Consider the following 72,089-nt stretch of genomic DNA (forward strand, 5'->3'; position numbering starts at 1 on the left):
GATACGATGCTCAAGTAGGACTATCAACCAATACTTACAAAGTACAAAGGACTAACATGACACAATTCTGATGCCAACGGTACAAAGTCCCAAGTACAAACAAGATGACGATGATGCAAGTAAACCCGATCATAGATCCATTTCGAAGAACAAAGTGATACGGATGATGCAGTGTCTATGATGAAGGAGCATGGCCAACGATGATGCAAAACCTCGTGATAAATATGCAAAGCCTAGTTACGAAGGTGTAAAGCCGACGACGGTGCTAATCCCTGCGACGGAGGCTAAGCCAGTCCTTTATTTTTCCACTTTTATACAGGTTCCACGGGACATGAGAATTACATAAAGACTGCAATTCAAGTAATGACGATAACAGTTCAAGTGAATGCTGCACATGTGTGCGTGCAGGGGAGCAAAGCTACAAAGAAGACATAGGCAGTGAAGTTGGGGCAGCAACGAACCACTTGCGGATCATAAAACAAGGCTGAAATGTAGCGGAAAAGCTCATGGTGAGGATGCTACCTACCTAAAGCTATATACAAGTTGATGTCACGCTATATACAAGTTGATGTCACGAAGATGGTCCAAAGCACGAAGATGACGCTTGTTGCTGTTACGCACATTGCTGACGATGAACGTTGCTGCTACCCAATGAATACTATAGAGTTCTTTCGACCCGGAGTAGAGCATGGGGAAAGCTTGAACCAAGACGAAAGGGTAAAATGTATTTGACAACTGCATTTCGAAGCTCACAGTGATAACATACCCACCAACGCTGATGACGATGGAATCTATACGGCCATAAAGTCTCGAACATATTCTCAATCCCTTTTTCTATGCAGGTTTACAACTGAACAATTCATATACCAAAGACGAAACCACGCAAATCGACAGATTCTATCAGAATGGATGTGATATATGGGAAGGTTGCTGCTGACATGTTTTTGCTTTGGCGCGTATGTCACTGATGTGGCCATGTAGAAGAGATGATGCTGCCATCCTGATGTTGGAATACACTCGACAATCATAACGAGGGCAGGCAGATCGATGGACCATGAAATAACGATCATTTTCGGGAAGTCTCAAATGCCGATGACGCCACCGTTAAAACCCAAATGTTGTACCTTGCTGCTGCTCAAGTGGCGCTATGAAGTACCTTCGACTTGGGTGATGAAGATCACTCAAGTCGGTGAAGAATAGGGTGAAGAACCTTCGCCTACTTTGATACCGATGAAGATCAAACCAAGGTACATGTTCTGTTATTTCGGGATGTTCCAGAACTTCGGTGAAGAATAAGGGCAAGTATTAATACTTTATCGTGTTATATTCTTCGCTTAAGTTCCTCCACGGAGAGCGTAAAAGATTCTCGACAAGGGGCATTTGAAGGAAACAACAACCGATGCAATGACAAACAAGGTGGAAGTGATTTTTCTCAAGGATCGTTCACCAACGACCCTCAAGAAAAGGGGCAAATTGTATACACCATAAATTATCGACATGTGGAGGGTGATTAGAAGCTGAAGGAAGATAATAATAATAAAGCAACACAACACACTACATCAACTCTACGAATCCTTCAAAGCTAAGATATGTCAGAAGATATTTTCCCTATAAAGAAAAGGGATAAGGTGGAGAGAAGGGGACAGACTTTTTGGGCAACAAAAAGAGGAGTAAGAGTTTGAAGGTTGAAGAGCCTTCTTTCCCAATCTTCTCTCCGACAATACCTTCGTTAACTCATTTCCTTTACCGATTTTCTTTCTTTCTCATCAATGAAGCTCATAAACCTTGTATAGCCAATGATTAATAAGACTCATCTTTCATTTACCCGTGGATGTAGACACACCGTTGTCGAACCACGTTAATTATTTGTGTGAATCTCTTGTTTAATTGTTTACATTTCATCTTATTTACTTATTGTTTTATGGATTAAATCTAGATCCAATGATCTTGTTCATTTGATTATGCTACTAGAAAAATGGTAGTAACATTGCACGTCACTGATGTAATTGTATACGAAAATAGGATTATTCACTAACTCGATAAATTTATTACTATATAATAACAATTATAATTGCGGAAATAGAAAAGTAAAAGACACGGCAAGATTTTGTTAACGAGAAAATCACAAATGTAAAAAAATCCCGGATCACAATCATTACCAGTACCACCACTTAATCAAGTTTTTTTTTTGTATTTAATTTCTTTCATTTCTTTATATTCCCAAGTTTCTTTCGTAATTTTTCTTGTCATATAGCATGGTAAAATGTAGCTATCAGTTCATTATTGTATTTCCATGATACTAGATCCCTGGCTTTAAACCTAAAAGAGAGATACACAATTGGATTATAATTATCCCAATTTAAAGTTTTATGAGAATGAGAATCATATGTATTTGATACCCAAATACCCATTGGAAGATAATATGTTATTATTTTGTTTTTACTTCTGATTCGTCATCATCTTTACTTTCTTTTGTAAATTATACCTTAATTGTTGATAATGGATAGATAGATGTAGATCTTATAGGTAGAAAAATCGATCAAAATTCCCCAAAGTTAATTATGGATCTGGGTTTTATTTCTTCTGTTTTATGTTGTTAATGCTAATATGGGAGATAATTGTGTCTTGTTGAGAAGTTTCATATTCTGCATCTTACAGTTTCGTCTCTTCTCAATTATCTTAGTGAAACAAAGAAGAAGAAATGAGACCAACAAAGAAAGAAAATTACAGAGCTTTAAAAGACAACGGTCATAGTTGGGTACCAGTATAATTTGACAGTAGAATCCAAAAGTGCTTTAGTGTTGGAAACTTTAATTTCTTTATTTTAAATGTGATTTTAAAAAATATAAAAAAATATGTAAAAGAAAGACCGAAAACCATAAAACCAATTTTAACTAATAAGAAGGGTCGTAATGTTCACATTGATTTTAGAAATGTGCACAAAGTTGGACGGTATGATTAGTCTTCTAATGCCAATGGCTAAAAACTAATAAAAAATATATATCTTTTATTAGTCTTCCAATGTCATTAACATAACCTGGCGAGATTGGGGTATACCCAATTTCAAAGGGACTCATTTGAAAGGCTAGGGGATGTTAAAACGAGCAAAGTTACAAAAATACCTTTATGCATTATAATTAAAACTAAACCTAATTCATTTCATTTCATTTCTCCTCTTCTTCTCCTCCATCATACCGGCTGAAATTGGTCCCCCTTCATCAAAACCGATTGAAAACTCGTCAAGTCGAAAATTCCATCATCGATTAGTCTTTAAACATGGAGCGGACAAAGGCTACTCGTTTGAAATAAACACATAGAAAACCTAATCGAGATAACCCTGGAATTGCAAATTTAATTCAACATAAACGGAGTAAAAAAACCGTTGAAGAAGAAGAAATCAATGCCGCTGAAACCAAAGAAATGGCGTGATTGAGAAAGTATGGGCCTACTTAAACTCACTCAAGTACTTAAATTTTATGTTTGCATGTCAAATTAGGTCAGAAAAATCAAATTTGTGAATCTGCAGTTACTTAGCCGGCAGGGTCTCCGATTCACGACCCTGCCGACTTTTCATATCTAGGGTTAGTCGGCAAGCTCTTAGGTTGAAGATCTTGCCAACTGTTATTATCTGTAACGATAATTACAGGGTCAGCACGGTATTCAACCTTAATACTATGCCGGCTAAATGTGTTTCTTATAGTATCGATTTTAGTTTTTTAACCTGCCGACGGTATGCTTTGAAAAATGTTGGTGTTTCCTGATGCCATAAGTTATAAGATCGGCATTGTATTTGAATACCACCCTGCCGACTGCATTTTACCCGGTATTGTATGTATTATAGACCATGCCGACTAATTATGTGGGAAATTGCATGTATTTCCTGTGTTCAGACTTGTTATAATCCGACATGGTAGTTGAATAAGACCTTGCCGACTGTGCATTAGTCGGCGTAGCTTGTTGTAATCGACCCTGCCAACTATTGTTTAGTCTGCATTGGTTATTGTTGTCGAACCTGACGACTATTCGATTTTTTTTTCATTGTTCTTGTTTAGGTTGCAAAATCTTAAGCAAGGAAAGAATAAATTTGTTCCTCCTCCTTCAAGACCTCCTCGTGCTGGTGACAAACTCTTGATTGCTGCACATATATGGGCATTCGTTGAGCCGGGAACACGCAAGATCTGTGAACGGAATGATTCTCAATCACCAACGGAATCAAGTGATTCGGATGAAACTCCAGATGAAGACCAATAAATTTAATCTGGTAGAAGAGGTAATGATCATGATGGTGTTGAAAGAACTCCGGCTGCTGGAGGAGATGATGAGAATGATGATGATGATGATCAAGACATGCCACTTATTGGAGGAGGTAACGGTGATCGTGATAACAATGACGGAGATAAATATAATGATAAACAAGATGAAATTGTTGAAGAGAAAGAGGATAAAGAAGAGGAAGAAGAAGCAGAAGGTAGAGAAAAAACAGGTAGTGATCAACAAACTCAAGATGCAACTGGAACTGGAACTGCAACCGGAAGACCGAAGAGGGTTATCACTAAACCAGTTGATTCCCACATGTTTCCCAGTCACTTGAAGGTCACATTGAAACCAGGTCAACCTCCACTAGGGACCCCAGAAAACGGTGGACATATTCTTTTTGGATACAAAGACTCATGGGCATGTGAAATCCATGGTGCTATCGTAATTAATCTCAATAAAACTTTGTTTTTATTTAAGTGTATCTATCTATCTTAAATTTGCTTCAAGTGTTTGTATTTGTTTTAATTTTGTGTTTTTGGTACTTAGGATCACAAGCATGCCATCTGTCTTTTGAGGCACCAAGCTTCAAGCACTATGATGACGTTATGTCCACTTGACAAGGAATGTGACGAGGTGAAAGGGATTGTCAAGAACTCTGGGTTGTGGCCTGCGGTGGAGAGTTCGATTGTTGAATATGACAAATTTACCGAATCTGCATCCTACGAGAGGTTCTACGGAGATACTGGCACAATGTTATTCCCACTCGGTGAGATGGAGTTAACTCCTGATGATGCTCATCAAATTCTAGGCGGTGAGGTTGAAGGAAAAGAAATCAGTGATGGCTACGATGATGGCATTTCTTGGGAGAATATATTCAATTTGACCAAAATCTTATTCGGTTTGGATGAGATGCATTCAGAGTCTTTGTTTGTGAGGAAGGATGGTTATATAAGCAGGAAATTAAGTCTGAAGATGTTGAGGGACACATACTCTGGGACCCAGAAAATCTCTGATGAAGAAGGAAGTGCGTCGATGCTGCAAATCAATGATATTGCGTCAGCTTATTTGCTATACATCTTGGGCAATTGTATCTTCCCTGACAGTTCTGAAAGCTTGGTCGACGCCAAGTATCTTCAACTATTGCATCCCTTTCATGAGATGCATAAGTATTCTTGGGGTACCGCGGTGGTTGCCTTCTTGAATGCAGAGTTGACAAAGGCTTCAAGGTATCTAGTGAAGCAAGTCAACGGAAATCTATGTCTCTTCCAGGTAATTCAATTATCTAAATCATTTATACTTGCAAAATTCTTATAAGATAAGATTCTTATTAAACTTTGTGTTTGCATAGGTTTGGATATATGAGCACTTCCCTTCTTTGGTGAAAGGCAACCCCCACATCAAAGTGAACACTAAGCTTGCGAGTTACAAGCCAAGAGGACAACGATACAGTTTTTTACTGGTGCTCAGGAGAAGGATATGCGACAGCAGCTTATCAACATGTGAGTCGCCTTGGACAAAATGATTGCGGGTGAGGTAATATTTGATCTGTATCGAGATGATAGAAATGAAGGTATAATCGTAAGGAGAGATGATGTTGCATTCTACTACGGTCCCTTGTTTTACCCCCAAGGATTTTCAATGTACGATATACATCGGGTAATGCAACAAGTGGGTTACGTCCAAGAAGAACCCCATCCCAGTCATAGGGGCAAGGTGCAGCACATCCCAAAAAAAAGTATTAACGTCTGTTACGCTCCACCACTAGAGATTTATCATTGGGACGGAAGATGTGACCGTAAAATCGACACGAGTCTTTTGGATGATGTGACCGAAGGTCATGAAGATCATGACAATTACATGTCGTGGTACTTGAGTTTTGCTCGTCCTACTGTGATTAGGGAATATATTGTTGAACAACCGACTCGTAAGAGGAAGATTCCATCGAAAGACTCAACAACAAGTCTTAAGAACTTTGTAAGTATTTTAGAGTTGCTCTTATTGTTTTAATATTACATTATCGAATCAGTCTATTAATTGTTTGTTGTTTAATTGAAAATACAAGGAGCATTTGAAGACCTTTGTGAAGATGATGTGTTGCGCGAGAGAAAAAAGAGAGCCTTTGTCGATTTAAGAGCAAACTAAGCACATTGACTATGCTAGCAATGTTGACAATGAAGATGCCACCGAAATGTTCCAGCAAGCTAATGCTGAACTAAAGAGGGAAGCACAAGCCAAGAGAGAAGCACAAGCCAAGAGTAATGATGAAGAAAAGAAGGCTCATAAACGTGTCAGTGGTAGTGGTCGTCGTGAAAATGCTAAACGGGGTCGTGGTGGTGGTAGTGGTAGTGGTCGTGGTCATGAATGAATGCATTTATAATTTATTTCTTTATGTGTTAGAAAAATGTTAAGGTAAATGGTTGGATAAAAAAAAATTAAGGTTTATGGGACATATGTTTTCTTATTTCGGACAAATGATGGATTTCTAGTTGTTGAATGAATGGTTTGTTTAGCTATGTTAAGTTTCATTAATTCATCCGACATGGTCTTGAGTGAATGTTTTGTTAAGTTATAGTGCTGACTAAACCAGAACCGGCAAGGTTGTGAACTGGCAGACCGTCGTCCATGACAGCAGAAATGGTGCAGTTACCGGGGTCGGCAAGGTAAGAAAATTAAGACCTTGCCAATTATATGTTAGTCGGGAATCTAATAAACAAATACCTTGCCGACTATATGCAGCATAATATGACCTCCTCCTGTATTACAAAAATCATAAAGTCGGCAGGGTAAGAAAATTAGGACCCTACCAACTATGCGTTAGTCGGCGTTGTATTAAACAAATACATTGTCGACCATATGCAGCAGAATATGACCTTTCCGACCCTGCCTACGATTTTAGTCGGCATATTGGAGAAACAAAAACCAAGCTGGCGAGTTCAAAATTCAAATTTTTGCAAGTACAACCGCATGATTGACTACCCTAACGGCCAAATTTGGGCACCATCTTATAAATTCACTAGTTCTCTCTAAAAAACAAAACATACCTATTTGCATATACTATCCAAAGCTCATATCATAATACAATCTTTCTGACTCTCCCAGTACCTCTACATACAACGATGGCATCATTTGATTCAAATGAAAATCTATCCATCACTCAAGCATGGTACGGGGAAACTCGAGTTAGAAATTAGTCCTCCGTGAGGGTACCGAAACCTTTTGGGCAAATGTATACAACAAATATATCCAAGAGTTTGGGAATCTAAATGGAAGAAGTGTTCAACAAATCCATGATGGGGACCTAGTCATCGAAAATGCGAATACTTGCTTATTTAGCTATCCAATATCGGATTTTAAACGCTACCCGCTTTAACTTGTCCATCGAAAAATTTGTAAGTATTTTTGTAGTTTATTTTACGTAATCCATGTTGTTGGATCCTCCTATTAAACACCACTAACAAAGTAAGTTTGTGTGTTGTTTTTGTAGTATGAAGTCGTCAAAGCGCGCTACTTGGAGCAAAAGGGGAAAGCATTCGCATTTGATGCAAGCTATCAATTCATGGTGTCCAAAATTCCGGAGTATGCCCCGGAGATGATGGTGGGTGAATCAGACTCAGATTCCTCCGCCGAATATTGATGGTTTTAGAAGTTTTTGTGTAGATTTTATGGGTAGATCTCTATGTAAACCCTCACGAGACTATAACTCGTCCACTAGGGTCGCCTAGGGGTTCAAAGGCTTGATACACATGCTAAGTGCATCCGTTATTCCGACGACAAGGAGTTAGATTTTATGTTTCAATCAGTATAGTAACAAAAATTGCATGAATAAAGTGAATTACAGCTTTCAAGATTCTTTTTTCTTTTGGGGAAAACCAAAGTCGGCAAGGTTGTATGATTACTACAATGCCGACTATAGTTAGCCGGCAAGGTGAGAAATTAATTAGATGCCAACTATAAGCTAGACGGCAAGGTAAAAAATCAATAAGATACAGACTAGTCAAGCATTTACAACAGTCTCCTGTGTGTCAAAAATAATATAGTCGCCATTGTTATTTAGAGTGAACCATATCGGCCAATGTTTAGTCGGCATCTTCTTCATTCGTCGACCTTGCCGACTTTTCATACTTTCAGGACTGAAAGTGTCGATTTCTTCTTTAATTTTGAGTATGGTTTCATATAACAGCTTTGTAATCCCCTTTGTAAAAGTGTTGCTTTCATTTCCGTTGTAAAAAATATTCTCAAAACAAAAAAATTTCATCAAAAACAAACTTTTAATAACTTAAATTTATAATTTGAGAAGTTTTAATCTACTCAATTAATCAATCTAAACTCAATTAATTAACATAATCAGATTTTTAGTGTTAATTAAACAAGGGTATATTAGCCATTCAAAAAATACATGGTTAAGGAGTGTCCTGTTTTACTTCAAAATGATCCAAGTTTTGTCTCATTAGGTATACCCCAATTCATTTGGATATACCCGAATCTCTCCAGGTATGACAGGGATGCAAGTGGCACACAATATTGCGTGTTACAGAGTTGCAGGCCAAGTCAGTGTCCGACAATGATTGTGCGATACTGCATAGATTGTCAAGTGCTAAGAATGGCATAACCCTGCAGGTCCAAGGAAGTGCAAGAGTAGCACTACATTGTAAATACATTTGGATAAATAATTAATCTTATTGGCCGACACAGTGAAGCTTCATTGAGGAAAGGCAAGACAAAACCAAAGTTGCAAGGTGCAACATGCAACATGTGATGTTGGCATGTTGGCATGTCCGTGGAATTGAGTTGGCCCAAACTCAAGGATGATGCAAGAAGGTAGAATAGGCCAGGAGTTGGTCTATGCATTAGTTCAAGGTTGTCCAAAGCTTGAATAATGCAAACAAGCTAGTAATGTGAGAGTGTGCATTACTATTGTCAAGCAAATTGGCTAAGTGAAGTAAGAATAACGCATATGAGCATATGGCACGTATTGGCATCAATTGGAAATCATGTTGGCATGAATTTGTATTAACTAAGGCATCTTAGCAGGTTCAGATCAAGGCCATATGCAGAGGCGCACAAAACTAGCGTAAGTGGCGTATTGTGGCTCAAGTGTTGGTTACTGGCTTTGCAAGCATGCCAAAGGTGCGAGACAAGTTGGAAGGGTTATGAAATGATTTCATAACCTTATTAGAGTGTCCCTAACCGTTCAAGACATGTGTGGCTTCAATCTGCAAGACAGCACAAAAGGTGGCAGTTGAAAAGCAGATTGGCGGTTAGGATAACTACCTTTGGACATGTGGCTGTCTATAGGATGTGCAAGCGGTTTCACACAGTTTTGGCCTGATATTTAGCATGTATAAATAGCTCAGAGATCAATAAGTTTAGTGTTGTTCAATTGGAGAATAACCACTAATTTTGTAGAGAGAGTTGGGCATTCACCAAGAGGGTGAATGGCCTGTTTTGGTCCATGTGATGGACGAGTTTTGTAATCTTCCTTCGATGCAATAAAATGGGTTAATTGTGTCATGTCTTTGTGTTTATTATGCTGTTGATTTTGTGAGTTGATCAATTGGTTTGATGCATGGCAAACCTCTTATGCTTATGGGGGCATGAAGAGTTAGAGAGAAAGAAGATGAAGACTTAAGAGTGAAGGAAGATGTGTACTTTGATTCAAGTATGCAAGGCTGAGTGATTTTAGGTGAAGTTGATTCACTGAACCACAATTATTTTCGGTTATGTCCCATGAAAATTTTAGGTGATTATATGGGCATGTGACAGCCGGTATCAGAACTGTGTTTGGAGACACAGTTGCTGATTTTTCTCTCTTTTTACTCAAGTTGGTGTCATTTGTTTGTCAAATTCAATGAAGAATTGTTTGGGTTTTTTTAGTATGGAGACTAGAATAAATTGGTCTTGTATGGAAAGATCAATTGGAATGAACTTTGAAGGTTGAATTAGCAACAGGATATGAAAGTTTATGACAAAGGTGTCAAAATTCCTACCCAAAGTGTTAGACGATCGTGCAAGAGTCATTGAAAACCGGGTTTTCAAGTGATGACATGACAAAACTATGGAGTATGCTGACTTCTATGGTGCAAGTCAGGTGTTTAAAGTCCATGTTTCTCACAAGTATGCGAAGATTATGCATTTGGAATGCATTTTTTCGTAGTGTTATCAGTAGCGAGTATGTTACGTATTATAATGGGAATTTTGTGAAAATTCCTGAACTCAAAGAAGTTGATGGCCTTTGCAGGGGAAAAGAACATGAAGAACATGTCTATGCGATAGATTGAAGGTGTTTTCATCGTAGCCAGTTGATGGAAGATTATAGTTATCTCTATCGAATGCATGTACCTTGGTGGTAATGCAAAGTCTGGTTGCAAACCAGCATTTTTGTGGCAATGTGATGCCATGAAGGAAGAATTGGATGGACAATTCCTATCTAGCATAAAGCTTATGGAAAGGCTGAAGACAGAAGCGTAAGTTAGGGGAAACCCGATACACCACGTTCTTGCGTTTGCAAAAAATTCTTCGTTGATGCTAGATGCGCACAAGGAGTGCGCTTGCACCTGGTTTATGAGTGGGATAAATATGCTTGGACAAGGGTGTCCAAAGACCAGCATTTGATCATAATCACGAGCGGATGTTCTTGTCAACTACAAATCAGTGTTGCTACAAAGCTGATTTTGGAGAGGGAGAAAGACAAGAGTTACCAGTTGTGCATGGGCAGTAAAAATGAGTTCTAAGTTTGAAGATGAATGTGGCATTCTTGCTTTATGGAACGCAGGAAGTGATGCCTCATTTGCAAGGATTATGTCCTTGTTTGAAACTGTCCAAAGTGTTATCCGCGGAAGTCATTGAGTGATACGACTTAGATGAGCTCTATGGTGATGCTCAGAATCACCAAGTTAAGTCTGTTCCATTTGTGCAAAGGTGCACAAGTTTGCATTAAAATTTGGGTATTGCCTGGCATAGCAAATATGTAACAAAAGCATGCGCCAAATAGGATTTGGTCATGGTCGAGATGCATAATGCGGTTGGAGATGCAAGTTGGGCGAATTGTAGATGCATGGAGAAAGAAGGATAAAGTAGTGCTGATGCATAAAGATGGCATGTGGCCACTATTGAAGAAATCTTCCTGAAAGCTAAAGCAACATGATGGCATCAGTTTGAAGGAGTATTCAACTAATTGTCAACTATATTGTGCTTCGTTATGGGAGTTGCATAAGAACGTTGATAGTTGGAAGAGTGCATGTGGCAAAGTGAATTGCTACATTGGGGAAAGTAGGTGATGTCTCGCTTCCTTTGTTGCTTATAAGCGAAGATGAAGTCAGTATTGCAAGGCTTATTAGGTCTTACAAGTTGCAATCAGTTGGCGCGAGTATTTTCTCAAGTTTGAGTATACTTTCAGTTTGGGTCGAGTGGACCTTGGTGTTGGAATGAAGTCTCTCTATGTAAGGTAGTAGTGAATGAGGGTATTTGAAGGAAAAGATCTTGCCTCTTTTGTTCAAAGTGAAGCTAGTTCGCGTGAAAGATGCTACATAGCATATTAAGCCAAAATATGCAATAGAAGACGCTGAAAGTAAAAAGAAGCAAATAGAGGAGTTGGTGGCATAGTCGAGTTTGCTGTTGAGAGTTATGTGGAAGTGCGGAGGCATTTGGAAGCAATAGCACGGAGTAACGCAGCAAGAATGAAGATGTAAGTCCATCAAGTATATGAGCTAAGAGTAACTCATAGTTTGGAAGAACATGATGTTGTTTTTCCGCTACATTAAAGCGTAGAAGTTTGAAAGAACAAGTGATGCCTTGTTAATTTCAAAGGCGCGTGAAGAGGAGCCCTGTCCAGTGAAGTGGTGAGAAGCCCCGGGTATCCTACCAAAGTCATGCATCTAAATCAAGGTGTAGCAACAATGCAAGCAAAGAACAGCGAGGTCCGGGTTCTTTGGCATACAAATGGTGCAAAGCTAGGAGGCGCAATTTACAATATGATTTGGAGGCAAAATCTAGTATAAGTTTTGTTGCATTGCTGAAGACAGCAAAGGCTATGGGTTGTGGCGCATACCAGAGTGGTATGGAATCATAGCATGCATACCTTAAGGCATGGCATGATTTGGTGTAGGAGCATATGATTGAATAAAACTTAGTCTACAGTAAGGCCTGTTGAATTGTAAGAGTGCAATGTCAGTCGGAATTGAAGGTAGTAACCTAAGTTATGCATATCAGGGTGATATGTTGCCTGTTTGGTGTGTACACTTAGGCACGGAATGGCTTGAGAAAATATTTGTGATGCTGATGCAATCAGAGGTGGTTTAGCTAAAGGAGAGTACTTCCGAATTTCAGAAAAGGTTCTGAAAGTGCGTAGCAACAGATCGCAAGTGCATTTGGGTATTGATATGCGATTGCAGTGGGAGTTGAAGCGTAGGCCAACGTAACAACAACAGTGCAAGTCAGTAGGATCAATAACAAAGCAGTAAGCTAAGTGATGGCATATGGTACTAGGCATAAAGAGTTGGCAATAATGAGGGCCAAACAAGTTTGCTGAATTCTGAGAGTGGCTCAGAAGCGTACAAAGCCGGAGAACAAGTATACTGAGTATACTTGGTTGCGTTCAACGAGGACGTTAAACAGATTGGGTGGGGGAGGTATATGACAGGGATGTAAGTGGCACACAATAATTGCGCGTTACAGAGTTGCAGGCCAAGTCAGTATCCAACAATGATTGCGCGATACTGCATAGATTGTCAAGTGCTAAGAATGGCATAACCCCGCAGGGCCAATGAAGTGCAAGAGTAGCACTACATTGTAAATACATTTGGCTAAATAATGAAGCTTATTGGCCGACACAATGAAGCTTCATTGGGGAAAGGCAAGACAAAGCCAAAGTTGCAAGGTGCAACATGCAACATGTGATGTTGGCATGTCTGTAATTGAGTTGGCCCAAACTCAAGGATGATGCAAGAAGGTATAATAGGCCAAGAGTTGGTCTATGCATTAGTTCAAGGCTGGCCAAAGCTTGAATAATGCAAACAAGCTAGTAATGCGAGAGCGCACATTACTGTTGTCAAGCAAATTGGCTAAGTGAAGTAAGAATAACGCATATGAGCATATGGCACGTATTGGCATCAATTGGAAATCATGTTGGCATGAATTTGGATTAACTAAGGCATCTTAGCAGGTTCAGATCAAGGCCATATGCAGAGGCGCACAAAACTAGCGTAAGTGGCGTATTGTGGCTCAAGTGTTGGTTACTGGCTTTGCAAGCATGCCAAAGGTGCGAGACAAGTTGGAAGGGTTATGAAATGATTTCATTACCTTATTAGAGTGTCCCTAACTGTTCAAGACATGTGTGGCTTCAATCTGCAAGACAGCACAAAAGGTGGCAGTTGAAAAGCAGATTGGCGGTTAGGATAACTACCTGTGGACATGTGGCTGTCTGTAGGATGTGCAAGCGGTTGCACACAGTTTTGGCCTGATCTGTAGCATGTATAAATAGCTTAGAGTTCAATAAGTTTAGTGTTGTTCAATTGGAGAAGAACCACTGACTTTGTAGAGAGAGTTAGGCATTCACCAAGAGGGTGAATGGCCTGTTTTGGTCCATTGATAGACGAGTTTTGTAATCTTCCTTTGATGCAATAAAATTGGTTAATTGTGTCATGTCTTTGTGTTTATGATGTTGGTGATTTTGTGAGTTGATCAATTGGTTTGATGCATGGCAAACCTCATATGCTTATGGGGGCATGAAGAGTTAAAGAGAAAGAAGACGAAGACTTCCGTTGTATATTGCCTTAAGAGTGAAGGCAGATGCGTACTTTGATGCAAGTATGCAAGGCTGAAGAAGGGTGAAGTTGATTCACTGAACCACAATCATTATCGGTCTTGTCCCGTGAAAATTTTAGGCGATTATATGGACATGTGACACCAGATAACATAAATATGTTGATAAGGGATTTCTTTATTTAACCTTATCCAAAAATATGGAATGGTCCCAAAAAAAAAAAAAAAAACTTATTCCATCAAGGATCTAGGACCTTTATACTACTTTCTTGGTCTTGGTGTTAAAAGGACTTTTTGTCCCCGATCAAGTAGGCCTTGGACTTGTCAAAGAAGAAGACGATCTACCTATATTCATGCTAGCATTAAGTTGAGCAAGTCTGACGGACTGATATTATCCAACAGAGAGTAGGACTGATATTGCTTATGTTTTTGGTGGGTTTATCGACATATGCAGCATCCAAGGACAGCTCGCTTTGCTGCAGCCAAGAGGATTCTCAGCTACATTAAAGTTAGATTACATACAGGACTGTCCTTGATGTTTATGTCCAAATATAATTTCCTCCATAACTACATGTGAACACTCTCGGCAGATAATCAAGTGCAATTGTAATATACACATGAATAACATCCTCGTTCTCTTGACCTGAAAAAAAAAACATCCACGTTCTCTTAACCTAAAAATATTGCATTTGCCTCCATTCTGATTAAACTACCAAAATTCATTTTCAGCTTAAATAAAGCAAGGACTGAGAAAAAGAACCACTATGTACAAATAAAGCCAAAAAGAGGTGAACATGTTTTGCTTTACTTAGTATACATTTAGATATAGATGAAAGCCATATTGTTCGACATGATTGTGGATATAATTTCAGTCAAAAAATCAGCCAGCCAAAGCCGGCTACTGAGCTATCTTTTGTATCCCCTATATGATTCGAGGAATTTCAGCATTCTGCTCCTTTAAATAAGCTCTTTCCATCCGCAGCTTCTTTGAGTTTTCTACCCAAAGCAAACGCTAATGGAGGTGGCACTGCATTTCCAATTTGCCTATGCTTACTAATCGTGTTTCCAGCAAACTTGAAACTGTCCCGAAAACCCTGCATAAGAAAAAAGATAATCAAGCCCTTGGTATTTTTCATCTTATTTGTTAATTATTGTACTTCACAATTTAATGAGCAAAGATGTTACAAGGCTTAAGATGGCTATGATAATAATAATGTAAAGAAAGTTGGGAAAATCATGACTTACTTGGGATCTAGCACATTCCCGAACCGTAACAATCCTGTCCTGATCAGGGTGGAAGCACATTCCACCTTTACCCATAGGTTGAGGGTCAGTGACAGAGGTTGGGAAATTACCTCTCCAATCCAATCTTCCAAACAACCCCTTCCATTGATTGTGCCTTTTCGCTGTGTTCGGAAGGCACCATGGTATCAGGTCTACCAATTAACAACACAGCCATTTAAACAATCATCCATAAGGTTTCAATTTCGTTGACCTTATGTTAACCGTAAGTAGAAAAGATCCAACATATGCTTGGTGGCAGTGGCGGAGCCATCACACATCAAGGGACTGCCTACTCTTCTGAGCTGGTTCCTAAGCCTTTTTTCTTTTGTATTATGGGTTCCAAGCCTATTTTTCCACTTTTGCCTACCCTAAAAACTAGGAGATTTTTTTTTTTGCTACCCTTGGCTAGTTTCCTAGCTTCATCCCTGCTTGGTGGGCACTGAAACAGTCAATTTAGTCAACTTCATAACTATTTTAGAGTGGATAACCACATGCTGAGGCCTAGGTTTGAAGTGGGATTTGTTAGATGCAAATGTTGTAGTGACCAGTTAAAAGCAGATACGTTTTCATTAAGAAGACATGGCCAATCAGCACCTGGGCGCTTAGGAATTCTCTGACACCGGATAAGATTCAGCTCATTCATTTCCTTTGATATATGATCAGACAAGACCACCATGTCTGCTCGAATTTGTTTTTGGAACCAGGACACAGGTTCATTTTCATACTGTGAAAAACAGAGACAAAGATTAAGAGAACAGGGAAGAAAACAAACTGCTAATCAATAAACAGATTCTAAGAACTTGATTTATAAGAAAAGCCAAAAGATACCTCCATCTCAATCTTAGATGCCCTGTTTGAAACAGGTGGGAGATCTCCAATTGTATCTCTTACAGTTATTGCACGGAAAGTGGCTGTACTCCGTGCAGCTGCATACTGCACACCTCCCGGCAGTGCAATTTTCAATGCTGGGCTATTGAAAACATGCATTGGCTCAGGCCATTCAGGTAGATTCTCTTCTGGAGAAGCTGCCCATATAAACGCTCGCTTTCTAGACTGAGAAATACCAAACGCGACAGCTTCTAGAACACCAAATCTCACCTATAACACAGGATTTTAGTTTTGATTCTAGCATTTCAACCGTTTAAAATACAAACAAATTAGGTGAAAATACTCAGGGTATAAGCGATAAAAAACAGGTACCTGATAACCCATTTCAAGGAGTGAAGCTAAAGTTAAGCGGAATGTCTGTCCTTTGTTGAACGGCAAAGGATAGAAATGCTAAGATCATCTCACATTGGACCTTACTCCATGTACTTTGATTAAATCTATTCATTCCAGAAAAACCCAACACGAGAACTATATTCAGTAAAAGTGTAAAGAGTAATATATTACAAATTAGGCTAAACAAGTAGGGTATTAACGCCGAATCGCCTTGTTGGCATGTAAGAGTTTTCACAGACCTGGCACGGAAGACCACCATTGATAAAATCCACCTGACCAGGTAATGGTAAATTGTTGATTTTCTCCTCAGTGAGTTTTGCAGCTAACCCAGCAGCCTCGGGAGTGGAGATACAATCATCTAGGTCCCCACATTTTTCCATTATAGCCCTGCAGCAAGAATCCGTTAGCAAGTGAAAAGGATGCAAACTAGATATGTCAAATGGAAAGTAGATGAAAATAAAATAAAGAAGGCAAGCAATTACCTCAGGATCACATTACAATTATCAACGAACATCAAAGCATCTGGATGATTAAGTTTAAATGCTTTCCAGCAGGTTGTTCGTATTCAATGGCCCACTTAGTACATGCAACCCCTGTGAATCTGAAAGCAAATGATAGTATATCTAAGTATCTACAAATAAATTGAATAGGAAATTAATAATAGTGAACTTACCAGCTTGTTGTAATCCTTCTGACAACCCACCACAACCAGCAAAAATATCTAAAGTAGCTAAGCGATTTTCCTGAGACATATCTTGTTTGTCAGTAACATCTAATTCATCTTCAATGGCTTTAGCTTTTCCCTTTTTCTTACGGACTGCAGCATCATTAACTACCTTGCCCGGAGAAAACCTAATCTTGATGTTTGGTGTCAACTGTCCATAAAGTGTAAACAGTGAGAGAGAGAGAGAGAGAGAGAGAGAGAGAGAGAGATGTAAACATAGTTAGCTTAATGGTCACTTACCTGCTTTTTAGTTCTTTTAGTGGGGTCGTACTGGTGTTCACAAAAGAAGACATGCTCAAACATTCCAGGACCACCAAAAGATGGAAGATCACACTTCTTTCTGATTTCACACTTCCCTTCTAAGGTTGATACAGGCACATGAAGTGTCTCTTCACTGTAGTACACCTACATTTCCAGATGACAAACTATTAGACGGACAAAGAATAATCTGGCAGGTGTAATGCATATATGCATGAGAGAGGGAGCAAGTGAGAAAGAGGGAGGCTTTTAACTTACTTCTCTAACATCTGATGCATAAGCCTTCTCGAAAGAGGCATCTTCCGGTCTGAAAAATCTCCGGACCTCAACCTCAAAAGACTGAGGGGTAATTTTCTTGGAGTTCTTAGGGAAGTCAACATCGACCAACTGACACGCAACGAAAGCTTTCAGACCAACATTTTGGCCCGATTTAAAAGTACCAAGCTCTTCTTCATCTGCTGCGAAGTGTTCAGGGCTGACATAGACAAAGTCGTTAACCATATACTCAACTCCCTTGTACATGAAGCCAGTATTTGATGAAGCTGCTTTGAGAATATCTTTCTCCTTCTGAGTTTCCATTAATTTGCAGGAATTACAAACCCCGTTTCCAAGACCCAAGCTTTTCAAAGGCAAACTAGCGAAAGCACCTTTTTCAGGCCAATACAAACTCTTGCAGTAATACTCCATTGGTAATCCTTTTTTCTTCATCTCCTCTGCTCGTGCCGTGTCAGATTTGTCAGCACTAGCATTATCCTTTCTATACTGATGTCCCCAGGAAATTTTTCTTATGTCCACAACAAACATTTGTTTAATATCACCCAATTCAAATTCGTGACAATTATTTGTCGTAAAAACCTCCCTCTCATTAGCAGTGTTACCAAGAACAGTCTCAGATCCTCTCTTCATAACCCTACCATGCACCATTTTTCTTCCATTTGATCTTTCATACATGTATTCCACAAAGCAAATAACCAGCATTTCATCTGAATCATCAAGTTCGAGTCCTACAGTACCTCCAACAACAACCACATCACCACGCACGATAGCCTGTTTGTAAAGAGACTCGCCAGAACAAGTTTTGCCTATAGAATCCCCATCCCATCTGATTTCTTTGTTACTTGACTTAGCTTTGACTGGTTTTGGTGAATGAGACTTCGGAACCTTTTCATCAAGCAATACCACCTTCTCTTCGGCGTCCTCCTCTTCAATATCTTCTTCAGCCTCTTCCTCTACCTCTGCATCTTATTTAACTTCACACATATCTCCTTCAACTGGAACTTCAGGTGAGTAATTTAAATAGTACTCCCCCCAAATTTTACTGATCAACCTTGTTGCAGTCGCCTGCATTGCTTGCTTTTTAGATATAATAGGTGCCATTGTTGCCCGAGGGTTCAAGAGTCGCTCATCTTTCCTATGCCGCCCCTTTATTTTCAACTTTGTGTGGCATCTTTGCACCATTTTGACAGAAAGGCCGGTAACAAAAGCACACTTGTTGATGGATGTATGAGGGTATATAGCAAATAGTTGCAGTATGATCTGTCCATGGACAACCACGAACCTCTCAACTACTGCCAAATTAGATGATACATAAGACGGATTGTCCTTCCCAAACTCAGAAACTCTCTTGATCACATCTGCAAAAGAAAGCCGAGCTACCCGGCTTTGCTCCAATAAAAAATTGATGATGCTTATCGCAAGCGTTGCCACTTTAGTAACAGTTTCATACCATGGAGTGTACTGTTTTGATGGTTTCCCAAGTCTATACCTGAAGAAATGAGAACCCAATACATAAATAACTAGAAATTCGTAGGATAATAATTAACAGGAGGTAGTAAATTCCATATGTAAAAAGCTCCAACTCGAGTATTAGAGGTATATTACTATTTTTACTTAACAGATAAATATAAGCTGACTTACCAAGACAGATCAGTACGTATCATTATTGACATCAGTCCACATCCAAATTCAATACACCATTCCTTTACTGCACTGAGATAAATTGGAACCCCGTCTCCGGCTTGTGCTCCAGAAACACCAGTATCATCACTAAAGAATCCGCCCCCCTAATCAGCAGCCATGGCCCCAGAGCCAAACATTGTAACATCAGCTTCAGTGAACTTCATCGGAAGAAGCTCCAAAGAAATAAGTCTGAGATCTGCATTGTAGAGCGACCAGTCATGAAGCATGTTTGTTGGGAGTTCAACATTGGCATCCATGTCATGGACTAGATACTCATCAATCTCATCAGGAGATGGTTTGTAGTATGCTGGTAGAGGATAATCATTTGCAATTTCATCTTCACTGATCTTGATGTAATCATTTGCTGATGCAGTGCGCTGATTTTTCCTTGAGTTTTTCATTGTCTTCCAGTCCTCTTCTTCCTGCAGCAACCGTGCATACTTATCATCATCGACTTCCATAGACATGCTATCCAATTTCTCTCCTACATCTCCAATCTTCAAACTTCCACCTGACAATAGTTTGGCAGGTAATCTAACATTGCCCATCTTTGACTCATCTCGAAGAGCAACAAGTACAGGTAACTCGTTAAAGATTTGATCATTTTTGGTGGAAGTTTCATCCAACCCAATCAGTTGTTTATAGATAAAGTCACCTTGTGAGATAACAAATTCCTTAGCAGACACTCCACCAGGAAAGCCCTTGATTCTACTCATGGAACGAGTTACTCCAGCAAGCAGTTCATCAAGACTCAAGTAACGGTTCCCTCCATAAGACTTGGTTAACTTTTTGTAAACCTCGATACAAGCCTGAGCCTTGCAGAAGAAAAGGTCATATATAAGTTCTTGTAGTTGCTCGCAGGTTTCACACAAATATAGTCTGCTAGCTCAGTTGAGACCCAAACAACAGGAGACCAATCTTCATAACCCGAGATTGCCCAGGACTCTATCCGACCAAAATCTTCACATCGCACTCCTTTTACTTTTTCTTTGTCGTTCTCTGAATTGTCGTCCAACGTTAAGATCAGACCAGAAATGAACAAATCATCCACTTCTGACATCTCGAGATGCTGTGGTTTCCCATCCCCCTTATGTAATGTGAAATCTGTGAGTCTTCTGTTCGGTCGAGGATTATCTAGGCCAGAAGTAAGACGTATTGCGCTGATTTCATCATTAACAATATGTTCTTCTTTCGCTTCCACGACAGAAGATTTATCAGAGAGGCGAAATGACTTCTCTTGAAAGTTTGAAGGAGCAGCTGCACGTTTTGGCCTTTTCTGAGTAGGCAAAGGATCTTCAACCTTCTTGGAAGCATTTCGCTTCTTCACTTTGGGTACCTCTGCAGCTACAACCTCATCAGCAACTATTTTCTCAAAGTCAGAACTTGTAGATTTCCGGCTGCCACTTCTAGTCTTTCTCCTCATTTCTTCTATTAATACATAATTAAAAAGAAAGAAAACAATTAGAATCACAGCATTCATCCATAATTGCTAAGCAACTTAGAAAAGCCAATTAATAATCTAGTTAAAAGGTTAAAAATAGGGAAGAAGAGAGATATCTGACGAATATAAGTGGTGATACGTCATCGACAAAATCTAGAAAGGCACGAATCAGAAGAATATTCCACACATATACTCCCTCCGTCCCACCATTAGATGCCCTAGTTGTTTTTTAATTTTGTCCAATTAATATTTGATTTCATATAATTTAATACTCATGTTTATATTCGTTACGTAGGTGTTTTCAAATGCTTTTCAACAACATAAAATTTATGAATATCCGTGGTATAATTTGAGAGAGAAATCATTTCTAAATTGTACTACTATGTCAACTAATAGTGGGACGGAGGTAGTATATAACAAAGGTAATATTATGAGATTAAATAACAAGAATGTAAGCCTTTTGGAAACCTATCTGGGTACTTTTAAGATCCCCTAAAAGAATAAAGGGAAAAAAAGGAATGACTGATGTTTATAGAGGAAGTGCCGAACCACGTATTTTTTCTAATCACAGAAAAAACTTATATAAAAAGAAGTGACGGGTAGTTTAAGGGCCTTAGAAATATACCCCTATAAGATGCAGATATGCAGCCCATTTGAGCATGCAGTCAACATAAAGTGCAGGGTAAGATTTTGATTCAATAACTCAACCAAGAGTATATACTTAAACCACGTTTGAGAGTGCTCAAAACAATATGATAATTAGTTACTTAATCAAGATTGACAGGATGAGAAACTCTAATGAAAAATTAATAAATACAGTAAGATGACAAAAGAAGGAACACTATGATGCACCGTAAATATGCTTGTTAGACAACATCTGGAAAAATGTGTGCTAAATCTAACCTAAAAACTACAGAAACAAATGGAAAATGCAACAGGGAAAAAAGGAGTAGGAATCATTAAGACAAAAAGTAAGAATGAGCTATGTAACACCGAAACTCAAAACCAAACTGTGTAGTACTGAATAAATGCCATAAAATGCAATAGCAAACTACTAATAACTAAACAGGCATTAACATAAATATATCGGAATTAAGCAAATGTATCAACCAACTGTGTATTAAAACTGACAGAAAATGGTCAATTGATATATGAAGTGGTTGATATTCCCGCAAATCAGTTATACCACATCAGCTGCTAAAAACCCTACATGAGTTCTACTACTCAGCATCTTGATATACGCAAAGTTTCAACAACCTAAACTGTGTCTAAAAGAAACCTATTGAAATGAAGTGTGGCGAACACCCACATGCGAACAAACAAATAAGTGTCAGGTCTTTTTGGTATATAGACATTCGAACACCCACGTGCTTTAACTTTAAGAAAGTTGTTTGATTACAGACATTTCATAATAGAACCAACGATAAGTTTAAGAGAGGTAATTATATGCTATCTCCAATTCAAGCTTCTCAAGGATAAAGATCTCTTCAAAGAACAGGTAAGGTTCAAAAACTCAAATCTGGAATTAATTCATGTACAGAGAACCGGGGATAACTTATCAGACAGTTTTACTCTTTTACAGATATCAACACTACATTGTGCAGAATCAAGAATGGCATCAAACAAATATTACTCAAGAAATCTGCTAAGAAAAATTAGCAAGTGCAAAGCAAAGCTGCAGGATAAACCTCATAACATGCTGTCAAGTTACACAAAAAAAAAAATTTGTGAACAGATTATACCAAAGATAACGTTGAAAAACACATAACTCAACGAGTGAACAGTATCAGGAAAAGCAAATTGACCTTTCTTTTGATAACTCAAAAAGAAAATAGATCATAAGCAATAAAAACAGAAAAGAGAATAAAAAAACAGAAAAGAGGATTGAATAAGTGTCAGGTATTGCCATAGTACCGTATATCCTGCTAAAACTCTTAACCTTGCGAGGAGGGAACGTTACAACAGTTAAACGTCTGCAATCTGATATAACTGAACGAGAAAAACTATCCAAAGATGAATTTGACAAACAAAAGAGATGCCAGATATCTTTAGTTTACCCACGTATGGCAGTATAATAACAAGTAACAAAGCATCCCTCCCTATTTATATGCAACGAGCATGATGTTTGTAAGTTAGATTTGGGACAAATACAATTCACCTTAGGGATATCAATTTCCAGGTCATAATATCTATAAAAGACAATGTCATAATTGCAGGATTCAAAATTCAAATGTGAACAATGCACAATTAAAGCTAAAAATCCACCAACAATATACCTACTTTACATATAAAGCTGTTAGATACTTCTAGCAAAACCAAAAAAGGAACCCCAAGATAGAACTAGTAACATAGAAGACAATATTCCAAGGAATTAAGGTTTTTGATTGTAATAAAACCAGAATTAATATCTTTCCAAAAAGATCACTCCCCGACATGGAACAATAACTAGAGGCGTGCATCGGACGCGACGATTGGTCTGGGATGCAATAGAGCTGCAGATCCCATTTTGATAAATGAAAAGAAACCCTATAAAATCAAAATGAGAGACCAAATTGAAATATGACCTCAGAATGTTCGATCTGGGGAGACCGAGAGGGGGAATGGAATTTTGGAACCCTTGTTCTAAGATATTTAGTAGATTTGGACCGCACTTTACATTATATACTGGAAGAGCAAAGAGGGTGATGGCGGGAAAGAGTTCAGTATTCGCGCCAAGTTGTGAAAAGGAAAAATAAATAAAACCCTGAAAACATTTGAATTTTCAATGAGTTTCTGGTTTCAGGGTAAAATAGATAGATATTGACACTGGGACTGAAATACTCGTGTGACGTGTCCGATAAATGCAGTATGGTAACGCACGATATTCATGGTTAGGATGGAATTAGGCTGAACTTTTGTGAATGGCAATATAATTTCAGGTTCTTCACGGTTCATAGACTTTTTTTCGGATGGAATGAGGGGCATAAAAAAAATCCAGAGATTTAAATCGAGGTCTAGGTCTGGATTGCTACGTAAAGGTGGTAAAAAAACATACCCATCTGTTACATGCTTATATATTGCACATTAATTTATAATGTGAATTCTTTGATCGAAAAACATGGAAGAATCTAACTGAATCCTTTAACCTCCTTAAATTATTGTTTGCTCAAAATGGTTTGCTCAATATTATCTACATCTCCTTAAATTATTAAATCAATAAGATTTAGATCATTAATTAATTGGGTTTTCCATTTTGCCTTAACCATCAAAGAAGTTGTATCAAAATTAATATTCTCGTATCCCGATATTCTTCCGGTATTAACCTGAATAACCTTCCACGTAAAAATTGAATTTTTGTAAGAAGTTTGAAATTCTCCGAAATTTCTTCCCAAAAAAAATCACTGATATCTGAAGTTGCCAAAGGTTATTGACCGAGAGATTACCGGAATATAGTTTCGCCCAACACGAGATTGTTAAAACATTATTTGGTAAAACAATCTGATTCAACAAATCCATATCTTTGATTCTATCATCATATTACATCAGAACTGCCGTAAGGATATGATAAATTGCTATAACATAGTATAAAACACTAAAGGGCTTGAAGTAGCCATGGACAATATTTATTCAAAGCAAATAAAAAACCAGAAATCTAAAACCTATTATGACAATAATTTGTCTTATTGAAATTCAAATTTACTAATTACACAAATCCTAATCTATTTGGCAAATATGAAATCTCAGATAAATCTGAGTAAATCTAGATTTGAAAATGCAATAATTTAGAAGAGAAGTTTTAGATAATTGAAAAGAAAAAACGGTTTTGCAGAGGGATAGAGAAAAAAAGGGATCAAGAAAACGTATTTCGGTAGACTTTTTGTAGATACTTGTAACACTAAGTGTTACTGTTTAAGTTTCAAATATATAGGTTTGTGTCATGTTTAGTTATTTAAGTTTTATGGTTTAATTTTTATTAGCATATTGTATTAATTTAGGTCAGTTCAACTTAGAAATAGGCTTTAGTTGATATTTTACATGTCAAGAACGTACTAATCTAGTCTCGTGCTTCAAAATAGTACTTGTGAAGGTTCGTTGAAAGTTAAAATATACACCTTCGTAATACTTTTACGAAGAATAACTAATGAAGGGCATTCTAAAATAATTCTCTTTGTATATAAAATTTGTGTTTTATTGTAGTGAAAACATGGAGAAAATAAAGAGGCAGGGAGAAGTTTTTATTGATCAGGATAAATTGTGTTACATAAATATTTTCCTTTATATACAAGTAGGAAGAAGACCCTAGACACTATATTGGGCCGCACATCAACGGGCTATAAGCCCTATAACACTCCCCCTTGTGCGGGTTATGTACCTAGATGTACAATAACATGATTTGGATCATAAACGCTGATAATATCTCAATTCTCACGAATCAAGCCTATTGGTTCCGAAGAACACAACCTAAATCGATAATTGATTATGAATTTGGATAAGTTCACAGACACAGATTTCACTAGCTTAAATAGCTAGGTTTATCTCTCATCATGGGACGTTCACTACTCTCCCAGATGGTTACATCTAAACCATCTATACACCAATCATTAACTATTAAACTATTAATTAACAATTAATATTAAATAAACTACCACTCTGATTATGATATGGTCCACCCTCTTCTCTTATGCAGGTACATGACATTTCCTTCCCCTTGAAAACATCCTTGTCTTCAAGGATGTGAACTGAGTTGCCAGGATACCCTCCTCTCTTATGGAACTCCTCTTATGCAGGTACATGACATTTCTTATACCAAGCCCACCTCTTAGTCGCACACTTCAATACACATGAGAACCCCAACACCCTTAGCGTCATTACAAAAGAAACCATGTGAGGCCCATAAAGTTCTTATACCAAGCCCATCTGTCGATTGCCCGTCATTTCCCTTTGTCTGAACTCTTCCAGGTTCCTCAAACAACCTCTATTCTCCTTCGTATGTATACTGACAATCTTGGGCACCATGAGCTGAATGGTAATGATCAACAGGTAGATCCAGGTTTGTAAATCCCTTACCAATAATTTTCATCACTTCAACTGTAACTGAGATTTTCACGAGCACAAGCAAAACATCTACTTTCCTTGCAATAGTTACAGATGCTTCCTTGGTACAATTTATAATAAGAGATGCAGCTTCCGTATCTATGCCTCGTAGCACTAGCTTCTCATGTTCTACAACCCACAAACCCGTAGAAAACCACTGGAATTTCAACTTCAGAAAGACTACCAACAACAATGTATCTGGATGTTGAATCAGAGTGAGCACCAGCTTTATTTCTGTAGGGATAGGATGTAGCTTCTCCACTACTTGTCTAGCTTCGAGAAAGTAACTAGGAGTAACACACTTGAGTGCAAGTTTACGGTTCTTCATCAGCTCAAAGGGACTCGGCATATAGATTTGTAATTGCTGTCATACTCCCTCTTCCACTTCAGCCATTCCATCACTTTTGAGAGGGATAAAAATTTCAGTGATGACCTGGGGTTCAAGCTTTGTATCTCTTGTCTTGTAACGCCATTTGTGCCGAACTAAGAAACCCAACAGCTGACTGCAACCACAAAGGCATGTGAGCTGCTCAAAAATGCCAGTCTGGATCCTGATCACACCAACTGATGTCAAGGCACCTGACATTTCGACATGTCCTCGACTGTCCTTCAAATTTTCAGCGAGCTCAACGACCAGTTTATAGATGAGTGATACAAGTATGACATTTATAACTACTTCAGTTAAGGCCTGAACATTTCCTTTTGCAAGTGCTGGTTTACAATGTTGAGCTGGTACAACATGTAACTTCAACCTGAAATATTGCTAGAGCTTGGTTGTCCTCCACTCATGTTCCACTAGTTTCTCGACAACCTGAATGTCATAAATCCAGTCGACACTTTCTACGTTCCGTAAAACAGTTGGAAACAATTTGAATTTCCACCTCAAATAATCAAGCCACGCAAACACATGAAGAATTTGAATCACCTTGAGTAAATATTTATCCTCAAATCTAAACTCCTCTTTTAAGCCTTTAAATACCTCAACTCCTAGTCCAAAAATCAGCTGACTATTGTCCTGCGTAATATTATGCTCATACATACCATAATCCATAAGTAATTGTCCCATCTGAGCTTTAGCCAGAACAATGAGTGGAGGAATCATGTGTACACCTAAAAGTTGCTTCATGAGAAGCTGTGATGCAACATTACATAAATCACATATTCTTTTCAAGATGAGAGAACCATCGAAACTCCAGTTATTACTATAATGCATATGATAATACAATTCTTGTGTAGCACCAGATTCAGGCTTCCCCGACACTTGAAGCAATTTAGAGAACATGACCTTCACTTGTCTAACATGTGCAGTACTTTCGAATTATTCTGCCCACTACGAGTCCCCAACAATCGTCGATAACATTCTATGAAATATATAAAAGATGGAAAAGCAATACAGAGAGGATACTGAACGGCCTTAGTACCTTTTTGTCCAACCTGAACTTGAAAAACTTTATAGGACTCTTGTGTAGTACTTGAACAGTCACGGCTCAAAAGATAAACAAACATTTTCACAAGTGTGGGAATCAGCAAAAGAAGCTTGAATAGATCTTGAAGTTTCAGTAAAACAATTGCTATTGCATCTCCAGATTCACGTGAATCAAAACTACCCTTCAACGGTGCATCATGAAGGAACTTTGTAGCATTATGTAAACAGAGTTGGAGCCAAAAGAGAATATCATTTTTACCACTGCTCAAATTCAACACTAAGTTTAGTTTACCAAACAGTTCTTTTGCCAACTCAGTGCTTCCCTTCCAATGTTTAAAAACTAGCTCTTGAATAAATTCTCTATTGTATGCACCCCACCATTTCAAACAACCATACAAAACATTCCTAAATTCAGAATCATATTCAGTAAAATAAGAATATCAACTAATAAGATCAATCTCTTTACCACGATCGAATACTCTACGAGCAGCTAGTAGTACCTCCAAGCTTACAAGTTTCTGATAACTCGCCACAGGCATTTTAAACATCTTCCAAGAAGTAAGAGAAATACCACTAGACCATGAATGTGAATCTAACCAGTACCCATGTTTGTAAATGAATTCGCGAAGAAATTCTCTATAGTCTTCATCCAACAATTTCAAGCATACATCAAATTTATAATACCCATGCAGAAGTTTGATTCATTTCCCATGATAAAAAAAACTCTACCCATTTTGATATGCAAAAGGAAATCGACTCCAACACTACTCAAATTCACAGATTGACTCTCAGACATCTTATCAAACACCTTCTCTGCAATACTAGTAACACCACCTTTATACAACATACCCATAATTGATTCGCTGAACGGCCAAGCTGATTGGTACCCAGTTTCTTAACCAGCTCGTGAACACAATTTTCCTTATCATTGGACATTAAAATTGAACAAACATATAGTGCAAAGGAACATGAAGTAGTTGTATTGAAACCAAATTCATAAATACCAACCAAATAAAAATACCTTTTGATGAATTTGAAATCTTTCCGATCAAATTGAATTCGAGAATAATAAGAAGGAAGAGATAAACATTGCTTACATACCAGTTTGGTATGGTTTAGGTGCTCGCCGTACTCCACCATTTTACCAGTAGTAGTTTCGATCTGATAAACTCTAATATCACTCGAATTACCCAAATTAGATAAGGGTTTTTCTGCTAGTGGGTCTATAATTATTGAATCCTCATTTTCTTCGAAGAAAAACGATAGAATTAATTTGCAGTCGAGAGAATCATTCTCTTCTTCTGATGATGGAATTGAAGAGACTTGGCTGAATGAATCAATTTCTACTTCTTCAATCAGAATTTCTTCCTCAATCTCCTTAGATTTTATAACACCAAGGATTGACTCCAACTTCGTCTCTGAGCTGCTGATAAGCTTCAACGTCTGCAGAAGATTATACTCCCGGGTCGGTGAATTATCTTCTCGAGAATGAACTTCATACAGACACCTGAGATTGTTTAACTCGTCCCTGATTTTCTTCTCCATCTTCACCGCATCTTTAAGCTCCGCCATGGATCAAACGAATCTGATACCAATTGTTACGTACCTAGATGTACAATAACATGATTTGCATCATAAACGCTGATAATATCTCAATTCTCATGAATCAAGCCTATTGGTTCCGAAAAACACAACCTAAATCGATAAATCGATAATTGATTATAATTTTTGATAAGTTCACAGACACGGATTTCACTAGCTTAAATAGCTAGGTTTATCTCTCATCATCCGACGCTCACTACTCTCCCAGATGGTTACATCTAAACCATCTATTACACCAATCATTAACTACTAATTAACAATTAATATTAAAGACTAACTACCACTCTGATTATGATATGGGCCACCCTCCTCTCTTATGCAGATACATGATATTATATGCAGTGCTTCGATTATAGTTCTTCAAATGTCGTCCTCTCCTTGATAACTTGTGACGAAATCAATTTCCTCATTAAAACTTTGACAAGGAAAAACCCAGTGGACAAAACCTTGGTACAGCTCTTCACATGTAGTACTTCACATGTTGTCTCGTATTTTACTTGTAGTTCATCACATGTAATACGATCTTCAAAGATCGTCGAGTCTAAGTTAAGTGTCTCGTTAAAACTTCGTCAGGCTAACCCAGAGGGACAAAACCTGAACTAGAGAAAAAGAGTACAACGTTAAGTAAACCTAGGACATAGTTGGATGCGTATACGTTGCCTCGTTAAAACCTTGACAAGGAAAACCCAGTGGGATAAAACCTTGACGAAGGGAAAAGAGTACAACGTGATAGATGAAAGTAAAGGTGATCCGTTGCATATGATCACTTTGCTCTGTTGAAGTTGACTAGGTTTTGCACAACTACTAAGGCAGAAAATCCTCGTGGGAAGGACAATGGCCTTAGCTGGTGTTTTTTTTTTGTCTCATTAAAAACCTTGTCGAGTAACAAAACCGTGGGAAAAAGTAACCACGTTGAAGGAAAATAGTTCAACACACCATCAGATGCTCCCCCTGATGTCAAACAATTTTCATTAGTCTAATGCAATCAAAACAAGTTTATAACAATTTACTTTGGTGACTTGAATGTTTATAAGACCCTGTTGTTGATTCTGGAAGTTATATTGCTTAACAGAATATCGCGTTTCATTTCTTTGATTCATATATTTTTAGTAATATCAACGTGATCTTTATGTCTTCAATGTTCAACATACTTGATGTTTTTTTTAATGTTGTCTCGCTAAAAACCTTGTCGAGTAACAAAACTCTTTGGGAAAAACTATTCTCGATCGAAGGAAAAAAGAGTACAACACGGTTTCAATTTTGTTAGAGCATAGCTCGGTTGAACTCACCAAGCGTTGGTATGTCAAGTTTGGTCGTCATATTTTAGTGAAAGAAAACTCATTTAAAGAGTCGCTTGATTATGTACTAGAGTCAACTTCGTATATGTTAGCTTGAAAGTATTAGGATATGAGACATTACAATTATCGCGAAGACTTGAAGAAATGAAGAAGTAAGGAGATACAACGACAACATTATCCTTTCACTTGAGGTTAGTGATATTTGACTTGAACTGTTTCATTCCCTAACGTATCTTTCAAGTCGTGCATATTGAAAACATAACTTCGAAGCATGAATGATTACATTCTAGTTAGACGTAGTTGATCGAATTTTATATAGTGGTAAATAGAGTTGTCGTTCACTCGGACTTAATGAGATTGATTTTAGATTTAATAAACAAAAATACTAGAAATAAAGAAATATATACAAAATATGTCACGGGATGAAGAATTTACTAGGACTCGGGATTTCACTGTATTTCATATTCAGGTGGTTCAAAAATTAATCCTAGGTAATTATAGCTCAAAAATAAAAGAAATACTAACTCTATTCTTTGCCAAAGTAGATTTCGTAAAACATTAATTGTTGTAAGCATGGCGCATCAAAATTACCTAGAACTAAGCGTGCATCATCAAACAAAGTGACAAGTAATTAATAGAAATCATAATTCATTAAAAATCAGTGAAAATAGTAATAAAGGAACTAATTTAATTTACAACATGATGAAATTCAGCTTCGTCCGTCGCCCCAGAGATGGGGTCTAACTCCTCATGTTGGAAATACACTCAAAAGTTGATTTCATTGCTCAAAAAAGGTGTTTGCAAGAGGAAAGAGTATAAAGTAGTGTGTTTGTCACAGATATAACTGTTACAGAACTCACTTTACAGAGAAACACTAACAGACTGTTGCGAACTCGAGATAATTGTTACAGAAATTGATACAAAGTTAATGGATTTGAATGTATAGGCAACGGTTTCTGCGACTGTCTAAATATGTTGTTTTGTATTCTTCCTCTTCTTCTTCGCCTGAAAGTGCAGAACTCGTCTGCAACTTATTCTACGAACTAGAACTTCACCCCTAACTCTCCATGTCGCGCCTAGTGACTATTTATAACCCAACAACAACAAAATATCTCGTAATAACTGCAAATGATCCTCACACAACTCCCTCTGCAAAACACGGTAATTATTTCCTTCTATCTCTCTGCATGCTTTTGTCAGCTGTCGATATACTCCAACCTCATTCAAAACACGATCACAAGGAGTCAAACTCTCCCCATACACACGCAGAACTCCAAAAATGTCTCGGAAAATCCCGAGAATACCTCATGTACGTGTGTGAATACCCTGTTCTTTCAAACTTGCGTGAACTCTTCTCTTTTTCTATTCCAGCACGATTACAACTCCTGTTTTAGACTAACAGGATATTCCCAATCAAAGTCCAGGAGAAAATCTCGCCAGAATCCTTCCATATTTAGCCGAAAAATCCCGTGTTACTCTGTTTTATCCAATCCCGAATTTCCAGCCAATTTGTATCAATTCCAGCAACCCTACTACGCCTGCTAAGCTTAATCAAGTCTTCCCGTGCAAATTCAGCCACTGAGTCTCACTGCAGCTCCTCCAAATCCAAAGCAGAATACGTTGCAGGTGAGAAAACCACTTTCCCGCCAAAACCAAAATTCAAACGAGAAAGAAAATGGTGCCCCTTAACCAACAGTTGTGGTGCGAATATCAGGTGGGTGCCCCTTAGTAATTGAGTACCCCTTATCCAAACTGGGGGTCCGTTTAGCAAATTCTTTTGGGGTGCCTTTAACACATTTTTCGAGCCAATTTTTCCGAAACTGTTTATTTCCAAAAATACCTAAAGATACATAAAAACACAATATTAGTACAAAAATCGAGTTTTAACAATACAGACATCGAGGACAATTCAGACACAAAAATGTGTCTATCAAATACCCCCAAACTTATTACTCCCTCTGTCCTTTTTTATCTGTCCTAATTTCTACTTTGGTCTGTCCATTTTTATTTTTCCGCTCTGTTTATAGACATATTTTTTCCTTAAACTATCAAATATACCCTTTATATTTAATAATCATAAAATCATTTTTAATATCAAAATCTTAAATAATATCACCACAGATAAGGAAAAAAACTTACTCAATATCTTTCTATTAATTGTCATTCCTTTTTTAAATAAAAACATTTATGGAAATAATCCACAATTTCAATTTGTTTTCCCTCTCAAATAAAAATTCCAAAGATTCTAAATTTTCAGTGCGGGAAATCAAAATCTAATGGGGGAAAAAATATTTCAAAAATTGTGGATTCCATAATAAAAACAATATAAATTTTCTTTTATTTTCTTAAAATATTTCCTAGAATAATAATACTATCAAATTTAAGCTAATAATTTAGTTTTGGTAATAATATAACATTAAATAGGCTAGTCAAGGGCTAGTCATGATATTTTATAGGATTTCCTTAATATCTTGACAAAGTCAAAGCGGACTCTTAATTTAGGACGGAGGGAGTATTTGCTAGTCCTCGAGCAAATCTAACCTAGAAAATTAAAATCCTAACTCACTGTCGCAGGCATCGCGATTGCACTTAGCATGTGCAACAAGCCTTTGAACCCCTAGGTAGCCCTAGTGGCCGGGTTATAGTCTCGGGAGGGTTTACAAGAGGTGTTCCCACAAAACCAGACTTCTAATTGGTCACAAGTATCCAAAGAGCTATGAGGACATACATATTCTCAACCTATCTCCAAGTAACTAGAATGCCAGAGAAATTAAAGGTATCAGCTCTAAAGCTGAATAATAAAAGGGGAGACACGTCTGCAATACTGCTAGATAAAGAGATATCCGCTACACATCTAGATAAACATTGTAAGATGCATCCGCTATACAGCTGGATAAGATTAGAAGAGAGATAAAGATGAGAGGGACATCTGCTACACAGCTGAACAAATTACGTGTGATGAGTTGAACTAGTGTTAGAAAGATCTTGTGCTAGATAGAAAGCGGACTAACAAAGCAACCCATATGCATCTCTCTTCGACTCTCTCATAGTGCTCAGTAGAAACAACGTCTTCTTCGGCTTCAACTGTTGGTGATAAACTCTCTAACCTTGTAAAACCTTGACAATTAACTCTTCTCATTAATTTCTTCTTCTTGCTTGAAACTTCTTTATAGATTTCTCTTCCCCATGGCCTTATTGAACAAAATTAAATATAAATTATTTCTTTTCATTTTTTTTTTGTAACACAATAATAACAAGACAAAAATTTACATGGCCATGAGAGAAGTACTTTAGTACTTGGATCTTCGCAACTTGCAATGTCTTGGTATCATGAACTTCAACAACTTATATTTTTTTTATTTTCTTTGCTCTTATAACTTATTGTAACTAAGTCTTCAACTTTGATTTTTAAATTATGCTTTTCTATTGTTGATTATAAACCTTAAACGTCTTCAACTTTCTTCATGGATTTTGATGTCGCTCCGCTTGTTGATGATGATAAGTTTCTACTGAGAGAGAGTCGTAATCCAGTAACTAAGACTACATTGTGAGGTTGCTTTGTCTTTCTGGCTTAATTTCCTTTCCATCATGGATGGTTAGGTCCATCACGATTACCCTTTAAAAGGTACAAGTTCTCTCCTGAATGTCAAATATCTCAATGTTTTTTCTCTAATGTCTCAGTAGAATGTTATCCCTAGCAATTCCAATTTCCATCTTTTCGGTGAGAAACATTATGTAAACTTAGCTAACCGGATACTATGTGACGCTAGAAGTTTCAAAAATGTGACTAACTAAAAGTTCTCCCCCCTCCCTCCCAAACTTAAATCTAACATTGTGCTCAATTTTCTAAAGATGAATTTAAAAACATGAACAAGGAGAAACTATTATCCCTTAAGGGAAAATAGAAAATGAGGAAAGATATTACTGTGTTGCATGAGCAAGGGATACCTCCCAAGAAGTGCTAAGTTTAAAGTCTTCAGCCAGACATTGGAAGAGATTAGTTACCTCGTGTAATCATAAAGCAGCAGCCGAAATAACTGCGGGTCATCTGGAGCAAAAAGTGACAACCACAAGAAGAGGAAATTGGAACAGACCAAGAAGATACTGAACATACCCTTATCTAATCTTTTGTTCAAGGCAACTACATCTAGTTGTGGTTTAGGTTCAGGCTTTATAAACGGGTCTAGATAAAAAGTTTTTATCGGATGGATTTCCTCAAAGGCATGATCCTGAAGATCAGGTTGTAAAGTCTGAAAATACTTAGCTAAGAACTTAGAAGCACATAACAATAACCCGAATAATTGGGGATCCTCTAAGTCAATCAGATTTGACTCACACAATTGACCACGATAATGGTCATTCTTAAGCAAATGTGTCGACCCTACTCTCCTAAAGTAATTAGGTTTAGTCTCAAAACTTAATAACTGACATATCTGAAACTTATAAGTTCCGACAATTGGTTGAAAAATATTTGGTGGGAAAACAAAGTCAATTTGGGTATTATCGCCTGGGTAAACCACATCAACCAGAGGATGGGTTTCTAACAACTGAGATTCATTCTGGACATCATTAGGTTCGGAAAAACGTGTATGAATATAATCTTGTAAGATGGTTGAGGCACATATGTTAAGTCCCAAGTGAGGGACCTTTGTAAGAGTTAAAGCACATGGAGAATGATAATCACCCCCAAACTTAGAGTTTTCAGTGTCTCTAGAAAGACTAGTCACAACTTCCCTGATTTCTAGGTCATCAGATTCCTGAAAATGGTCGATTGATTCTTCTAAGTCAGGTTCATCCTCACTCATCTCTATGGGTTCATTTTCTTTGTCTAAGACTATTGTTTTTAAATCGCTAGACTCAAAATAAACCCGTTCCTCTAAACCATCATTGGCTTCGTAAAAAGGAAATACTACATCGTCTAAAACGGGGGTATTTCTAGTCAAATCCTCGTCCTTTTAAATAGGTGAATAATAATTAAAATTATTTGGATTTGTACTAGAAATAACATTATCATTATAAATCTCAATCGGAGTAACAAATTCCTGATCATTATGCCTACATATTTCATATTATTCATCAATAGTATCCTCATCAAAATTATCATTATAATAACATGAAAATGATCGAATTAACCTCATCAAAACCAGTGGTGTTACCAATTCTAACCTTGTTATCTTGATTATGTGAATAACTATCTTCATTCTCAAGGGTATTATTGGATACACTGTATTGACAATTCAAGTTATTTCGAGCAATACTTTCGTTCGTCTCTAACTCAAGTCTACGTGTCGACTCAACTATCCTCTCAAGGGTCTCTTCCAAAGAAAGTTCTCTTAGTGTTGGATCTAAGTTTTGAGTTAGTATACTGAGGATATATTCTAAAGATGATTCAGTCGTTGTTGCAGTTCTTTCGTCCATAACTACGTTATTCACCTCAGCTAACTTACATGTCGATTCAGCTAACTTTCGTGTTGACTCAGCTAATTCCCTGAGGGAATATTCTAGAGAAGGAATAGGAACAGAAGGATCATAAGAAGGACTACTTTTCAATAGTTTCATTGTATCCTCTAAAGACAAAGAACCAATATTATAATCTTCTTGCTCGTATAACCGATGCGCGTGTGAATAGTAATTGGGATCTCCATGGTATGACCCATAACCTTCAAAAGTTTGGTGTCCCAACCACTATTCACACTATGGTCATAAAAAGAATAATGTCCATGTTGCTCGGTCGAATAATCATTGTATTGGCTATACCAGTTCGACATCCTAACTGCAAGGGAATTTTAAACAAGCACAAACAAGGTTGACTCGACCACAACAAGCCTATTTTATCTAGCAAACAAAAAGCATGATGGCTCTCTTAGATTGTTTCTAGACCAGCTTATATTCTTTCGAAAGGCAATTCGTTACAATTTCAGCAAACTCCTATGGAATCAATCTGAGTTAAAGCAAGTTGAGTAGAGACAAGGGAAGCTCAGTGGAGCTTTGACACCCAGGCCTCACCGGCAAACGTTTCCTCGGGTTACAAGGCGACACGCTCAACTTACATTAACCATCACGAACTTCGAAAAATGCTTAATAGAGCAACCAATATATTTCGAACGACTTTCCCATTAATCTCGTTACCCTGTCGGTCTCGTTCTAGTCAAATTTTAAGGCTTAGGTTCGCATAAGTTACGTGTTCCTAAGACGGGCAAGAAGGAAACGGTGATGACATCCGAGTCCTTATCTTAATTTGGCTAGGCCTTGCCCTTTACTAGAAATTAAATCGTATTCAGACCTCAACATATATGCATACAAAATCATCAGTAAACCCGCTGACAGGGGATTCGCGGGTGTTTAGAATTCTTACCTCCCGTTCCAGACGGGGGATGAACCATTGAAGTCGATTCGGGCCACCGACTCCTATGTCAGTGTGCGAACCCGATGGGCCGAGGCAATATCGTAATTGTCGTCCTTCTCTGCAAACAATTTATATTTAATATACTACCCTTCCGTAGGGTTTATAAATAAAAGAATGTCCAAGTCCAAAATCCAAAATCCAAAAAGAAAAGTGCAAAACAAAAATAAAATTACAAAAATACAAAAACTAAAAAAAATAATCTAAAACATAAAAAAAAAATCTAATAAAATTCTTTTTTTTTTCTTCGTTCTTTTCGCTTTGTCTTTTGACTCCAAATAGTTAAGTAATCACCAACAACTTTGGCTACTTCTTTTTCTTTCGCTACAAACTCCAAAATCTGTAGTTAAAAGACAAATACTCAAAAACGTAAAATAGAACAAATTGTTATAAACGAAAGTTTATTTGGTAGATGCCCACTTTAGTGGGACCCTATTACTTGGGCATGAAGTATATAAACTCAATAAATAGAGTCCCAAACCTTTGTAAATATATACTGATGAATAAAATTTCCCTATTCTTTTCTTCCTTTACTTTTGTACAAACCAATTGATATTGGTTTTATCCATCTATAATGGGATGTAAAAATTGGCATTCTAAGAACCTTAAGCCAATTTTGGTTACTGATTTCTATTTCTTCAAAGAAATCTTTATCAACCAAAAAGTATATGATTTCTTTATTTTTCTCAAAAGAATCATTTACACTAATTGGATTTGATTTCATCTATAAGCCAAGGATTTGATACTGTTATTATGGTATAAGCCAATTGCAAACACCAACTGCTGAATTCCCGAGAGATGTTGTGCAAATTTTTTTTTTCCTAATACTAATCTCCTAAATTAAGACTGTTCAACTTGATGTTGAAATACGGTTGGACACAAAGATCAATGGGTGTGCACCCGGTTTCTTAGCCAATATTACTAGTCCTTGTAGTGACTATATTGGTCTTAATTTTATTTCTTCTCATAACGAAAGCGTCCATAATTTCGTTCTAAATTAATATCTCTTGGCCCTTGAAGTTACGAAGTTACTGGAGATTTGTTTGCATATTTTTTTAATGCTTTTGGTTTTAACATATCATTTTATTTTATTTTATTTTTGTTTGTGTTCCAAAAGTAATCCATGGTTGATGGTATATATTTATGTCTATTAAGACTACATTTTTTCTTGTATGTCAAAAGACATATTTCATAACGAGTATATGTCTCGAATTAATCGGATAATACTCTACGGAACTTGTTTTCTTAAATGAGATGAAAATATTTTGCCATAATCAGGGGGAGACTACACACTACCAGATGTTGGTGTTCATTAACTTAAAAAGTGATACTTCTCTCCCATCATGATCAAATCGAAAAAGGCTGCCATCTCAAATAAGAGGCGGAAATATTTTATTATGCTTTTAATAAGCTTATGCCTCTTGGAAGGAAAATCCATTCACATCTATAATAAATGTAGCATTTTATAAGAGGTTACAGAGTGCTCCAATAGAGTCTATTGAAATGATCCACGTTCTCATAGTTCATATCTCCTCACTGGAAGATGGGGAGATTAAAATGCCTGCGGGCGCTGATACCATTAATTTTGTGAATTTTTCAGGATATGCATACACTTGAGAATTGTGTGGGATCATAGTTAGTTAATATTGTCGAATATTCACTTACAATAGCTACTGAAATAATAAAAGATGGTGGTTCTTAACCCCTCTGCAGAAAAGTATCGACAAATGTGATTGGTTGGCATACAATCCAATTAGGTTGGATTAATTTCTCGATTGATGCAATTTTGGATACAAACTTAAAACCTTAAACATGACAAGCCTATTAATTACAGGTTGGTTTAGTGATATTGCGTCTTCATATGAGAAATATTTCCGTTGTAAAAACGATTTGAGGGTTTTATTTTTTTCTCAAACCCCAGGGTTGGTTTAATAATTATTCTCTTTATATGATGCATTTGGCGTGGTACTCTTTGAATGACTCGTATGTATCCAGAGACCATATTCATATTTTTAATCCTTGTAGGATTCAAATTATATTTTGGCAGCCACCTGACTCAATTATCAGGTTTAACAATCCTTTAAGTGTTTTTAGAAATTTGGTACAAAATCAAAAATCCGGAATAATCAGTTGAAGATATCAACTTTATAGGTCTCTTGAAAGGTCCTTAAAAACACAAAAATCCATGTTTTAACAACATAAGTTCTATTTTCTTTCCTTTCTTAAATCTGCAGTTAGAATTATGCTAGCATAAACTCGTCTTTAAGATAAACTAGAGTTATTATTTTGACGCTTATTTTTTGAAAAACTCATGTAGTTGAGTTAACATCCATATTTACATCAAAAGTTGTACTCTTTTCCCTTTATTTCAGGTTTTGTCCCATGTGGTTTTCCTGACAAGGTTTTAATGAGGCAACACTCATTGACGTTTAATTGTATTTATTCATTTTTTTCTTCACCCAATTTTTTTTCCATCGGGTTTTACTGGCAAGGTTTTAGCAAGGAAATTTAATTCAATATGATGGTCATCCAAGGAGGAGTTGTATCAATTTTGGTTGTTTAGTGGATGCCCATATTTGATTAAACCAAATCAACTTAACCATCTCCTAATAATTTGGATTTCCTTCTCACAAATACGATTTTTGTTCGCGTATGATAAGGTATTCATATCTTGGCACTTTATTGAAGAAATTACATCAACTATTTCTGCAAATCATCTCCAAGAAATTAGCAATCCAAGACACAAGCACTTAATGTATTGAAAGAAACATGAAGACTCGAGAACACTACTATTAGAAGACTAACGCAAAAGAAAACTTCATCAACTGGCAGATTTTTCACGAAAGCATTGCTATCTCCAGCATTTAAGAAATTCGTTTATCGAAATTGGGAAGTGTCGACTAGAATATTTGCAAGCCAAGACTTAAATGAAGTACTTATCACGGGGAGCATCATAGTAAAAGGTATTTTACTGGACTATCACGTTGTACTCTTTTTCCTTCATCAAGGTTTTGTCCCACTGGGTTTTCGTTGTCAAAGTTTTAACGAGGCAACATATGCATATCCAACTATGTTCTAAGTTTTCTCATAATTGTACTCTTTTCCCTTCAGTCAAGTTTTGTCCCTTCGGATTTTCCTGATAAGGTTTTAATGAGGCAATTAGCTTAGATACAGTGGTCATCTAGGGGTAGTGTTATAAACGAAAGTTAATTTGGTAGATGCCCACTTTAGTGGGACCCTATTACTTGGCACAAAGTATATAAACTCTATAAATAGAGTCCCAAACCTTTGTAAATATATATTGATGGATAGAATTTCCCTCTTCTTTTATTCCTTTACTTTGTGTCTTCTTCTCCTCTTTCTCTATTTTACAAGACAAATAAAATTAAAAAAAAACAGTTACAAAAACAAAACCTAAAAATTAAATCTAAAATTCTAAACCTAAAAACAAGTCCGCGTCGGCGGCGCTAAAAAAATGATCGAATTTTATATAGTGGTAAATAGAGTTCTCGTTCCCTCGGACTTAATGAGATTGATTTTATATTTAATAAACGAAAATACTAGAAATAAAGAAATATATACAAAATATGTTACGGGATGAAGAATTTACTGGGATTCGGGATTTCACTGTATTTCATAATCAAGTGGTTCAAAAATTAATCCTAGGCAATTATAACTCAAAAATAAAAGAAATACTAACTGTATTCTTTGCCAAAGTAGATTTCATAAAACATTAATTGTAGGTTGTAAGCATGGCGTATCAAAATTACCTAGAACTAAGCATGCGTCATCAAACAAAGTGACAAGTAATTAATATAAATCATAATTCATTAAAAATCAGTGCAAATAGTAATCAAGAAATTAATTTAATCTACCACATGATGAAATTCAGCTTCGTCCGTTGCTCCAGAGATGGGGTCTAACTCCTCATGTTGGAAATACAATCAAAAGCAGATTCCATTGCTCAAAAAGGTGTTTGCAAGAGGAAAGAGTATAAAGCAGTATGTTTGTCACAGATATAACTGTTACAGAACCCACTGTTACATGGAAACACTAACAGACTGTTGCGAACTCGAAATAATTGTTACAGAAATTGCTACAAAGTTATTGGATTTGAATGTATAGGCAACGGCTGAGACAGTCTAAATATGTTGTTTTGTATTCTTCCTCTTCTTCTTCGCCTGAAAGTGCAGAACTCGTCTGCAACTTATTCTACAAACCAGAACTTCACCCATAACTCTCCATGTCGCTTCGTCTGACGCCTAGTGACTATTTATAACCCAACATCAACAAAATATCTCGTAATAACTGCAAATAATCCTCCCATAACTCCCTCTGCAAAATACGGGAATTATTTCCTTCTATCTCTCTGCATGCTTCTGTCAGCTGTCGATATATTCCAACCTCATTCAGAACACGATCAGAAGGAGTCAAACTCTCCCCATACCTATGCAGAACTCCAAAAATGTCTCGGAAAATCCCGAGAATACCTCATGTACATGTGTGAATACCCTGTTCTTTCAAACTTGCGTGAACTCTTCTCTTTTTCTATTCCAGCACGATTACAACTCCTGTTGTAGACTAACAGGATATTCCCAATCAAAGTCCAGGAGAAAATCTGGCCAGAATCCTTCCATATTTAGCTGAAAAATCTCGTGTCACTCTGTTTTATCCAATCCCGAATTTCCATCCAATTTGGATCAATTCCAGCAACCGTACTACGCCTGTTAAGCTTAATCAAATCTTCCCGTGCAAATTTAGCCATTGAGTCTCACTGCAGCTCCTCCAAATCCAAAGCAGAATATGTTGCAGGTGAGAAAACCACTTTACCGCCAAAACCAAGATTCAAACGAGGAAGAAAAGGGTGCCCCTTAACCAACAGTTGTGTGTGAATATCAGTTGGGTGCCCCTTAGTAATTGAGGTGCCCCTTATCCAAAGTGGGGGTCCGTTTGGCAGATGTCCTCCGGGTGCCTTTAACACTTTTTTCGAGCCAATTTTTCCGTAAATGTTTATTACCAAAAATGCCTAAAAATACATAAAACCACAATATTAGTAAAAAAATCGATATCTAACAATACAGACATCGAGGACAATTAAGACACAAAAACGTGTCTATGAGTAGTATTAAGGAATACAATACGAGGTTTATTGCTTAACCGTTAAACTTTGTATATAAGACATCGACATAATCATTTGAATGCTAGTGTGATTATGTATGGGTATGAGGTGAATATTTCATCCTAGGAAACAATGTTTTACATTTGTTTAAAGGAAGTAAATTCATGAACTTGTTTTATGAATCGAAAGGGAAATCGCTAGGCTTATTGGTATTTTGAACTACCAGTATGTGTGATTAGTATAAACGCTCATGACTTGTTTATGTTCTTGGTAAAACTATTCACAAGGCCTAACTTTTGTATTGGTATGACTTTTATTAGTGAAACCGATCTTAAGTAATCACCTGAGATGGTATGATCGATTTAGTGTTATTGGTATGACCAACTCTAGGCAAAGGGGAACCGATCCTATGAAGAGGTGCAACCGATCATAAAGGGGAATTGATCCTTGTAAGAGGTGTAACACGTTTATAGCAGATGGGGGAACCGATCCTATGAACATGTATAACACGTTTTTAGTGAAAGGACAACCGATCCTACAGACATGTGCAGCAAATACAAGTAGTTACGATAAGTATGTGGGGAACCGACCCTAGTACCTATCCAACCGAATTTTTGGAAAGCTAGTGTGACTATGCACAATACTCACATGGAGGTGGAACCGAAACTTGTCTTGGTAGAACCGTTAAACCCATGGTTGTGATTGAGTGTTCTTAATCAATCACATCGTTCTTGAAAGTCAGATGAACCAATTCTAAATTTGTTGGGAAGTGTGGTGAATTGGTTTCAAGATTGTAAGTATGAAAGAGCACTTACAAAGTAAAGATGTCTACATTCTTTGAACATGTGCAGTAACACTTATCCTTTATTGTTCAAAGGTATTCCTTAATAGTTAAAGGAAAATCCGAATCGAAATATAAGTTGAGAATCTTTTAGTTAAGGTTTTTAATTTTATTTTTGGAAAATGAAAATTGGTAATGTGCATTTACTAATTGGAGATTTTCTAAGAGATTTTCAGTCAATGTTTGGACAAAGCATTTCCAAGAATTATGAAATCGAATCTGGAATATATTGCATATCTTGAGAATATTTTCGGTTTTGGAAATTCCTTGGTGTCCAAACTTCCTTGGTCTATAAATACCAAAGTTTGCATTTCGAGCAAACTAATCCTCAAAGCCAGCAAAACTACCTAGTTGTGTTGTTACTGGTGGAACCGCCTATTCAGAGAGGAAAGTAACCTAATTATGCGAAATCTCTTACGGCCGTTCAGTTTAACGACTTCTTTGGGATTGAGAAGCTCTATTAGTACCGCTGGTGGGAAACTAGATAATTGCGGTTTATTATTAGTTTTCGACTGATTTGATTGACTAACGGTTGTTGAACTTTGATTGCACCTAGTTTGTTTATGCTTGATAATCTTCTCTTCTGATATAAGATTCATTCAAACTAGATCGAAGTTTCGACGGGAATCTTTAGACTGTTAGTAGTTCTAAAGACGTTTTGTGATAATCCATTGTTAACAGACTCCGTGCGTGATTGATCACAAGAGATTCAAGTTGATTGTGTGCAGGTGTTTATTGAAGATCTAAGAAGATTTGAAGACAAAGAATACTTTGAAGATTTCAGATTTGGGTTCATAATCTTAAGTGTGCATAATACTTGTTTCGGTTAAAGAGGATCCAACTATAATCAGTTTATCCTTGTGATAGATTGGATTGATTAGTTGAGTAGATCAGCATCAATACGATTCTTTGTGATTCAAAGTATTGATTGCAAAATCTAGACGATTACTTCCATAATTGTTAGTAGATAGATTTAAGGACCCGACAAAGGATTTTATTGAGATAAACAGAAGAGCCTTTTGTCGAACTCACATCACTTGGTTGAAAATAGTTGATACCAAACAGATTTGTTGTTCCTTTACTGTTTGGAATACGAACCAAAGGAGTTGTTCCAAGTACGTGACTTATTCATAAGTTGAAGGCGTGGGAATACAGACGGAACTAGGTGAACTATAGGTTTAGTTGTTTAGTCTCAACTATACGAAGTTGGTTTGATTTTGTATAGTGACTTAATCTTGAGAGTATTCAATTCTGGACAAGGTACCGGGGTTTTCCTGCATTTGCGGTTTCCTCATTAACAAAATCTTGCTGTGTCTTTTACTTTTATGTTTCCGCAGTTATAATTGTTTTTATTATAATTAGAAGTAAAAAACACAAACGTTAATTCCTATTTACTTTATAGTAATCCTATTGTGTTTGGTTAAGTCCGAACCTCTTATCAAGTTAACATACTTCGTTTTTGTATTGTCTCGATCTCATACCCATAGACGATCACACGAAGTGTGAACCGATTAGTTGTATTCTCTCGACTCAGTCCATATACAATCACTTTCGGAAAAAGGACTTATAGGTGGAAATTTTTTAGATTGAGTTATATTTGGGTACCCTCGTCTTTTCAATTGGTATCAGAGCAGGCAAACACGAAAATATCTAATAATTTGTGTTTGGTGCGATCCAACCTATGAGAATTGAATCCAATGTCTAATTCAGTTAACGTAATGACAGGATTAGATGGCTCGAAGATGTTTGAATCAAAAACAAACACTGAAATTGTTGAGTCACTTTGATCCAAAGAATTTTGGACATTCGACGAATGTCGCTTATATCCTAATCTCACATAAGACGTTTCTAGCAAAATCAACAAAAAATTATCTGAATTTGCGGAAATGGAAAAGCAACTTTCTGACTTAAAAAATGAGATTAAGATATATGAACAAAAGGAAGATGGGTCACTCTCTAAAACACTCAAGATCCTTGAAGACTCCAGTAGAGTTCAAAACGAGGTTGATGAGTTTCTGAAAAAACTGGACAACTCAAATAAAACTAATAATTCTAAAGGAAATCATCTCATTCATGAGTACTTAATGAATTATACCTGGAAGAATCTAATATCCTTCAAGATGACCTTATATATAATTCTTCAGAAGAATTCCCTCTTGAAGATTATAATGACTCAGATATAGTTTGTCAGCCTACTAAAACTGGTCTTAACTTGTCCAGTGAAATTTTATTGGGTGCTAACGTCATGTCAACGCTTAGTTTGTCCAAATTAACAAAACCTGGACAACTTGATATTGATCAAAGGATCGGTCTTTGGTTATCCCTTATCAAGTTTCGGTACGTGGTGCTTGATCCTATTTGGATCCGAATCCACATCCAAATACAAAATAAAGTTGATGATAAAAACAAAGAAAGATAGAACTATCTATTTCTCTATCATCTTTGGTTTCAAAGAAACCTCTACAACATACAAGGGTTCGAAAGTTTCTCACTTGTGATTTTTGCATGTTCGATTCAAGTGGAAATCTTTGCTTCAATCAATCCTAAGTTGCAACAAGAACAAAGCGTTTGTCTCAAATCACTCCAATTAAACTCCAGCAAGGAGAATCAACACTCAACATGGCATATCGATTGTAAGTGGGTTTTTACTCTCCTTGTTGATTCAATGGCTAATAGGGTAGAAGAAATTTCAATGTTGTTATTTGTCAAAGTTTCGGATACGAAATATATGAACTTTGTGAAGCATCGCGAATGGGGTATCATTCATGAAATTTCTTTCATGAAGCTGTTTTATGCTAATATGCATGAAATGAACTTTGAAGGATGTACTTTTTGTACTATGATTGGTACAAGGTCATTTGAAGTTAACAAACAAGTAATTTCGGAATTGATTCTCTATCCCTACATGAATACATTCTTGCCATGTTCGGATGAAAGGTACAAAGTCAACAACAATACCATCTCATCATTAATTGGTGGATTGTGGTCAGGTAACTCATTTCTTATTCATAATGTTGAATTTCATCTTAAAATATTTGGAACTAGATTGTGGAAACATGTGTCCTAGCAATATGCATAAGACAAAATGGACTAGAGATGTTGCTGAACTTGTATACCATCTTGTCAGAGGAGTCAAAAAGTTTGATTTATGTGGCTTAATGATCAGACAAATGATCACAATCCGAAGAGGTAAAAGAAGAACTCCTGGTTTTGCTTGTTTGATTACAAGAATATACATCTCTTTTGGAATTGTCTGGCCAAACGCCAGGGAAAAGATTCCAAAGAAATTAGGAGAAGGAATTCTCAACAAAATGAGAGGACAAGTCTTCAATGCTCCTGCTCCTATAAGAGTTGAAGGGGATCCACAAACTCTTAAGAGAAGACTACAGAGGAAGAATGATTGCATAGTAGAACTAATTGATCATTCTACAAACATCCATCGAGATCTTACTGAAGCTTTGAGTAGCATCTCAGAAAAGTATCAAGATACTTCTTCGGAAGAGGATACTGACTTGGACATCTCGGATTAGGTCCTACAAATATTATTGTATAATATTATGTATATTACTGTGAGTTTGTTTGGTAAACAATCTTTTAAATGTTGTATGCCTAGTAAGAACCTTTATGTAATAGTAAGATGCTTTAAGGTTTTAACGCAATTTATATACTTCTTTTAGTTTAAATTACCATTAAAAAAAGTTACTGCTATGCATGTGTATGGGATGTTTGGTTTCGGTTTTCTAACCTTGATATTCGATCTCATATGTTGTGAACCCTTATGGTTTGGTTGACTTTTTGGTTTAGCAGGATTAAGTTCTAGCCCATGTTGGTAGGCTTTATCAAAGGATCATGAGGGATTCTGATTGAAATAATATGTGAAAAAGTCACAATATGTTGAATCATTTGGTTTAGCATAAAAGCATATGTGTTTCGGGGTTTTCAACTTTTGCTTGCAATAGTTAAAAACCGGTTTTCAACCTTTCTCTGGTAAAGGTTGGTTGTTGTTATTCTTTTGTTTTGCATAAGGATGACAACATAATTATATTTCGATATCAATTCTCCCTGGAAGAATATGCAAACATATTGGAGAATATGATGCGAAATTTGAGGTAACGACTTTGTTAGTTAATCGTTTTCCTATTTAAGAAAAGCCTGAGTTTATTGCGTATATTTATTGCTTTTGCTTAACAAAATTTCGGTATAATTGATGTTTTATTCCATTATTTGTGTATGGATGTGTGTGTGATTCAATTGTTTCCGGTTAAGAAAAACTATTGTTATCTTGCTTTATTGTTTGGTATCAATTATTTTTAGGCTTATAAAATTTCGGTGCAATTGCGGTGCTTTAATGTCTATGTTGTTTCAATTGCTTCCAATTGAGGTGAATAATTATGCAAGTTGATTTATTTAGTTTGTATGAATTATTTATGGCTTAAGGAATAAAAAGGTTTACGTAATGAATTGTTTAGTCCAATTCGATTCTGGATAAGAGAAACTAAGTTAATTCTGATCTTAGTTAGACTTATCAAAGTGAAGGTTTCATTTATTCAAGTCTAATCGAATGCCTTAACAAGGAATGCTAGTTAACTAACCTAGTACTTGTCTTGTTTAAAATTGAAATATCTAAGTTATATGAATAATTAGAACCCGATGAGAAAAATAGAGTTATCTTTATTTTGGTCTTATCGAACAAGCGATTTTATTTGTACAATCGGTTTAGCAAAAGAACTAAGGTGCTTAGTCGATTTTTGGTTTGCTAAAATATTAGGGAAAATTGCTTCGGGCAATTGTTTCCTTGGTAACATATCAAAACAAAATTACTTTGTAGTTTCGGTTTTGATATTGGTTATCAAAAATGGTGTGTAGAACCCTCGTGCTTAACTCTTATAGGTTTGCAAGTCTATTTTGAGATTTGTAAGATCCTTTCGGTTTGTACTTTTTTTTCCCGTTTCTTTGTCATTTTGTGACAAAAAGGGGGAGAAATATATGGAGTAAACAAGTGATACTGGCATTGATTTATATTGATTGGTATCAGTAAGGGAAAGGACACTGGTGCTTAAACGGTTATCTAACGAAAAGAGTGAAGCATAGACTACGGGGGGTAACATATCATATGGTACTTGTAGTTATATGGACTACAAAGGAATAACAAAGACGCGCAGATTGATAAAATCTACCTATCTTACCTTTGGGGGGAGTATTAGCTTTGTTATTATAATGTCAACAACGGCATTTATGGATTGAATGTATACAGGTTATTGTGCTGTTGAATTCGGGAATCAAGCGTATGTGTAATGAATTCTTGTAATTTGTTTATCCATATAATGTAAGAGTTTTGTCACTAAAATTGACAAAGGGGGAGATTGTTAGAGCATAGATCGGTTGAACCCACCAAGCGTTGGTATGTCAAATTTGGTTGTCATATTTTAGTGAACCAAAACTCATTTAAAGAGTCGCTTGATTATGTACTAGAGTCAACTTCGTATAGATTAGCTTGAAAGTATTAGGATATGATACATTACAAGTATTGCGAAGACTTGAAGAAGTGAAGAAGTAAGGAGATACAACGACAACATCATCCTTCCACTTGAGGTTAGTGATATTTGACTTGAATTGTTTCATTCCCTAACGTATCTTTCAAGTCGTGCATATTGAAAACATAACTGCAAAGCATGAATGATTATACTCTAGTTAGATGTAGTATTAAGGAATATAATACGAGGTTTATTGCTTAACCGTTAAACTTTGTATATAAGACATCGACATAATCGTTTGAATGCTATTGTGATAATGTATGGGTATGAGGTGAAGATTTCATCCTAGGAAACAATGTTTTACATTCGTTTAAAGGAGGTAAATTCATGAACTTGTTTTATGAATCGAAAGGGAAGTCGCTAGGCTTATTGGTATTGTTATTCATTGCATATCTTTTGAACTACCAATATGTGTGACTAGTATAACCGCTCATGACTTGTTTATGTTCTTGGTAAAACTATTCACAAGGCCTGACTTTTGTATTGGTATGACTTTTATTAGTGAAACCGATCTTAAGTAATCACCTGAGATGGTATGATCGATTTAGTGTTACTGGTATGACCAACTCTAGGCAAAGGGGAACCGATCCTATGAAGAGGTGCAACCGATCACAAAGGGGAATCGATTCTTGTAAGAGGTGTAACACGTTTATAGCAGATGGGGGAACCGATCCTATGAACATGTGCAACACGTTTTTTAGGGAAAGGGGGACTGATCCTGTGGACATGTGCAGCAAATACAAGTAGTTACCATAAGTATGTGGGGAACCGATCCTAGTACCTAGTCAACCGAATTTTTGGAAAGCTGGTGTGACTATGCACAGTACTCATATGGAGGTAGAACCGAAACTTGTTTTGATAGAACCGTTAAACCCATGATTTGTGATTGAGTGTTTTTAATCAATCACGTAGTTCTTGAAAGTCAGATGAACCAATTCTAAACTTGTTTGGAAGTGTGGTAAATCGGTTTCAAGATTGTAAGTATGAAAGAGGACTTATAAAGTAAAGATGTCGACATTCTTAAAACATGTGCAGTAACGCTTATCTTTTATTTTTCAAAGATATTCTTTAATAGCTAAAGGAAAATCCCGGATCGAAATATAAGTTGAGAATCTTTTAATTAAGGTTTATAAAGAGATTTTCGGTCAATGTTTGGACAAAGTATTTCCTGGAATTATGGAAACCGAATCTGGAATATATTGCATATCTTGAGAATATTTTCGATTTTGGAAATTCCTTGGTGTCCAAACTTCCTTGGTCTATAAATACCAAAGTTTGCATTTCGGGCAAACTAATCCTCAGAGCCAGCAAAACTACCTAGTTGTGTTGTTACTGGTGGAACCGCCTATTCGGAGAGGAAAGGAACCTAATTAGGCGAAATCTCTTGCGGCCGTTCAGTTTAAAGACTTCTTTGGGATTGAGAAGCTCTATTAGTACCGTTGGTGGGAGACTAGATAATTATGGTTTATTATTAGTTTTCGATTGATTTGATTGACTAACGGTTGAACTTTGATTGCACCTGGTTTGTTTATACTTGATAATCTTCTCTTCTGATATAAGATTCACTCAAACTAGATCGAAGTTTCGACGGGGATCTTTAGACTGTTTGTAGTTCTAAAGACGTCTTGTGATAATCCATTGTTAACAGACTCCGTGCGTGATTGATCACAAGAGATTCAAGTTGATTGTGTGCAGGTGTTTATTGAAGATCTAAGAAGACTTTGAAGATTTCAGATTTGGGTTCATAATCTTTGGTGTGCACAATACTTGTTTCGGTTAAAGAGGATCCAACTATAATCAGTTTATCCTTGTGATAGATTGGATTGATTAGTTGAGTAGATAGGCATCAATACGATTCTTTGTGATTCAAAATATTGATTGCAAAATTTAGACGATTACTTCGGTAATCGTTAGTAGATAGATCTAAGGACCCGACAAAGGAGTTTATTGAGATAAACAGAAGAGCCTTTTGTCGAACTCACATCACTTGGTTGAAAAGAGTTGATACCAGACAGATTTGTTGTTCCTATACTGTTTGGAATACGAACCAAAGGAATTGTTCCAAGTACGTGACTTATTCATAAGTTGGAGGCGTGGGAATACAGACGGAACTAGGTGAACTATAGGTTTAGTTGTTTGGTCTCAACTATACGAAGTTGGTTTGATTTTGTATAGTGGCTTAATCTTGAGAGTATTCAATTCTGGACAAGGTCCCGGGGTTTTTCTGAATTTGCGGTTTCCTCGTTAACAAAATCTTGCTGTGTCTTTTACTTTTCTATTTTCGCAATTATAATTGTTTTTTATTATAATTAGAAGTAAAATATACAAACGTTAATTCCTATTTACTTGATAGTAATCCTATTGTGATTGGTTAAGTCTGAACCTCTTATCAAGTAAACATACTTCGTTGTTGTATTGTCTCGATCTCGTATCCATAGACGATCACGCGAAGTGTGAACCGATTAGTTGTATTGTCTCAACTCAGTCCATAAACAATCACTTTCGGAGAAAGGACCTATAGCTGGAAAAGTTTTAGATTGAGGTATATTTGGGTACCCTCGTCTTTTCAATTTTCAAAGTAAAATATGTCGACATCATATCCTTGGATCCCCTCCCTGATTACTTTCAGAGTTGTTCCAGACAGTTCTTTTATCATGTACTTTTCGAACTGGATATCGGTAATGACTTAGAAAATAGTCTACCATATCTCCCCTCGTTTACTTTCGTCAAAGAATAGATTATTGTTCTTTCATAATCAAAAACCTTTGGACTGCACTTTCGTTAGCATTCCTTTATATGACTTTGCAGGGATAAAACAAATTTATATCAGTGGTTACTTTTAAGTACATGATTACATTCACTATACCATTCCAATGACGTTGCGCTGGCGCTGAGCTATATCTAGCTAACAAGTTCACTGAGATGTAACGTTTGGTCGCGTACATTATGCTAAGTACAATAATGCGTCTATTATACTTAGATAAGGAAAGTTCATCTCCCGACACAACTTCCTCATCTTCCTTTAGACGAATTGATCATTTATGTACACTTGAAACTTGACTAATCATGGGAGTTCTAGCAGTATGCATGTCTTTGTTAAATTGCCTGACAGTGGACATATGAAAACTGGTGGAATAATATACCACAAGCTCGGTCTTCTACTTCAAAACATAGATAAGATCGAGATTTCCCATGATTTTCATCTCAAATTCAGATTTTAAATAGCTTGTAAGATCTCTTATTCCATTAAGAGTACTTATCATGTCCATACCATCGACATATATAAATATAATTACGAATTAAGAACTTATTTAATACGCATGGTACAAAACCGTAGTTGTTTATCCCTTCCCTATCAAATAGTCACTTAGACGGGTATGTCACATCCGCCTGATTGTATAAATCAATAAGTGAGTGTTCCAGTGTAACTGCAAACACACTCCGTGGTTTAGATTCATTCGACTTGGAAAGCAAAAGGCCATCAAGCACTTTGGCAAATATCTTTGAGTCTAAATCTCCAGGGATATAACAACATCTACTATGTTTCAAGTTCTTTTGAAACTACCAAGCAAACTAATTAACTGAACATTATGATGTTCAAAAGAGTAGGCGATCCAGGGGTTTGTGAGAAACCTCGCGCCACAAGGTGATTCTTTATACTTTAAGACCTCATTCTTCTCACTACACTTGGTGATAAATAACAACATATGTCCCACGGGATTTACACTTGGTTGGCTAGCACTATACCATACCAAATACCCGTATATTTGTCAAAGAACTAAGTTCTACCTGGATTGCGTAGGCCAAATATGCTCTTTATTTGAAATTAATCAAAATAAATCATGGTGTGATCTCATTGTGCTCTACTTCTGGAGGAACTATTTGTGGATTATATCATCACTATGCACGCATGATCCTTCCATTGACTCATGTGCATTCTCATAATCCGTCAGGATTTTGTTCTCTAGAATCATTTAAAACTTAGGAGTGTCCTCCCATTTGATTCATGGACATATTTAGATACAATCTTATGGGATGGTTTGAGATGATATAATTAGGTTGTGCCTAACTCACCTATTTCCTTTCCAGGTGATCACTGATCGAACCTAGTGGTATATCCATCTTCGTTTATGGAGCCACGGCCTTAACTACACTTCCATCAAGTGTAGTTATAACACCTTAGTTTATGGTGTACCCCATACTGAGGATTTCTAACCTTGCAGGAACATTTGCAGCTGGTAAGTGTGATCTTGTCACGTTGTCGATATTAATGCACTTTCTGAAATCGATTATTCTTTGTCACTTCACATTTACATTTTTGGAGTACAAGAATCAATATGAGACACAGTGGGAACACACCACGCAAATTCCTGTCGTTCCCTTAGAAAATACTTTTTCTTATCTTCCCATAACGACGGGAAGACTGTTTCATTAAAATAACAACCCACAAATCTAGCGGTAAGATATCTCATGCCAAAGGTTTTCAAATGCGGATAATTGTTGGGAGTAGATATCCAACATAACTACTTAATCGTTTTCGTGACCCATCATAGAACGATGTGGACTCGTAATGGCACATATATAGTTCAACTAAAATGCGTAAGAACACGAATGTCAGGCTTATATCCAGTTACCAACTGGTACGCATAAAAGGTTGACTAATATTGGATTATAAAATGAATTAAGTAAAGATGCGTTAATATTGCATATCCCCAAAGCAATAAAAGGTAGGTTGGTACGCATAACCTATGCCTTAGACATCATCTGTAACCTTTGATGATAGTCTTTGCGAGACCATGAGGTATACGATGCTCTGCATTGATCCTATTAAGCATGCAATAACCATCAAGTCCTTTTGATGTACACTCGCTAGCATTTACAATGAGTGGTGAGCCCTTACATGTAAAATATGTGCTAATAGTTTTTAAACGCAAATTTTTTGGGAACTATAACTAGTCCAAAATGTCAAAACATTCACCAGAGCCATAAGTCACTTTAATGGTCCACATTTTGCATGAATATTTTTCTAAATTTCACTTTGTTATCTTTGTAATATTGATTGTTTACCATTTGCATCTTAAGATGGTATTGATTCTGTTTTACTGAAAACTTTGTAAAATGAGTGATATGCTCTCTTGCTTAAAAGCATAATAGTAGGGGGAGGGGGTTGTGCACCTAGTACTTTAGAAAACACTTATTGAGAGATATGCTGTTACTTCGCATTCTATCAATCTTTTTCCCGTTGTCTCGTCCACTCAAACACAATGATGTACGTATGAGTCCTTTAAAAACGAAATATCATGTCACAACCAAAGTCCCTTTATGGTTATGTCAAAGTCTGCATGAGTCAATTTCCAACATTTCATCATCGGAGTCAATATGGATTCAATATTCCAAATTAATACTATAGTGATTTACATTTTACTAAATTGACTCATTAGTTTCTCTAAAGTATGTTTCCTTCCAAATACATTAGAGATCATAAAAGATACAATCAATTACATTCTCATCACAGCCAGGTTCCACATGATATCCATTTGCATGGGTTTCTTTGGAATTTAACAAGGTGTGATTATCTCTCGGTACATATAGAGATTTTGTGACGTCTTTGTTCTATCTTGAAAACAAATTTTTGAGTAGTGTTGCGCTAGATGATCCAATCCTCGTAGTCACAATATAAGGAAATAGTTCAACAACTAGTATAAATTCCTTAAGCTGGTGGGAGGGAAACCATTATCTGTTAGACATTGAGTCTTTGGATATTAAATAAGTGGTGTGGCCTTATTAGTAACAAAAGTGAGATTCAACTTAAGTACTTCAGAGTGAATATATGTTACGTTTCAGGGGGGATGATATATTTTTCATCCGGATATATCTCAAGTGATATAAAGAGTTTATGTCTCGTGGAAATCATGTACTTTTTATTCCATAAGCACAGACATTGGATCTAGTACGAATAAATAGTCAATGCTTCAAAAAAAAAAGTCAATTGGCCAGGCAAAGTTCTTCTTGTCATTAAAGTTGATGTATAAAGTATGACCTTCTCATGGAAATTGGTTGCTACTATGGTATCCGCATTGCATTGCTTGTACCAATACCAGTAAGAAGATTTATTCCCAACTCTTTGGTGAGAGCTAGAATTATATCTTAGCTTCATCCCATGTTAAGCTGATATCTGTACTTTTGTGTCATTACTACTGGCAAAAAAATAATCTTTGTCTCATGATATATATGTCCCTTTTCACATGCTTTATATGAGTCGATACGTCTAACCCTCGTTACTTTGGGGTTCTTTCCATTTTCAATTTTTGCTATATTTAGCTTAATTTGAGATTTTTTTTTGTTTTTTGTTTTTTTTATCTCAAACAGGCTAAGAGAATCTCACTACATGTCAACTACTTACTTTAGATATATATATTACTAAAGATAGTTCTCTTTTTGTCATACTTCAATGTATACCGGTTCGTTAGTATCATGGATGAAGTAAAGAAATGTAAATTTTCTGACTCATATCATCTTTTGTGAGTTCTTCCACAAAAATCAGAATACATGTGATTTTATTTAAACGTATCTTTTAAAACTACTGACAGATTAATAGTCGAGCAAGCAGATTATATTCCACGGAACATTCAAATTTTGGTTCGAGTACGCAATACTGGTGTTCAAGTACTTCTAAACCCCAAATAAATATATTTGAATCGAGTTGGTACAACCAATTGAACAAAAGACACCATTCAACTATATTTGATATCATATTCAAGAACAAAATGACATTAAGACCAAAATTCTTAATGATCAAGATTAATACTCATAATTTAAATTGACCAGTTATGGACTTATCTTAAGGGGAACCACACTATAAAAATAAATAAGTAAATCCAGCAGGTATTCAATGTAAAAGTCATACTATTTTAGTTAGATACCTCTTATATTCGTTCCCAATGTATATACACAGAAGCGGGGTGTCTTTGGTCGCGCACGTCCCAGAACAGAACTAGCACAGATTAACAGGATAACAACTGGAGGACGTGGTCAGCCCAGGTTGGACCCGGCTCTGGGTGGAACCGACCGGACAGGTTTGGTCTGGGTTGGCCTGGGTGGAGCGTGCAGAAGAGCAGAAGATTTTTCAGCAGCTTTACTCTCTCCTCTAAAGGCGAACAAAAAGTTATCAATTTCATTCGCATCGAAATCCCACTGACAGTACTACTGATCATGGCATAATAATCATACATCAAATATATTATATTATAAAATATAATCATGGATCGAATATATATACGGGATATGCCTAGATCAAAATCAGGGAAAAGAGATCAAAATATCTTGGATAGGCCAAGATCAAAATCAAGGAAAAGAATGAAAAAAATATATAGGAAAAAATAGATCCAGCTTAGCTGATTTCATTCCAATGATTCCAGTATTATCTTGACGATAATTATCATCCATGTAAAAAAAAATCAACCGATCAATCTAGCTCTGCGGTATAGCTTCGTGCATGATAAGGTATTGCAGTGAAAACATGGAAAAAATAAAAAGGCAGAGAGAAGTTTCTATTGATTAGGATAAACTGTGTTACATAAATATATTCCTTTATATACAAGTAGGAAGAAGACCCTGGACACTATATTGGGCTGCACATCCATGGGCTACATGTTTCTTTTTTATTGGTTTACTTATCATTGATGAAATAAGATTTTATTAGGAAAATGTATTAAAGACTTATACCACCCAAGAGAAACTCAATGATAAGATAAACGAAAAATAAATAAATTATTGTGTGTCCATATATTTTGATCTATCAACATCCCGACCAACCATTTTAAGATATGAACGACATTCAATCGATGTGGTTAACTTGAAAAAGTTTTCATTTAGCAAGTGTATTTATAAGTATTATCTCTGGTAGATCAATAATGCACGAACAACACGCTAATAAATATCTTTCCAGAAGAAATTAGAAAACTAGTCGAAAAAAATTATTAAATAATAATAATAAAATAACGAATGGAAGTTCAAAGTACACTTATATTGATAACATACCCGAATACACCTCTCGAATTATTTTAAAGTCCCTAGGAACATTAAGCCATGGTTTGTAAAGATGGCATTCCTTAATTCATAAATGTTTTAGTTCATGAGTATGAAAAACGTACTTAACCAATTTTAGAACTTAACCACTGTGTTCGCTAACCAGGTACACAAACAGCAGCTCCGGACCTTGGCATGTCCAGCCATTCGCTTACCAGGTACGTGACCAGCCGTCCCGGACCCAACTTAGGTAGAACCGTTCGCATATTAGGTACGCAAACAAGGTTCCCATACCTTTACAGTTAAAACGTTCGCATATTAGGTACGCAGACAAAGTTCCCGGACCTGAATCACTACAAAACAGTTTGCATACTAGGTATGCATACCGTATATTATCTAGACATGGTAACTTGTTCTAAACTCCCATTTCAATCACTGAAATATCCTTAGAAGAAGACAATAGATGTCTCACACAAACTATTAGCTTCAAGTAATTCTCAAGTGATCGAATGATCAATACGAAACTTTCCAAATCGACATCAAATGATTGTCTCACACAAATCATGTAAGATGTTTTAAGTGTCAATCAATTTAATCAACAAGTAAAGGTTGGATTCACAATTGATTAAACTTACGCACAACCTGTGATATTTCAATTATTATAGAAAATATAATGTGGAAAACAAATAACATAGACACCAAAAGTTTTGTTAACGAGGAGACCGCAAATGCAAAAAAAAAACCCGGGACCTTGTCCAGATTTGAACACCACACTGTATTAAGCCGCTACATACACTAGCCTACTCGAAGTTAACTTCGGACTGTAATGTAGTTGAGCCCTAACCAATCTCACACTGATCAAGGTACAGTCGTGTTCCTTACGCCTCTAGAACCACGCTGGATTCTGCGCACTTGATCTCACTCACAACTAAGAGTTGATACGACCAAAAGTCGATCACTTTATAAACCAATCTGTCTCACACAGAAAAGTCTATTGAATAGATAAATCTGTCTCCCACATATGTACCTATGAGTTTTGTTTCATCTTTTGATAAATCAAGGTGAACAGGAACCAATTGATATACCGGACTTATATTCACGGAGAACATCCTAGAAATATCAATCACTTCACAATAATCTTAATCGTATGGTAGCGAAACAAGATATTGTGGAATCACAAATGATGAGACGAAGATGTTTGTGACTAATTTTTATCTTGCCTATCGGAGATTAAATATCGAGCCAATCTTAGAGAAGATAGTACTCAATCACGATAGAAATCAGCAAGATCAGAACACGCAACCACGGAGAAAATAGTTGGGTCTGGCTTCACAATCCCAATAAATTCTTCAAGTCGTTAACCTACAGGGTTTTGAAAAAACTTAAGGTTAAAGGAGAATCGACTCTAGTCGCAACTAGTATCACACAGGAGGTGTGGGGATTAAGTTTCCCATTTGCTAGAGTTCTCTCTTATATAATCTTCAAATCAGGGTTTGCAATCAATGTTACCTTGGTAACAAAGCATTCAATATTCACCGTTAGATGAAAACCTGATTAGACTCAAGCTAATATCTTTCAACCGTTAGATCGAACTTAGCCAAATGAAAAGTGACTTCATTTAGATATGAGTAACCGTACCTAAATGTGTACACCTTTGTTGGCTCAACAATAGTTAACCAAAGTTATCCATATGAACACTTTCTTATCAACGATATTCATCTTAACCATAGCTAGTTCAAATGACTCAAATGAAACTAGTTCTAGAGTTGTTCAATTGTTTATATTCTCATAGAAGTATACAAGACACAATTGAAGCAAATCGATTTTGATTCACTCAAATCAATTCATGAACATTATAGTCACGGTTTGCAAAAGATTGCATTCCTTATTATATAAATGTATTAGTTCATGAACAAACCGATTTTAGAACATAACCTACTCAAGTATGCGAACGGGTACGCATACCTAAGTGGTCAGACTAAGTTTGGGTTCGCCAGTACGCGAACGGGTACACATACCACCAAACTCAGTTAAGTCCCAAAACTTGAACCTCACGCCAGTACACGTACCAGTATGCGTACTTAGTTCTCGGACCTCTACTAAACCAATCAGTACGCATACGGGTATGCATACCATGGTTCCCGGACTTGGAATAACTTGCAACAGTTAGCATACAAGTACGCATACTGTGCTATACCCAATCATGGTTATTTGTTCTAAACTCCCATTTCAATCATTGAAACATTCCCGAAGGACGGGAATAGCTGTCTCACATAAACTATTAGCTTCAAAGCAATTTTCAAGTGATCGAATGATCAATACGAAACATTCCGAGTCTACATCAAATGGCTGTCTCACACAAATCATGTAAGATTTTACCAGGCGATTTTCACATGATCATCTTTTGACTTTCGTCAAGAATATAAGATGAACTTGGTTAAAGCGAAAGCTTACCAACACATATTTCGAGAAATATGTAAGCGAGTTAAACTCAACTCGAAATATCAAATGTGTATAATCGAAGTCTATACAGCTATACGACTTTTGTCTCAAATAGGAGATAGAGTAAATAGACTTTTGAGTGATAGATGAGTCCAAGTCTCCACATACCTTTTGTTGATGAATTTCCACAATCTCCCCTTAGTAGTTCTTCATCTTCAATCGATGAACACTGTGAAGTATAAAGCTCAACTACACTTACTATCCTAATCCGAGAATTAGCTATAAGTAGACTAGAAATTAAGACTTATAGTTTTGACAACTAAACTTGACAAATAAGCTTGAGATAGCAACGCTTGCGAGTTTGACCGAGCAGTGCTCTAACAGTTTGTATCCCGAGTATGAAAACCCGATTAAGGAAATAAAAACGAGTTTTATATTTTTTCAAAAGCATATTAACTTCCAAGGCTTTAAAAGTGATTCTTGTAGACCTCTAAGGCTTGTTCACGAGTCAGGATGAAACCGTTTGTGAACCGGATTCGCCAATCCTACTGGACTACCGAACTCAGTTGACAACGGTTCGTGAACCGGGTTCGCCAACTACTAGCATATTGTACCAACTTTGAAATTCAGTTTACCACTGGTTCGTGAACTATACCCGAACGAACTTGTGGTTGGCGAACCAATATTTCTGAAACTCAAATATTTATGGTTAGAAAACTGGTTCATCAACTTACCCTGAGTAGAAATATCTCTTATGATGTTTGAAACATTCTCAAGTGATAAAATCATTTGGATGGAAAATTTTTAATTGATCCACAAATTAATTCACATAACGAATATTGTTAAGGACCGTTGAACATCTTTGTTAAATCATATTTTGATATTTTTGACAAGACAAGCTTGACTCGAAACTTCTTATTTGTAAATCTACTGAAAGTCATACGACATAGTCTTAACAGATAAAATTGTAATATAGTGATTAAAATATAATGGTTCAGTCTTCACATACCTGATACAGAAGTTCTCCAAATGTCTTCGTCGATCTTCAGTCTTAAAACGTGATCTCTGATACTCAACTAAAAATTATAACCTAGTCCGAGACTTGACTTAGTATACTAGAAATCAAGATCTAGTTTTGATCAACTAACATTGATAACAAGCTTGAGATAGAAAAACTTTTGGGTTCAACCGAGTGACGCTGTAACACTTGGGTATACATAGTGGGTATGTATACGTATCCTGTTCTGGAACTCATATTCTAGGGTATGCGTACTGGGTATGCGTACCTACCCTGTGTATGGAAATCAGTAGTTTTGAAAACTCTTCTTGAACAATTTAAAACATTCACTATCTCCATAGATAATAAATATCATTGCTTTGGCAACTTCCAAATGGTCAATTTGAAACAAAAATAGTTTATGAATAATAAATTGTTCTTAACCAAGATTGCTAAGGATCTTCAAGCATCCATTGTTCGAATCATATTTCGAGAGGTTTATCAACACAAGCTTGGCTCTAAATTTCTTCTTTGCAATATTAAATCTACTACAATCATACGATATAGTCTCATAAAGATAGAATGGTAAATGCCTTGAATAAATAAGATAGTTCAGTCTTCAAATACCTCTTTGTTGATAAAGTTTTTCAAATGTGTTCGTTTGTTCTTCACTCTCCAATATTAAAGGTTATTCAGTGATATATGATACTCAACTACCATACTAATATTAATTAAAGACTTGATTTTAGTATACTGGAAATCAAGATATAGATTTGTGCATCTAACATTGACAACAAGCTTGCGATAGCAAAACTTGCGAGTTCGACCAGACAATGCTCGAACATAAACACATCTTAAAATAGGCAGTACAAAATCAAGAGATGATCTAAAATACAAAAAAATCCTTCTTTATCCATCAACTAATTCCTAAATTATGAAACCTAATTGTTAGAATTCTTGATTGGGGAAAAACAAAAAATTAAAACCTACTATATTAAACCCCTAATTATAAGTAAGAATCATTATGAGATTCTTATTAGTTCACGCATCAAACTTAAAAAATCAAATATAATAAAATAAAATAACAGTCTTATTAGTTTTATTTTAAAATAAAACTAAAAGTAACAATAAACTCCTTTCAATAATTGTTGATGGTAGTTTTTTAACAAGGAGAAAACTTGTAAATCTTCTTATGAACCTGTATCAGAGACGATAACTATAAATATATGTATGTGCTTGGGCTTCACCCAGCTGAATTCTCAATATTCCATATATTTATGGCGTATTCTAGTATTTATATTGTATTCATCTCGGTATTGAATCTACTCTGATTGGACAATTCTTAGATGGATTGGCCACTAGTTTAGAGCAACATTGTCCTTAGAGTGCCATTGATGTTGGTTGCAACTCCTCTCCAAATGTTTTCTGACTATGCATAATATATGTTCAAGACATACTCTTGTTCCTATTCAACCCGTTCTAAGTTGCAATAATTTCACTGCTGAATTCCTTGAACTCGCTTCATTTATTAATATTTGGATTTTTATTGAACAATATTGAACATATTCTCGAGTCGCAGAATTTTCACGGCTGAACTCCTCGAACATGTTCCAGATACAAATACAGTCTCGTCCAAGCATGATGCCAACTCCTGATTCTACCTAACAATTAAGAAGCCCCAAGTAGGTCATAGGCATGGCCGCGACACTTGCAAGTGCCAGGGCCAATGCGGGGCTAAGTTTCAAGCACTAGACCAAGTTCCCAACAACTCTAGCCAAGTTTTCAGCTCCCAGCTATGTTTCCATCCCTTGACCAAGTTGTCACGGCCAAGTTGTTAATCCATCTTGGCCAGCGCTAGCAGGCCCATGCTATCCGTACTAGCAGGATCACGTTGTCTGTGCCAACAACCAAGTTCGCCAGCAGCAACAACAGCCAATGCGCGTCCCTAGCAACATCTCACACCGTTCTCGCCATCAACAATGTTCGGTTGTTCCCACGAGCATCCATGATGGTTGATCCTGCCAGCATTAATGTTTGGTCGTTCCCGCCAGCATCCATCACGGACGTTTCCGTGAGCAGCCGTGTTAACCTTTCCTGTCAGCAACAATGTTTGGTAGTCCCCAGCAGCGGCCAGTTTTCTCTTATGCGACAACAAATCATATCTCTGCACATGTGCCATTTCTCATCTCTTGTAAATCTTGGCCAAGCTAGCAAGCCTAGCCATTTTTACTTCTCGACCTTCGCGGAGCTTCGTCATCCAAAATAATAAGTAGCTCGCGACTCCACTAATTCCCACGAGAAATAAAAACATGTTACATGGTGGAATTATTCATGGGGTATTGGTATGATGGTTTACAATAACATACGGCTACGCAACACCCCATGATAAGAAAGTAACGAGTAGCGGTGACAGTTTAGAGCAGTTGAAGAGATGATGAAGTGGTAGTCTAGAAGCTTCCATAGAAAAGTGGACATGACTGTACCATTACATCCACGATCTCCACCTCACAATTCTTTTGCTACTTCCAGTACTCATGGTTTATTCATAAGAACAAAACAAGCTTATCATTCAGAGCTTTGCTTCTTCATAGTTATTGACAATTTTACACACACACAATTCATCACCACTGTGATTCCTCAGCTTTCTCTAATTCCCTCCCCTAAGATCAACCCATATTCTCTACTTGTAACCGAAACAAAACGCGAACGACCATCATCCTGGTTTAGGCTCGTCATGTACGATTTTGATTCTAAATCTAAATTGTAACACCCCGTGTTTTTAGAATGGCGCATGCTAAAAGATGCGCCATGGCCTGAGATGAAGCTTCATCTAAAGCTTCTGTTGCGTAGGAAAAGCAACATTGGCCCTTGGCCAATGCGTTGACAATGTTCAGCCAACATGGCTGCACATCGGGTTGGCAACGGACAACCAACATGGCTAGACATCGGAGTTGGAATTGGCAGTGAGCAGCCATCTTTGCCGGCCATTCATAAATTCATGGCAACGGCCATGGATACTGAAGCAAGCATGTCAATATGCTCCCCTTTCTATACTTGTAGAAATTTCATTAAGACATATATAGGGAGAGGTACTTGGTTGAAGGTGCACATACGGACCATGCACCAAGTAAGATAGCCTTAAAGATGTACAACCATCACGGTTGGACATTGGAGTGGCCTATGGGCCAAAGACAGAAGTACAACCATAACGGACCTTCACGAGACATGGCTCAGGAAATGTTCAGCCGTTATGGCCGGACATATGAACTGGACTGTGAGCCAGAATTGAATGTACAACCATCACGGCCGTACATCGCAGTTGGCCAGGGTGGTGAGGTGCAGCCATCACGGCCCGGGGAGTTGATGAATGATTTTTCCTCCCCCAATTCAACTTGTAAAAATGTCAAGTTAACATATGTATAGGAAGGGGTAGTTTGTTGAAGGTACATATGCGGACCATGTACCAAGTAAGCTTCATAACTTAGCCGGAAGAGTATAAATGATGCTTAGGCCTCATTTATAGATATGTAGCCTTACCAATGGATCGTGTTAAGCATAGACATCACTATGCCATGCCGCATACCAAGTATTCAACATTTGGATGCATTCTGACGGAACGACCTACACGGACTAGGCCATTACCATTATTGTTTGGCCACGGCCATGCAAACGAGTTGCTTAAGCTTCTGTCCCTTCGAGGATGAACTACGGTATGCGCTTGATCCCTTTAGAGTAGGAAAGGGTACGTAGGCAGACGCAATGAGTTGCAACATTGCCGGTCCAGCACGTTGTCTCTTATATCATCTATTAGAGATGATTCCATAACTTTTGCCTCTCATATCATCTGGCTCGGTAGATCGACGCAAGAGATGATTGTGGTCATACTTGATGAGTCTAGTTGCATTCTATTCCTTGGATGCTCATATTTCCTATCAAGTCGTCTGACTTAGGCGTGTACCAATGGCACATTGGGCATGACCTAGAGAGTAAGCTAGATCGATATGAAAGTTAGCGGAGCTTGCATAAGCCTAAGGGAGATGGAATTAGGTCGTCAATGGCCTATGTGCAAGTACAAGCATGCCTTATGCCTGGACAACACTCGGAAGCCAGTGATGCATGCAAGATGCATCGGCCATAGCCTCTATGGTTGAACCCTTCGCAGAACAAGGGTAAGTTGGAACGGTGTGGAAGATAAAATATCTGCATCATGCTCATCGAGCATGCTTGCAAGGTCAAATGAACGTGCATTTTCCTAGCTTTAAGGCCCGGATCGTAGCTTCATCATGGCGCATCGGGGAAGTTACAGCCTGCGAGGCAACGCGCCAAAGGCGTAATTTTTCGGTCCGTCACAGTTGGTATCAGAGCAAGTTCCGAGAAAACACTAGGAATTGTGCGGAGTGGACTCGTCAAACGAGTAATTTTCCTTCAAAGGGAAATAAAGTTGGAGAGTAGGCCAACTTTTGCGCGGAAAGAGTTTGTGACTTCTATGCCAATTACTATGCGAATCGATTTGATCTTGTTCATGTGCTGTGAGTTTTCCTGGCCTAAGTGGAACCCCACATACGAGTAGAAATCCGGAAGACCGTCTGGGACGTGTGGGTAGACAATGGGACTGATCATCCCCACACGTTGGCAATTGGCCAATGGTGTGCGTTGTCAGGCCCGGCTAGCATCCCACTTACGAGTGGCAACCTGGATGACCGTCAGGGACGGTGGGCAACTGGAAGTTGTTCCACACAATACCATAAATTTTTGGCACCAACTTTGAACTTTAGGGACTCCTGAGTGTGTAGTATGGGATGCATATTTAGGATACTTTGTCGAGATATCCTTTTGGCAACTGGCCAATTGACATTCTTGGTGACGTTGTGGTCTCTTTTGGATTACTGAGTATGCGGTATGGAACGTTTGCTCAGAAGGTCTAAAATGATGTTCATGAAAACTTGAAGAAACCTGTGATTTCTGAGCATCTGGTATGTGACTTTTGCTCAGGAACCCAAACCAAAGAGTTTGTACACAATAGTTTTTGTTTTGAATTTCTGGGACGAAATTCTTTAAAGGGGTGAATAATGTAACACCCCGTGTTTTTAGCATGGCGCATGCTAAAAGATGCGCCATGGCCTGAGATGAAGCTTCATCCAAAGTTTCTGTTGCGTAGGAAAAGGTACATTGGACCTTGGCCAATGTGTTGACAATGTTCAGCCAACATGGTTGTACATCGGGTTGGCAGCGGACAACCAACATGGCTGCACATCGGGTTGGCAGCGTACAACCAACATGGCTGGACATCGGAGTTGGCATTGGCAGTGAGCAGCCATCTTGGCCGGTCATTCATAAATTCATGGCAACGGCCATGAATAGTGAAGCAAGCATGTCAATATGCTCCCCTTTCCATACTTGTAGAAATTCCATTAAGACATATATAGGGAGGGGTACTTGGTTGAAGGTGCACATACAGACCATGCACCAAGTAAGATAGCCTTAAAGATGTCATCCATCACGGCTGGACATTGGAGTGGCCTATGGGCCAAAGACAGAAGTACAGCCATTACGGCCCTTCACGAGACATGGCTCGGGAAATGTTCAACCGTCATGGTCGGACATTAGAACTGACCTGTGAGACAGAATTGAATGTACAACCATCACAGACGTACATCGCAGTTGGCCAGGGTGGTGAGGTGCAGCCATCACGGCCTGGATATTTGATGAATGATTTTTCCTCCCCCAATTCAACTTGTAAAAATTTCAAGTTAACATATATATAGGGAGGGGGTAGTTTGTTGAAGTTACATATGCGGACCATGTACCAAGTAAGCTTCATAGCTTAGCCGGAAGAGTGTAAATGATGCTTAAGCCTCATTTATAGATGTGTAGCCTTACCAATGAAGCGTGTTAAGCATGGGCATCACTATACCATGCCGCAGACCAAGTATTCAACACTTGGATGCATTTTGATGGAACAACCTACACGGACTAGGCCATTACCATTATTGTTTGGCCACGACCATGCAAACGAGTTGGCTTAAGCTTCAGTCCCTTCAAGGATGAACTGCGGTCTGTGCTTGATCCCTTTAGAGTAGGGAAGGGTACGTAGGCAGTCGCAATGAGTTACAGCATTGTCGGTCCAGCACGTTATTGCTCATGTCATCTAATTTAGAGATGATTGCGGCGCTTTGGCCTCTCATATCATCTAGCTCGGTAGCTCGACGCAAGAGATGATTGTGTTCATACTTGATGAGACTAGTTGCATTCCATTCCTTGGATGCTCATACTTCCTATCAAGTCACCTGACTAAGGCATGTACCAATGGCGCATTGGGCATGGCCTAGAAAGTAAGCTAGATCGATATGCAAGTTAGCGGAGCTTGCATAAGTCTAAGGGAGATGGAATTAGGCCGTCAATGGCCTATGTGCAAGTCCAAGCATGCCTTATGTATGGACAACACTCGGAAGCCAGTGATGCATGCAAGATGCATCAGCCATAGCTTCTATGGATTTGAACCCTTCACAGAACAAGGGTAAGTTGGAACGGTGTGGAAGCTAAAATAGCTGCATCATGCTCCTCGAGCATGCTTGAAAGGGAAAATGAACGTGCATTTGCCTAACTTTAAGGCTCGGATCCTAGCTTCATCATGGCGCATCGGGGAAGTTACGGCCTGCGGGGCAACGCGCCAAAGACGTAATTTTCCAGTCCGTCACAGAAATAAAATACTTCGGCAGTAAATTCTTAGAACCAAATTTTAGGTACAAACAGTCATCAACGACTGAAGTTAGCTCGTTAACGTTTATTCCCGTTGAAATTATACCTTGGGTTCGCACCATACATTATATACACTAGTATTCTGCACGCGCATATACATGTGCAAGCTGGATCGGGTCCACCATTTTTCCTGTTAGTACCTTGTAGAAATTGTAGAAACCTGTAGTAAAAGAGTGGGTATTCACGGAAGCTCAGGAGGTTAATATTCAAACAAACCAAATTACTAATATACCCTCACATTATTGGTTTCTTATCATTTATATGTGCATGGAATAAGGATAAAATGGTCCAAATGAAATTTGCAGCTTCAAACACTGTTCAGCTAAAGTGCCTAAGAGCAACTGCAGTGGACGACCAAACCTATAATTATGGTCCAGGGACGAGACGCAGCGGGACGGAGTAAAGATTAAAAGCTGGACCATAACCAAATTCCGGACCATATTTGGTCTGGGACCAAGACCAAAACTATATATAGTGGAGCGGATGTATAATCACCGTTTGTCATCGGGCGTGTATATAAACTACGCCTGTTGTGAAACGTACGTAAAGTCACCGCCCCACAAAGAGGCGTGTATATAAGTTACGCCTGAATGAGGCGTTGCTGAAATGTTCGCCCGATGGGACGTTGCTGAAGTTTACGCCCCACGCCAGGCGTTCATAAACTTTACGCCCCAGTGAGACGAAGATTATATCAACGCCCCAGCCCGGCGTATGTATAGTTAACGCCTGTTGTTGAGCGGACTTAATAGCTCCGCCCCATTTAAAGCTTCAGTTTAAAAGAAAATTTTAAAACGTTATTAGACAAATTTGTTTTTGAAATTTTTTTATACCGTTGGTAATTCGAACGTTGAAGAAAATAAAACGTTGAAGAAAATCGAACGTTGGGTAATTTGGAACGTTGGAAAGTTTGGAAGACATTTTCGAACGTTGGAAATTTCCTGAGGAAACACCTATATATACAGATGAAATCCTGTAACATTTCCCACAACTAATACTTCAAACTATGTGTCACACCAATAAGAAGAAATATTATTTCTGCTTTCAAATCATTTGGAAATTTTTCTGCATTTCGCTTACAATGGCACCAAGAACAGCACGAGGTACAAATTTTACGACAATCGAAGATGTAACAATGTGTAAAATTCATTTATCTATATCTCAATATCCTAGTGTTGGAGCTGATCAATCAGAGGCGACGTTGTGGACTCGTATCAAGGATGATATTGAACTTCATTTATCTAATAATCCAGAGCGGTCTTGGAGTTCCTGGCAAAAACGATATCAGGGAATAAGTAAAGATGTGGCGTTATTTTCGGCAAAAGAGGCAGAAGTGGAAGGTGAATATCATACTGGATGGGGTCCTGAAAAGAAGGTAAGCATTCTTGATTTTTTGAACAATTATTTTCTAATATTTAATAAGCGCCCATGTACTTAAGTGTTTTTAAAAACATTAACAGCTTGAAGAAGTGAACAAGAGGGTCAAGGAATGCAACGATGGGAAAAAATTTAAGTACGATGAGTGCTATCCAATTGTGTTAGAAAATATAAAATATAATCGGCGATCGACTTTTGTATTCGATACGACTCACGATTTGGACACTTATGAGAATAACGAGGAAGATGAGGAAGGACCGCAAACAACAACCCAAGGAGAGACTTGTAACGACACAGATGGGGGAGACATAGAGAACACATATCTCCGTAAGATGGGGAAAAAAGCAGCAAAAAGATTGAAGAAAACAGGGAGAGATAGATCCAGTCACCAAGAGGAATTGATGAGAATAATTATTAAAGAACAACAAAATTTCAATACTCATTACCAAGCACAATCAAGATTCAAGATGGAACAAAGAGCAGCAGAGTTTGCAGCAAAACAAGCTGAACATGCGGAAAAAATAGCCAAGCAAGCTGAAGACGAAGAATTTCGCATCATTATGATGGATCTTCAAAAAATGGAACCTGTACAACAAGAGTACTTCCAACTTCGCAGGGCGGACATAGTTCGGAATAAAAGAAACCAATATTAACACAAAGGCGGAATAGTTCAAACCTTACTTATTTCTCCTATTTAGTGATTAGTAGTATTATTAGTATTATTATGTTTTAATATTTCTTTTTATCTGAACAATTAGCCGTATTATTATGTAATTTTTGTATTTTAAGTTTACTTCCGTTGGTTTTAATTAAATTTCTACTTTTTTTGAAACATACGACCTTAATTAAAACTTGAGGATGGTTACATACAAAGAGATAACAGAACGTACAACAAAATCATTTGTTCAAAGTTAATTATTTTATTATTATCCAAAGTTAACATACAAAGGAAATGACAAACGACAATTTTTAATTCCCATATTCTACCCATATATGTTCGATCAAGTCATCACGCAAGCGAATATGTGCATCTTTGTTACGCATTGCACGTCGGCGTTGCTCAGCTCTAATTTGGGAACGGTGCTGCGTTGCTACGTTGTTCATAAACATGTGGCCAGTCACCGGGTAGACGCTCATCCTCGACTATCATATTATGCAAGATAATACAGGTTTTCATGATATAGGCAAGCACATCTGGATTCCACATTCTTGCAGGTTGTTTGATGATTCCAAATTGTTGTTGAAGTACACCAAATCCCCGTTCAACATCTTTTCTTGCACCCTCTTGCATCGATGAAAATATTTCCTTTTTCCTACCAACAATATGTTTAATGGCCATAATAATAGTAGGAATCTCTGGGTATATGCCATCACCTAGATAATACGGCATATCATATGAATGTCCGTTCACCTCATAGCTCACCGGCGGTGCTTTTCCTGTTACAAGACTTCGAAAAACATATGAACGGTTCATAACATTAACATCGTTGTTAGAGCCGGGCATACCGAAAAAAGCATGCCAAAACCATAGGTCATACGACACCACTGCCTCCAACACGATACTTTCGCTCCCTTTATACGCGGTGTAAGCCCCGGATTCTGCCGATGGACATTTATCCCATTTCCAATGCATGCAATCTAGACTACCCAGCATCCCAGGAAATCCCCGGTCTTTGTTTTGCTTGAGCAACAGTTCAATATCACCAGCCATTGGTTCACGCAAATATTCTTTCCCATACACATTTACAATCGTCTTACAGAACCTACGAGTAGCTTCCAGCACAGTGGTTTCTCCTATGCGTAAGTACTCGTCTATTGCATCTGCTGCACATCCGTAAGCTAACATTCGTACTGCTGCTGTTACTTTTTGATGAGGGTTTAATCCTAGAACTCCACAAGCATCGGGCTTTTGAACAAAATATCTGTCTGCATTGGTAACACCTTCCACTATTCGGTTAAACAATTGTCGACGCATTCTAAATCTTCTGCGAAAAACATTGGGTGGTTTGTTGTATCCCAAAACCGCTCAGCAATATAATCAACCATTGAATGGTTGGTTTCTCTACATTGTATGTTCAATAAATTTTGCCATCCCGCTTTTTCAATAATATATTTAGCTCTAGGACAGTGTTGTGAAATAGTTTGATAGTGATGAATTACCGATGCCAGAGATCCACGATGTTGATACTTCAATTTGTGCTCCCCTGTAAATGTGATGTCCATGGTAGCGTGCGGTTTATCATCTTGCAGTATAGGAAACCTCCCTAACCGGGGAATATCAACCTCCTTAATTTTACCAGTAGTGATTAAGTTATAATCCTCTTCGGCTACAAATTTTTGTTTCTTGTTCGTCTTCATGCGACCATTGAACCGCGCTGTGAATTTTTTCAACATCTATGCACACACAAGATAGATGCAATTACATTATTAAAAGACCAACCCTCATTATTTCATATTTTTATTAGTCCATCACCATTTATATTCCAAATACTATAAATCCTTAACACAAACTATATCAATTCCAAATTCTATAATTCTACGAACACAAATTAAATCGTCACCGATGCATTTCGAAAATCATTACAAGATTCCACAACCCAATTTAATCACTTCAAGATTCCATAAAAATCACTAAAAAATCAATTCCATACATATAAATTAGCTCTTCTACATATGTAACACACAAAATTTACATAACTACAATTTTTCGCATAACCACGTGAATTGTAAAAACACATATTAATCTATATAACCCACAAATCAAGTGTTGTACATATTTGACAAAATTTCATAAAATCTTTTAGCCTAATTCACATGAACATCAAAAATAAACCAAAAAACAACTAAAATTAATCACCTCAAAATTCAATAAAAAACAATACAAATTCAATTAGTTTTAACCATATTCACATATGTACAAATCATCTCTTCTACATATATAACACACATAATCTACATAACTACCAATTTTTACAGTAGCCAAATTTTTTAAATCTATTCCACCCACAAATTAGATCTTCTATAATTATTTTAAAATTTCTTTTAACCAAATTTACATAAGCAGCAAATATGGTTTTTTTCACATACATATTAATCTCTAAAATCATAAAACACACATACCCAATTATATTTAATCAATTTCATATTCATATTTGTTCGTTAAAACCCAATTTTATATAAACTAATTTTAACAAATAAAACCCTAAATAAATTATACAACAATATGGATAAAACAAAAGAGATTAAGAAAAAAGAAACATACCTCTTTTGTAATCGGGATTCATCAAGTATCTCGTTTTTTTTTTTCTCTTTTCCTGCTAGTTACTGTGATGTGTTGGTTTAGAAGTTGTGTTTGTGGGCGGTAGAAACAAAGAGGAGGTAGAAAAGAAAAGAAGAAGACGGAGAAGATTAGGGTAAAGGCCAAGTGAACACGTGGGCTATACGTGGTGGTTTCTCTTCGTCTGGGCTTTAATGCCACACGTGCTCGATACGTGTGTTAATGCAAGTCGAACACTATACGTACGCCTGACAAGAGGCGTTGATTATACGTCCGCCTGAATGAGGCGTTGATTATACGTACGCCTGAGAGAGCCGTTGATTATACGTACGCCTGAATAAGGCGTTGATTATACGTCCGCCTGGATGGGGCGTTGATTATACGTACGTCTGAGAGAGGCGTTGATTATACGTACGCCTGAATGAAGCGTTGATTTACCCGTCCGCCACACCAGGCGTAGATTATACCTACGTCCCTTCTCCGAGCGTTAACTATATGTACGCCCCACAACGAGCGTATTCTTTACCAACGCCCCATAACCAGCGTAAACTATATCTACGCCTCTTCGGGAGGAAGATTACGAACGCTCCACATGCAAGAGTAGATTATACATCCGCTCGACTAAATATACTCCACTGCTTTAACGTCACACTCCAGACTACTCTCAAATTTGATCGTTTGTTTTGGTCTTTGATCTTTGGTTATGATCGTAACATTGTGGACGCTCTAAGGGAGTAGTAATAGATGCCCCACACTGTTCCAAGACTTTCCATATACTGTATTCTTGCCGTCAAGGTAGGTGATAATTACCCATGTTTAGATGAGAGTTCTTTTTGCAAGAGAAGTAGGAGGAAATGATAAGCAGACTGACACGTGTTAGTTTATCTTCCCAGATAGTAGAAGATAAATAGAGAGGGAATTCTTTGAGGCTGGTCACGCGTGTCTGTGTGGGACAGACAAGCGACGATATCAAACACAGTGAAAACGGAACAATGGCACTAGTAGTCTCCAAC

General features: G+C 37.2%; 1 protein-coding gene, 1 long non-coding RNA gene and 1 pseudogene across 3 annotated transcripts in view; 1 reads left to right on the forward strand and 2 right to left on the reverse strand.

Moving 5' to 3' along the window:
- Window positions 1–14,763: 14,763 nt before the first annotated feature.
- LOC113347310 lies at window positions 14,764–23,745 on the reverse strand (annotated as a pseudogene).
- Window positions 23,746–25,139: 1,394 nt separating this feature from the next.
- LOC113347311 lies at window positions 25,140–29,127 on the reverse strand. Its single transcript, XR_003358872.1, has 2 exons — window positions 29,098–29,127; window positions 25,140–25,343 (listed from the first exon to the last, which is right to left on the reverse strand). It is a non-coding gene; the product is annotated as an uncharacterized LOC113347311 (long non-coding RNA).
- Window positions 29,128–72,024: 42,897 nt separating this feature from the next.
- The window catches only part of LOC113347312, a 5,488-nt gene continuing 5,423 nt past the window's right edge, over window positions 72,025–72,089 (forward strand). For both annotated transcript variants that reach the window (XM_026590940.1, XM_026590941.1), the window contains exon 1: window positions 72,025–72,089. This exon is cut by the window's right edge and continues 240 nt beyond it. In XM_026590940.1, coding sequence (XP_026446725.1) covers window positions 72,069–72,089 — 21 coding nt within the window. In that variant the 5' untranslated portion in view covers window positions 72,025–72,068.

The sequence above is a fragment of the Papaver somniferum genome, chromosome 2, assembly GCF_003573695.1.
Source record: "Papaver somniferum cultivar HN1 chromosome 2, ASM357369v1, whole genome shotgun sequence".
Classification (NCBI taxonomy): Eukaryota; Viridiplantae; Streptophyta; class Magnoliopsida; order Ranunculales; family Papaveraceae; genus Papaver; species Papaver somniferum.